Raw genomic sequence first — 51,716 nt, forward strand, 5'->3', positions numbered from 1 at the left:
AGCGTCTTAGGGCAGGCACTGCCTTTTTGTTCTGTGTTTGTACAGCACCTGACACGCTGGGGTCCTGGCCCGTGACTGGGGCTTCTAGGCTCTATGGCAAAACACATAATTAATAACAACCACCACGCTGTTTTTTCCTGGCTCCTAGTGCTGTGTTCTGGCCATTAGCCCATCCCTCGGCTTTGACGCAAAAGATGTGGGTTTTGCTCGTTTTAAAGCCTCCGGGTACATTGCTGAGTTTACCTCCCATTGTATGCGACGCGTCAGACGAAAATGTCTTTCCCAGCTCATTTCTGTTGGCCAATCCATACTTATTTCCCCCCTCCTCCCTCCCTTTGTTTTCTGTTAATGGAGCACAGGGACAGGATGTCAGCAAATTGTTTCAATGCTGCTTAAATCATCAGTGATGGCAGCAGAGTTCTGAGAACAGAGTTCACGAGTTAACGCCCGCCCCGCGCTGGCAGACTTTCTGCCGCAGCCAGAAGCAAAACACAGCAGGGGGCCTCGTGCAGCAGAGGTGAGCAGCCGTGGAAAACAACAGTGCCCTTGGACTTCTTTTGTGCTGCTTTATGATGCAAAAGGGGAGGGGGAAGCTAAGTTTTGTCCTGTTTGCTTTTATATTAGAAATTCAGCTCTTGTCTACACTCCTTTTCCCGGAGAGATTCTTACAGGTAACTCTAGACTCAGCTCTGCCACTGCCTCGCCGGATAACCTTGGGCAAGTCACTTCCTCACCCTGTGCCTCAGTTTCCCCAGCTGTACAATGGAGCTAATGATACTGACCTCCTTTGTCCAGCACTTTGGATCTGCTGTTGCAAAGCGATGTATAAGAGCTAGGATTATTATCAATAAAGTTATGACATCAAAGCACCAGGCAAGTGAAAGCTGATGAATTGAGAGGGGTGGGGATTTTTACCCTGACTTCTTAACGGGTTTGCTTGCAGGGGAGGGTGTTCGTGTGGGTATTTAATTCAAATGGCCAACAAACAGTTGGGAGAAAAAATATTGTTGCTAAAGATTTGACACGCCTCATGCCGTCCGCTAAGGGGCCCAATCCATGTCACTGTGGGCTCCAAGGAGATTTGCACCAGCCCCAGCAAGAAACAAAGTTTGAGTTTCTGGATTGTTCAAGTAAGTGGCTTTTGGGATAGCGATCACCTGCCCTTCCTTTACGGCTGTGTTGGGGGAGGCCCTAAAACTCCGGCTGTTGTAACATGGGGTCATGGTAGGGAAGAGGTGAGAGCCACTGGTCTAAGGCCTAAGCCGAACAAACCTAAGCTGCAGCTCTTTCAGGCCTTCTTTAGCCATAGCAAAGCAAGGTAAACAGAGCACCCATCTAACTGTGCTCTCCTGCAGGGTCCCTTTAAGAATTGTTTGTAGCAAAGCCGGTGGCACAAATAGACACACCCCAGCCATACACTCTGATGGACCTTCAGTGAAGCACGAGGTGGGTTTGGCTAGTGCCCATGAGATAAGACATGCTTTACAATGGCAATAGGCTAAGAACAAGGGAAACTTTCTCCTCCCCCTCCATAAGAAACAAAACTCCCGTGGGGCAAGAGACCAGAACTCAAACAACGCGCAGCTCTGCAAACAGCCCTGCCTCTGCTGTTGTGACTTTCAATGAGCTGATGCAACCCCCCCTGCATTTGGGTTAAATACTGTACAACTCAAACCAAACCAAAGTGCTCTGCGCTTTCCAGGAAATTGGGTCACAGGCACTTGGAGGGAATTCCACCACCACCGCTGCAAGAGATCCCATCCCCGCAGCTCCACCCTGGGCCAGCTCTGGTCTGGGCCTCGCCATGCGATCTCAGAGTTATCCCATAGATACCCTGCTGGGAAATAAAGTTACAAGGATGGGGGGGCTGAGCCCTGGAGCTGTAATGTGGCCGGATGCTGCAATGAGGGTTTGGGGTGGGGAAAGGGAAGGTTATAGGGTTATTTTAAACAGGGTGTTTGTGTGATAGGGCCATCAACCTCTCCCCTCCCTCCAATCTCTTGGGAGACAGGGGAGCAAACAATAGGGTGGGATTGCTTTTTGTTACCTTAGCCTGTCAATGTGAATTTAGTGCTGGTGCAAGATACCAGCTGGACGGCCCTGGAGCCCCCAGTTCGCTCAGCCAGGACACGGGCAGTGTCTTTATCCCCCTCCGCAACCTCCTCCAGACCGGACGCGAAGCCTCCGAGCGGGAAATCAGAGCTCCACGAGGGACTCACACGGCTGCTGCTGCATCAGGCCTGGTGCACACAGGCACTCGCTGAGTTAACATGAGACGGGGAGCTGGGGATTAGATTGAAGGGGGAGATTGATGAGCTGCTGCTAGCCAATGCCTGCGATGATTTTGGAGCGGCATCAGTTAACCCCTTACTCTCCATGCCTCCGTGCATGGGCAAAGCCTCTACTCACCCTGTCTCCAGCACCCCCTGCTATCTGCTGCCCCCGGCTTGCAACCACTTTGCCAATGCACTTCAATCCTGACCTGCAGCCCCCTTAGTCCTCCTGACCCACTCCCCCTCCACACAACTCTGCTGATGTCCCTCAGTCCCAAGGGTTACCACCTGGCTGGTATTTGACTGGCCTGGCCAGGTTTCTTACGGAGTTCCAGAAAAATAATTTAATCTGCCAGGGTTGTTTTTTTTTTTGTTTTGCCATGTGTCTAAAGATTTGCATTATTATCCCAATAGACTGTCATAGCTCATGTTAAAAGTGTCTGTGTCCAGCCAAAGAGGCTGCAGTGTTCCCACTTCTGCAGTTTAAGCGATAACAGATCAAAACTGCTGAAAATACATCATCATGCAAGCATCCTGCATGCGTGAGAGAGGGTTTGAGTCACGGGAGAGGAGCCGTGTGATGTTATCAATCTGATCTATATGTGTTCTCTTTCTAGATACTATCAGTGGCTGTTGAATGGGGGGTTGTGGAGTTGCCTTGTGGTAGGCTTGCCTTGGCATGGGGGAGGGGGGAAACGGGACTTTTATTGCATTTCAAAGGTGGTAACCCTCGTCCCAACCTGCAGTCACCTTGCCTCAGCACCTGATCTCTTAGCAGACCGGCTGCCTTGGTCATGGCACACGCCTCGTTTTGCATTGCAGACTACTGCACGTTAGGGGAGCTGGATACGTAACCCCTGGACTCAGGTTCCTGCGGGATCTAAACAGAGCCCTTTAAAGCCAGGCCTCCCAGCTACTTCACGCTGCTGCTGCCCTGACCGAACCTAGGTGCGTTTCCCCTTTAAACCTTGATTCCATGCACTGTATAATACATCCTCCCCGCAGCAGATGTAGAAATCCCCCCTCCCCGCCCTCAAACTACAACAAGCACAGTTCCTTCTGCAGTGAGTTTCAGTTTCACTTGGCCGGCTGCAGGACGTCCCCTCTCCTGTTTAGATTTCCCAATCCCAGCTTCCTTGCTTACCCACCCACGGGGAGCTGAACCGCCCTGGTCCGGTCTGGGCCAGAGTCAATACATCCGCCTTCCACCCTGCCCAAGACTGAGCACTGGGTTAATGTTCCTCACTAGGGACAAATGGTTGGGAAGTGTCCTCCAGATTAGCCCTTACCAACACCGTTGCTTCATGAGCAAGCAGGGCTGCAGTTGCGGCAGGCAGAGTTGTAGGGGAGAGATCTTTGCTGAGCATGCTGAGAGGTCAGAGTCGGGCTGGGATTAGCCTGGCCCCAGTTGCATTCCAGAGTCTGTCACAGTTCCACTGGACTCCAGTTCCACTGGACAGCTCTGGCCTGTGAGCGGATGCTTAGCACGGGGTGGGGGGGGGGAGGAAGAATCATTATCTCACTGTGTAGGAAAGATCGGAAGTATGGCAAGAGACCACCCTGGCTTAACCAGGAGATCTTCAATGATCTAAAACTCAAAAAAGAGTCCTACAAAAAGTGGAAACTCGGTCAAATTAGAAAGGATGAATATAAACAAATAACACAAGGATGTAGGGACAAAATTAGAAAAGCCAAGGCACAAAACGAGATCAAACTAGCTAGGGACATAAAAGGAAACAAGCAAACATTCTACAAATACATTAGAAGCAAGAAGATGACCAAGGACAGAGTAGGCCCATTACTCAATGAGGAGGGAAAGACAATAACAAAAAATGTGGAAATGGCAGATGTGCTTAATGACTTCTTTGTTTCGGTTTTCACCAAGAAGGTTGGTGGCAATTGGACGTCTGACATAGTGAATGCCAGTGAAAATGAGGTAGGATCTGAATCTAAAATAGGGAAAGAACAAGTCAAAAATTACTTAGACTAGTTAGATGTCTTCAAATCACCAGGGTCTGATGAAATAGATCCTAGAATACTCAAGGAGCAGACTGGGGAGATATCTGAGCCATTAGCAATTATCTTTGAAAAGTCACGGAAGATGGGAGACATTCCGGAAGACTGGAAAAGGGCAAATCTAGTGCCCATCTATAAAAAGGGAAATAAGGACAACCCGGGGAATTACAGACCAGTCAGCTTAACTTCTGTACCCAGAAAGATAATGGAGCAAATAATTAAGCAATCAATTTGCAAACACCTAGAAGATAATAAGGTGATAAATAACAGTCAGCATGGATTTGTCAAGAACAATTCGTGTCAAACCAACCTGACAGCTTTCTTTGACGGGGTAACAAGACTTGTAGATGGGGGGAAGCCGTAGATATGGTATATCTTGATTTTAGTAAGGCTTTTGATACTGTCTCGCATGATCTTCTCATAAACAAACTAGGGAAATACAACCTAGATGGAGCTACTATAAGGTGGGTGCATAACTGGTTGGAAAATCGTTCCCAGAGAGTAGTTATCAGTGGTTCACAGTCATGCTGGAAGGGCATAACGAGTGGGGTCCCACAGGGATCAGTTCTGGGTCTGGTTCTGTTCAATATCTTCATCAGTGATTTAGATAATGGCAGAGAGAGTACACTTAATAAAGTTTGTGGACGATACCAAGCTGGGAGGGGTTGCAAGTGCTTTGGACGATAGAATTAAAATTCAAAATGATCTGGATAAACTGGAGAAATGGTCTGAAGTAAATAGGATGAAATTAAATAAGGACAAATGCAAAGTTTTCCACTTAGGAAGGAACAATCAGTTGCACACATACAAAATGGGAAATGACTGCCTAGGAAGGAGTACTGCGGAAAGGGATCTTGGGGGTCATAGTGGATCACAAGCTAAATATGAGTCAACAGTGTAACGCTGTTGCAAAAAAAGCAAACATTATTCTGGGATGTATTAGCAGGAGTGTTGTAAGCAAGTCACGAGAAGTAATTCTTCCGCTCTACTCCGCGCTGATTAGGCCTCAACTGGAATATTGTGTCCAGTTCTGGGCGCCACATTTCAGGAAAGATGTGGACAAATTGGAGAAAATCCAGAGAAGAGCGAAAAAAATGATAAAAGGTCTAGAAAACATGACCTATGAGGGAAGATTGAAAAAATTGGGTTTGTTTAGTCTGGAGAAGAGAAGACTGAGAGGGGACATAACAGTTTTCAAGTACATAAAAGTTGTTACAAGGAGAAGGGAGAAAAATTGTTCTTCTTAACCTCTGAAGACAGGACAAGAAGCAATGGGCTTAAATTGCAGCAAGGGAGGTTTAGGTTGGACATTAGGAAAAACTTCCTAACTGTCAGGGTGATTAAGCACTGGAATAAATTGCCTAGGAAGGTTGTAGAATCTCTATCAATAGTGATTTTTAAGAGCAGGTTAGACAAACACCTGTCAGGGATGGTCTAGATAATACTTAGTCCTGCCTTGAGTGCAGGGGACTCGACTAGACGGCCTCTCGAGGTCCCTTCCAGTTCTATGATTCTATCCACCTTCAAATCCCTCCTCAAAACTCTCCTGTGCCGTGATGTCTACAAAACACTTGACACCAGTTAGTCAGCCGCTGTGCTGAGACGGCGGCTCGTCATGCTGACCAATAGTGTCCCATTGTTTTCCTTGTATCCCCCGCACCTGTCTGTATCTATCTGGGGTCTACTTAGATTATAAGGTCCAGGGGGCAGGGATGGCCTCTCTGTTCTGCGTTTTTCCAGCGCCTCGCACAGGGGGGCCCTGGTCCATGACGGGGGCTCTGGGATGGGGTCTATACCCCACCAGGGCACTGAAAAGTCACGGGAAGCTGGAGAGCTCAATAAGGAGACCCGCTGGCAGCTACAGGGCATTACGGAGGAGAGAGACTGAGCTGGATGAAAGGTTTAAGGCACAGTGACTGAGGCAGAAAGCTCCGGGGAGGGGAAGGAAGGGGCAGAGTCGGCCTTAGGAGTCCTCTCCTGAGCTGGGAATGCTGACAGCAGCCAGGAGCGACACAGGGAAGCCACAAGCTTGGACTGAGTCCCTGTGATCCAAGGACAGGCAGTGGATCTCGAGGGGGAAGCCCTAGGGGTGCTGCTCACTGCCAGAGCTGGAAAGGCCTGGGCAGAGCCTGGGCAAGGTAGGAAGACGTCCAGGGAAGCAGCAGCCCGTGACTGCTCCCTTCGGGGACCCTGGACTGGAATCCACAGGAAAGGGAGGGCCAGGCTGCCCCTCCCAGCCACCAGGTAAGCTGGCGTGAAATCCCCGGCACAGGCTCACGGGCGGTTGAAGGGCCGGAGACAAGGGATGCAAGGACCCAGGCCCAGCGTCCAGGGCTGAAGACCTGACTCAAGCTCCTCAGCAGATTTGTTGATGGATTTTCTGCCCCCCTTGAAGGGGGGGGGACACTATAAGGGGGGGCCACACTACAAACAACAACCCAGGGGGGCTGTGTCTCAGAGCCTGCTCACCTCTCTGGGGCTCGCGCTGCGGGGCTGAAAGGAGCAGTGTGGCCTTTCGGACTCGGGCTGGAGCCCGGGCTCTGTAACCCAGCAAGGCGGGGAGGCTGCTGGAGCCCAGGCTCCGGCCCAAGCGGGAATGTCTACACTGGTATTTTCAGCCCTGCGTCAGCTGACCCAGACTCCGAGACTCGGCGCCGCAGGTTTCTCTTTGCAGTGTAGACCAGGGGTTCTCAAACTGGGGGTCGCGAGGTTATTAGATGGGGGGTCGCGAGCTGTCAGCCTACACCCCAACCCCCCCTTTGCCTCCAGCATTTATAATGGTGTTAAATATATTAAAAAGTGTTTTTAATTTATTAGGGGGGGGTCACACTCAGAGGCTTGCTATGTGAAAGGAGTCACCAATAAAAAAGTTGAGAGCCACTGGTGTAGACGTACCCAGGGGGCCTGGGCACTTTAAAGCTGAGTCACCAGAAGGCCCCTGCAGGGGTGGAGTGGTCATCCGGGGGCGGGGGGGACCCTGCTACTGCTACACCAGCCCTGACAGTGAGGAGATGCACCAGCCAGTGAATCGCTCCCGGCCAGGCTCCCTGGCAGACACTACTCAATACCCGCAGTAATGGTTCTCCTGGGGCTGGGTGGGGGGAGGTTGCTTAGCCCTGGTCTGCCCTACAAACCTATGTCGGCGTAACGACGTTGCTCAGCGGGGCGGGAAATCCACCACCGCCGAGTGCCGCGGGTACAGCGACCGAACGCCCAGCGTAGCCAGCGCTCTGCTGATGGGAGGGTTTCTCCCGTCCGCGGAGGTAGTGGCTTCTCTAAGTGCTACAGCAGCCCTGGTGCAGTGTTGAGAGTGGAGACACGGCGTCTTTGAGGGGAGCAGCCACTTCCCTTCTGCGCCCCTCTCCTGCCCGCGGTGGAGACTGCAGGGTGCGCTCAGTGCGGGGCACAAGGCTGCGCCTGCTAAAGATGCTGGGAGCCACAGGGGCCTCTCCCAAAAGCATGCGGGGAAGAACCTGCCCTCGGCCACAGGAGGAAGTCAGGTTTGCCAAGTTTCTCTTCTGGAGCTTCAGGGACTTGGCTTCCTCGCCCTGGTCTGTGTGGGAGATTCCCCAGGCAGGGCTCCCGGCCCAGGGCGGTGCTCCTCAGAACAGGAAAGCAGAAGCACAGCTGGTATTTCTAGTAACCAGTCAGTTCTGCCCAGCCTCTGCGCTGCATGTTGCTAACTACCCTCTAATCGCTGTACTGCCCAGAAACCCCAGCGCGGTGGGCGCTGGGCGAACGTGTAATGAATCAAGAGGCTCTGCCTGGCTGAGGCCTCGAGCCTGCGACCTTGGGAGCAGCCCCACGGATGTCACTGCACCACGTCAAGAGGGGTCCCAGCGAGTCTGGAGGGAGCGGACGCTGACCCCACTCAGGGTGTATGTTACACCAGGGCCAGGGGCGGCTCTATGTTTTTTGCCGCCCCAAGCACGGCAGTCAGGCGGCCTTTGGCGGCATGCCTGCGGGCGGTCCGCGGTCACGCGGATTCGGCGGCATTTCTGTGGGTGATCTGCTGGTCCCGCGGCTTTGGCGTACCCGCCGCCGAATTGCCGCTGAAACCGCGGGACCGGCGGACCTCCCACAGGCATGCCGCCGAAGGCCGCCCGCCTGACTGCCGCCCTCACAGCGACCGGCAGGCCGCCCCCCGCGGCTTGACGCCCCAGGCACGCGCTTGCTGCGCTGGTGCCTGAAGCCACCCCTGACCAGCGCAGACTCCCAGAACCGCTCACTTACTGCTCAGGGTGCAACTTACACCCCCTGTTCAAGTCCAATGTGTTGAAACAACCCCCTGGCTCCCAGACATTGCCCACAACAGCGAGGCAAGGGGTTAAGTACTCTGCTCTATGCCGGCTATTTAAAAGGGACCTGGAAACAAGCCCAGGTGTCTGTCTCTCTTGGCCGCGCCTCCACGTAAAGGGGAATTCCAGGTTTCCTGGCTTCCCATAATAGGAGGATTTTCCATGGAGTCCCCTTTCCCGCCAAGCTCCTGGTGTCAGATCTCCAGGAGATAAGAGCTCAGGGATGTTCAGAGGTAACCAACAGGCTCTGCTTTGGGAGAGCCAAACGCCAGTGGCAGAGAGGGCAGGGAGGGGACGCTGGGCGGTTACGTTTCCAGGACAGAAGGGACAGGCAGGGGGAGGGAGAGGATGTGGGGACTCCAGGGCAGGGCGCAATCCGGAGGCATAACCCAGCAAACACAGAAGCTGATGTAACCCAAGCGCAAACCGTCCTCCTCTCTGTCTGACTCAGCTGCTGTCACCACAGGCCAGAATTCCCCCAGCTCACCGCGGGGGACACAATGGGCCCTCTGGGCTGGAATCCCCGCTCTGGAGCCTCCCTGCGTCAGGTGGCAGCGCAGCCAGGGCCAGGGGAGGCAGCCGGGAGAGGAGGCTGCTGAAACATCAGCCTGGGGGAAGTGAGATGGCTGTGGCCAGGGCAGGCTCTCTGTGGCTGCTCTGGGAAGGGCTCACAGTCATATCACAGGCTGGGATTTTCCCAAGCGGTTAAGGGAGATAGGAACAGAAGAGCCATTGCCTTTCAAAGGGATTTTTGCTCCTAACTCCCTTAAGCACTTTGGAAAATCCCACCCATAATGATGGAGTGAATCTGACTTGTATCCCCCTCCTGCCCCAGGGGAGCTGTCCAGCAGGGGAGCCCCCCAGAGCAGCCAAAGCTTTGCATACCTCACCGGAATCGTAGCCACATGGGTGGGGATGAGGCCTTTAACTCGGGCCTGGCTGGCTCAGCATTATCCTCTGGGAGTGGCAACCAAGGCGTGGGGGAGCCAGGTGGTGAGATCGGGGATGCTGGGTGGGGGGGACAAATATGCCATAGTCCCAATGCAGATGCACCTGGCTGACTTTCCGCTTGCGAACGCAGCCGCTGCATCGTTTGCTCAGTGCCATTGGCTGAGGCGCAGGCTGACTCCCGCGGGGGTAAGAGAGGAGGATCGGGCCCATTCGGTAGAAGCAGCCCAGAGCCGGGTAAGGTGCCTGCGGGGGAAGGGTTGTGACGTGTGCCGAGTTTGCAACAGCTGCTGCTGGGAGATTCTGGGTCTAAGCCGCTTTCAGCGAAGCTGCCTCCAGCAAGTGCTGGTGGATGCCTTGCGCTGTGGGAGGGTCTGACCCTTGCAGGCACAGAGAAGGGCTGTAATTAACTCCCCAGACTGGCGTGGCCAAGCGCGAAGGCCGAGCCAAACAGAGCTGGCCCAGCTGCACGCACTGTGGCAGCTCTTAGTCACGTCCCTTGGCCGGGGGCGTCCGACCCAAGCTCCACCAGGTAGGAGCTCTGTGCAGGGAACGCTACAGATCAGTGACGGGGCCGGGGGAGGTTTATCTGCCCTGAATGCAGTTATTCTCTCCATGTTTTACAGCCATTGGTTAACCCCCTTGGTGCCCTGTAGCAGATCACTGACTCACCGCCTTACCCTGAGGTGCTGCCCCACAGCAGTGCCCCCAAACTCTGGGTCTCCCCTCCCAGGGGAACCTCCAACCCTCTAAACCCACCTTGCCTCAGTGGCTACTGCCAGTCATCATCTAGCCCCCCATTCTCCGGGACAAACTACAGTCTGTAATGGCCACTCAGCATTGGCAAGGGGGTTGGACCTGCTGCCTTTCTAGGCCCTGCTGTCTCCCTGCAGCCCCAGTACCTCCTTTGGCCTTCAGCAAGACCTCAGCCTGGGGACTCACCCAGCCAGAGCTCCCCAGCCCTGCCTGCCCTTCCCCAGCACCGCTCTGCTTTAGGTCCCTGCACTCCTTCAGGGAGCTAGGACCTTCCCTCTCCAAGACTGGAGTGAGACTGACCCAGCTCCTCCCTTAGCCCTTATATCAAGGCCAGCTGTGGCCTGATTGGGTGTGGCCACAGCTGTGGTTGCCTCTTCCAATCAGCCTATCTCAGCTGCCTTTAACCTTTTCCCCTAGGAGCGGGGTAACTGCCCCGCTACATGCCCCATCTGGTCAGGCGACGTTGTCTCCATTTCCCCGTTGGAGAAACTGAGGCACAAATTATTGTTCAATATGTGTATTATGGTAGCACCTCAGGGCCCCACTGTACTGGGCGTTCCACACACACAGTGTGGGAGACAATCCCTGCCCCAAAGTACTTACAATCCTAATAGGCAAGACAGGCAGAGGGTGGGAGGCGGAAACTGAGGCACAGAGAGGAGGAGTGACTTGCCCAAGGTGACACAGCGGCTCAGGGGCGGAGACAGGAATAGAACCCAGGTCTCTTGACTCCTGGCTAGGACCTGGAGGTCACATGTCCCAGCCACCATCTGGCTGGCCAAAGGGAACTGGCTGGGGCTATGAAGTCTGCTCCTTACCCATAGACGCTGCTATAAGTCCGGGTTGCCTTGTGGGATCACACAGCTCCCCTGTGAATGCTGATCCAGGATCAGGGCAATAGCACCTGCATAAAGAGACCCCTGGCAACTGATGAGAACTGATGAGTACAGCCCACTGGTGAGTGTGTGTTACCGGTCCCCCGCTGCCCAGCCCACATAGGAGCTGAGTCTCTGACACCCCCCAGGCGAGGGAGCGACAGTGTTTAGCTCTGGGGGTGCCTGGGTCAAGCCTTGGTTAAAGCATCAGAGCTCCAGGGTTGACGCACCCTGACGCTGCAGGTGTCATTTCCAGTCTGAGGCGCTATCCTAGCATGAGCTCTCTGAGCTGAAAATAGCCAGGTCGCCATGGCTGGCCCAAGCACATTCCTGCCTGCACTCCAAGGCATGTGCATGGGGCAGGGAGTCCAAGGGGCTGGGTCAGAGTTAGGGGGTGTGGGTGCCAGGAGCTGGAGATTACACCCCCGCTCTGAGCACAGTTCCTCTCAGCGGCGGCTCCAGGCACCAGCGCTCCAAGCATGTGCCTGGGACGGCAAGCCACTGGGGGGGGGGGGGGGGGGTGCCGGTCACTGCGAGGGCAGCAGTCAGGCAGCCTTCGGCGGCATGCCTGCGGGAGGTCTGCCGGTCCCGCGGATTCGGCGGCAATTCGGCGGCGGGTACGCCGAAGCCACGGGACCGGCGGACTTCCCGCAGGCAAGCCGCCGAAGGCAGCCTGCCTGCCGTGCTGGGGGCGGCAAAAAAGCTAGAGTCGCCTCTGGCTCCTCTCCAGCACTCTGCGGTTCTAGTAGCCCAGGAAAGGGCCCCCGCGGTGAATCAAAGCCAGGTCTCTTGCACTGCAGGGCAAAGATCCCGTGTTACCCTCCTGGAGCAGCCTGTGCCTCACTCTCTTGGGGCCGTGCAGCACAAAACTTCCCACGCAGGAGCTCCCCCTCATTTTCCAAACCCAAGCGGTTGCATTTGAACCAAGAGGCAGCTGCCCCAGCCAGGAAGAGCTAAGTTCTGGGAAACGTGAAAGCTGATCCGCTCCGACCCCTCGTTTTCTCTCTCCCTCCTCCCCTGGCCCCGCTGTCCACATTCCACCCATCTTCCTGTTATCTGTCTCGCTGCTGACTCATCAGGGCAAGTGCCTGCTGAGCTTTCATCAGCCCTTGTACGTGCAGGATGCAACAGGTACCGAGCCTTGCGCAGGCTGGGCTCGGGTTTCCCCCTTGCTGCAGGCCGCTGAGAAGCAGGAGGGAAGATTCCTGACTCTGCAAACACGTTTGCTCAACAGGGCTTGGCTTTCGTTCTAACCCAGCAGGGCCAGGAGGTCACGGGGCTTGTGTGAACAACGTGGTAGAACACCGGATCTCTGCGAGCCCTCGATTCCTGGGAAATCTGATAGAGGACCCCGAGGCCTGGCTGCTGCCCGAGTCCCCTGTGCAAGAAAGAAGGGGGGTGGGCCAAACTGAAAGGGATTTGATGGGGGGAGGAAGCACTGAGGCCCAGATCCACTGGGACTGAGAGGGTTGCTGGTCCGCCAAGAATAACCTTGTTTTGCCCCCTCCCCCTACAAAAGCTGAGCTGGGTGGCTACGGTGGGGGAAGCCCCAGGGTAACGGAGCCTCCTATGAGAAATGAGCCCCGGCTCCATCCTCAGACAGGAGAGTCCGAGGGGCCGCTCTCGCTATCCCCAGGCCTTCAGTCAGTTTCGGAGGAGAGCTGCTGACGCCGGTAGGTGCATCCCGCCCGGGCTGCACTGGCTGGCAGGGCCGCTATTAATCACACTGACCTCCCGGCCCAGGAAGCTGGGTGGGGTGTGCGATGGCTGGAGCCCGGCTGCTGCTGTGCGGTTCAAACCTAGGCAGGGTCAGAGGGCAGCAGCTGTTTTAAATTTGATGATTAACAAGCTCATCGGCGCACTGCTGAACGCTGGCAACCCAGTGGGGCAACTGGTTCTCCGAGCCGTGGGGAAGCACGCCAGAGAAGCTTCTCCCAGCAACGTCAGCGTGACGCCCTGGCTCGCCGTTGGACAAGTGCCGCTATTCAGGTAGCACTGGGGATAATTACCCAGGTCGTGTAGGCACCTGTTCTGAGCAATGACTCCTATTGTGTGCGCCGTGCATTCTGCAGCACGCGCTTGTGACTCCTTGCTGCACGGGGGTATCACAATCAAGTTCTTTAGCTCATGGGGTAGGTTTCTGGGGAGGGGACAGGCCCCAAGATTAACAGAAATGAAAGGCTCAGTCGCTGCCAACTGGAAATGCTCCCACTGTCCGGACATTAAAGGTCCCCAGGCGTTTTCCTAGGAAAAGGGGTTTGTCCAGTTGTCTCAATTATCCCTCCCACCACCAGTAGACCCGGCAACAATAGTCTGAACAACAGGTCTACTTTGTCAATCAAATCCTCAGAGCTGAAAGATCAATAGCCCTGTTCTACCAAGAGGGAAACCGAGGCCATGAGCGGTGAAGAGTTCCCGAGGTCATGCACAGGATTGGAACCTAAGAGTCCTGACTGTGTGTCATATGCCCTATACTGCTAATGGAGATTCTCCTTTAGCACCAGGGATCAGGGACTGGGCTTTTGGACAAGGAGGGTGTCTTTGCTGTTGCCTTGAAGTTCCAGGCAACTATAGTGTGCAGCGTAGTGACAACCATGCATTGCTAAGTGGTCGCTAGTGTGTTACAACATCATTACCAATTAGCACTAGTCGGGAACTTTGGGATTTTTTCATCAGAAAACGCTGATTTGCAATAGCCTTGTTGGTGTCACTAGGCATCACCCTAGGTAACTCGGGGGGGTGGAAGACCACGAGAGTCGATGAAGCCCCCCCGCTCTAGGTCAAAGTGAACCAAAGCCCCTCCATGTTAAACTTTACTAACCTCACAGGCCAGCAGCTGGAAAGCGGTAGTGATAAGGGGAAGCTACATGCTTCTAGCTAAAGGACAAGATAACTTGCAGAAGGGAACATTGCGAACAAGCTACACAGCCAAGGTCGTTTAATGTAACTGCTACAGAGGGAGGAAAAGGGGGAGGTAGGGAAGGGGGGGAGAAAGAAAAGAATAAAAAGGGAAAAACTGCTTGTATCAGCGCGCTTGATTTGAGACATGCTGGTCTCCTAGTGCCTATTCAGAGCTCTTGAATAAACTTTGTCTGCTTCTCCACCCTGGTGTGTTCATTGGCGCGAAGCACACCGGGCAACGAACCCCGCTGTTGCCCCCTCAGGCCCTCTGTGCCGGCAGCAGCCCGATCATTAGGACTCTCACTTACAACGTGGAAGACGCAGGATCAAGTCCCTGATTTGCCATAGACTTGAACCTGGGTCTCTCATGTCCGGTGGTTAAAGCGTGAGGAGCTGCAGACCTGGCCCTAGAAACAAGCGGGCCTGCACTTTAAGCACTGGCTTACCAAAGCTGCTGCTCCCCCCAGATTATGATAGACGGGCCCTCACTTTTTTCAGACAGTGTTAAGCCCTGCCCGTCTCCAGGTGAGTGACCTAACCCTAGACGCTAGGCTATTTCAGGGGCTGTTTCAGGAGGTTTGGCTTTCTTTCCCAGTTGGAATGGAAACAAATATCAAAACCTTGATTTTTTGTATTATTATTATTTTTTGCAACGCAGAATTCTTGTTTTTTGGCCGGCCGGCCCTATTACTAATCGGAGTCGCCTTCCTTTCCCCCGAAACGCCCCTGTCCCCACGCCCCAGCGCCTTGGTGCAGCCAGCGCACACGGACGTGGACTCTTCTCTTCCTCAGGGCAGGGGCCTCAAAGCAGTATCTTTCCCGTGGCCCCAGATGGCTGCCACGGCTCCCGATGCCCATAGTGGCTGAGGCCCAGCTCCACAAAGGGCTGAACTTGAAACCAATGGGAGTTAGGAGCCTCGGGGCCTGGCTGCCTTCGGGAGTCACTGACCAAAATGCTGCAGAAGCAGCTTTGAAAAGGGGCCCACCAGCTGCTGCCTAAAACTGAAGGCCCCTGGGTCAGACTGGAGCAAACCCACCCCCCCAGGAAGGAAAGTTACTCCCACCCATTGAGGCTGGATTACCCAGGAGGTGCACGGTCCTCAGGGCTCTGGGCGACCCCTTCCCAGCAGGCTGATGAGAGGCTGGGGGATGCGCATCGCAGTGGACGCACGAGGACAGTGGGGGGGTGGCACCTCACACTACCACCTCAGGCTCAATTTCGCTCCAGAGGCAGCATGCCCAGCCCTGGGGGGGCTCCACTGGCCCCTCTAGGCGCAGCGTCATAGCCACTCGGGAGAGCCCAACCCAGCCTCCCTCGGCGAAAGGCGAGTGACTGTGCCTGGACACCCAGTAGTCAGAGCTGGCACTGCACAGACGGGTCACACCCAATCTGTTTGTCACGCTGCAAAGCACTTCGGGAGGGAGGGAGAGGCACCAGCCCCTTTGTACACAGGCAGAGAAGTGACTTGTCCAAGGTGACACAATGAGCTAATGACTGAGCTGGCGCTGAATCCAGGAGTCCTGCCTCCCGGTCCCACCTGCTCTAACCACTAGACCCCACACCCTCCCAGAGCTGGGCAAAGAACCCAGGAGTCCTGCCTCCCGGTCCCACCTGCTCTAACCATTAGACCCCACACCCTCCCAGAGCTGGGCAAAGAACCCAGGAGTCCTGCCTCCCGGTCCCACCTGCTCTAACCACTAGACCCCACACCCTCCCAGAGCTGGGCAAAGAACCCAGGAGTCCTGCCTCCCGGTCCCACCTGCTCTAACCATTAGACCCCACACCCTCCCAGAGCTGGGCAAAGAACCCAGGAGTCCTGCCTACCGGTCCCCCCTGCTTTAACCACTAGACCCCACACCCTCCCAGAGCTGGGCAAAGAACCCAGGAGTCCTGCCTCCCAATCCCCCCCACTCCAACCACTAGACCCCACACCCTCCCAGAGCTGGGCAAAGAACCCAGGAGTCCTGCCCAGGGCTGGCTCCAGGCACCGGCGCAGCAAGCAGGTGCTTGGGGTGGCCCATGGAAGGGGGCGGCACGTCCGGCTCTTCGGCGGCGGGTCCCTCAGTCCCTCGCGGAGGGAAGGACCGGCCGCCGAATTGCCGCCGAAGAATGAAGCGGCGGCGGTAGAGCTGCCGCCGAAGTGCCGCTGATCACGGCTTTCCCTCCCCCCCCCCCCCCGCCCGCCGCTTGGGGTGGCAAAAACGCTGGAGCCGGCCCTGGTGACTCCTGATTCCACTGCCCACACACCCTCCCAGCCCCATCTGTTATAACCACTACACTGCAACAAAGCTGTAACAAGATGATTATGGGGTATCTTCAAATCCAAGCTGTTTCGCAGACACAGACGCTCGATCTGTTATACAGGGGGGGCTGCAGCCATGGGGCACGTGCTTCTGCTGTGCGGGGTCCCCTCCTAGGGAGCTAGAGGTTGCCTTGTGTTTCATCCGCCTCATTCTGTCATTGCGGGGAGCAGGGGGGATCTCTGTGAAGCAGAACAGAGACTTAGGGCCCCTCAGGGCTCCCCAGGACTCTGTCACCTGCCCCCCGCCAGCCCCCAGCAATCCTACACCATGTGGGGAGGGGGGAGTCTGCAGCTGGGGATGGTGCGTTACTGCTGTTCTGGCCAAAAATAACTCCTGGGGTTTCTACCCGGGCCCGAGGGGAGCTTCCTGGAGTACAGGGATAGATAGATAGATAGATAGATAGATAGATAGATAGATAGATAGATAGAGGGGGTGGATGGGGATAGATAGATAGAGGGGGTGGATGGGGATAGATAGATAGATAGATAGATAGAGGGGCTGTATGGGGATAGATAGATAGATAGATAGATAGATAGATAGATAGATAGATAGATAGATAGATAGATAGATAGATAGATAGATGGGGTGGATGGGGATAGATAGATAGATAGATAGATAGATAGATAGATAGATAGATAGATAGATAGATAGATAGATGGTGTATGGGGATAGATAGATAGATAGATAGATAGATAGATAGATAGATAGATAGATAGATAGATAGGGTGGATGGGGATAGATAGATAGATAGATAGATAGATAGATAGATAGATAGATAGATAGATAGATAGATAGAGGGGCTGTATGGGGATAGATAGATAGATAGATAGATAGATAGATGGGGTGGATGGGGATAGATAGATAGATAGATAGATAGATGGTGTATGGGGATAGATAGATAGATAGATAGATAGATAGATAGATAGATAGATAGATAGATGTGTCTGGGGATGGATAGACAGAGGGATCTGTACGGGGCAGAGGAAGCCTCTACCCCCACCGAGTGTGGCTTGGGGTCTCTGCAGTTGCGTGTTGTTATCCCAAGAAGCAGGGCGACTTTCCCATCCACGTCCCCCCTTGGTAATGGGACGCTCCTGGAATAGGCAGCCGGCGCATCGTGCCCTTGTGAACCAAAACACGGGAGGGTGTTGCTGCGCGGCTTGTGCGCTCTGCCCTAGAGGTGGCTGCATTTCAGTGCTGGGAGCTGTAAAGCGCTAGGGGATCCTTGGATGCTGCAGGACTCGAACGAAGCCAGCTGGGAGCAGGAGATTTCTGCTCCCCTCTCCCTGCTAAAGCCTTTCTCCTGAGGATCCAGCTAGCTGAGCTTAGCTTGGGCACCTCTCTAACCGCCCCCCTTCCTTTGTGGACCTTTCTCCTCGCCTGGCGCCGTGACCTTTGTTTATTGTTGCTTCCCCTTCCACCTCTGCCCTCTCCCCTGACCTCCCTCTCCCAGGGAGACAAGGATCTGTGCGGCCCCAGCCCAGACGTGTGGGACATGCCTAAGCAAGCCCTGTGCTCAGCATGTGCTTCTGGTGCCCGCAACAGTTCCCCTCCCTCCTAGCGGGAGCAACCTGCCCCACCCTGGCTCAGCACCACACAATACTGGCAGGGCATGCAGCTGTGTGTGTGTTGGGGGGGGGATCCCTGTGCCCCTGTGGGTGAGCGGAGGCTGTAGCCTCCTCCATGCACTTTCCTGTCCTCGCTGCAATGGGTCACTTCCCCCATCTCCCCAGCCATGTTTAATGCCAAGAATGAAACCAGGAGGGCTGTGGTCCTCCGTCCGAGCCACCCCTGCCCGTCCTTTGGACTCATGCCCTGGGGGACCCGGGGGGGGGGGGGGGCTCTGCTTTGGCCCTAGTGCGACCCAGTGACTTCAGCCGAGCCAACAACTCATTTGCACTGGTGTCATTGCGATCAGAACCGCCCCATGCAGGCCACAGCAAATGGGCTGCTTGGGTTTGGAGCCACACCGGGGGGAGCAGCTCAGCAGAGTGAACCCCTGACGCATGCACAGAAAGACCCTGTGTCACCAGGCTGCCTCTGCCTGGCAATTAGCACTGTCCTGGGGCAGCACGGGGCGGGGTGAAGGCTGCGCTTGGGAGAGAGACTCTGTTATATTTTATCTCAGTGATCAAACAAAAAGGGTGAAAAGTGACTCACTTTGGAGCCCTCTGCTATTATGTTGGCAGGGATGGGGGGGCTGCAGTCATTAATTGCCCACCCTTTCCTGGTTGGTCATGAATGATTATGCCCACTATCACCCTGCTTACTCCCCCAAATGCCTCGTTGATTCCCCATCCCCACATACAGGGCACACCTTTGCACACCTTGCAGATAGTTTGCAAGTGGAATTAAGGCTCTTGAGTTGGAAATTTGGGGTTCTAAATTCTTTGGTAGAGAGCTAGGTATAGGTGTATGGGGATGGATAGACTGAGGGATGTGTACAGGGATAGATAGTTAGATAGATAGTGTGTGGGGATGGATAGATGCATCCTCTGGGGGTGCTGCCTTGGAGGATACATTTGGGGTCTGATTATTATTACTGCTTGTATTCCAGTGGGGCCGAGCCCCATCCGAGGTTGAGTCCCCCAGGGCGCTAGGTGCTGTACGTGCCATGACATATTAGCACCATGGAGCCCCAAGCTTGGCTGTGGGCTTTTGGCATCATGGTAATACAAATAATCAACATCACGGTAGCAAGTGGGGTCCCTGGTATTTTTTCCTCTTGCTTAACCCAGGAAAAGCCTGCTGCAAATTGACTCCTGGCCCAGGGCATTTAGGACCGATCATGCACCACCAGAGTAAGCAAGAGAGTGACGCTGGTTATAAATCCATCATCTGTTCTATGCTAGGGATGTATCTGCGCCCCCCCTTGCTGTAGGGTCTGAGCACAGGGCAGGGCTATTTCACAGATGGGGAACTGAGGCACAGAGAAGCTAAGCCCCAAGTTCTCAAAGGGATGTAGGCACCTAACTCCCATTGGCATGAATGGAGCTAGGCACCTAAATCCCTTTGAGGCTCTGCACCTAAGTGTCTCACAGGGAGTCCGTGGCAGAACAGGGGACTGAACCTGAGTCTCTCAAAGCCCTCGCTAGAACCCTAACCAGCTTCCTCTCCGTCAAGCCCTTCTACACAGCCACGGGAGGGATGTGACCAGCTACTGCTGGTTAGCCCATCAGCTCACAGCTCCAGCCCGCTTACTCGTCTGGCTAGGAACGCAGGGGCTCTCTGTCTGTCCACTGCGGAAGCCGAATGCCAGAGATCCAGCGCCAGCACCGCTGATATTTCAGTGTTTGCTACGTGACACCGGGAACAAAGTGGTGAGTGATCAGAGGCTAATCAGGGCTTGTCAGGGATCTGCCCGCAGAGCTGGGGGGCGACGGCGGAGGAGTCAGCAGGGTCATGCCCTGGCCAGTTTGTTGTTTTGTCCAACCTTAGGGCTTCTACAGTAGCTGCCGGGTTTGTTTCTCTCTGGGTAGATTTATTTCTCTCTCCTGCGACCCGGGAAAGAAAATCAAAACCCTGTTGGGCCATTAGCCCAGAACGTCAATACCATCGGCTCGTGTCTGTCCTGCTGTCCCTCAGCACACCGTCCGGCCGAGCGTGATGTTCCCAGCCTCCCAGGACCGAGGAGTATCAACACTGTTCTCAGGCAGACTCTGTGGAGCTGTAGTAACTCCAGGGCTGTCCGTGCTTCTAGGCTTGTCTGGACGGGGGCGTAACAGAGACCAGGCCGGGCTGTAGCCTCGTTTGTGTCAGCCAGGCAAGAGGCAAACACGGCCCAGATTGACGCCTCGTATTTGGCGTGGCTCTGGGTTGCACTTCCTGAGAGGTGAGGAGCGTGTGTCACCTTTGCACCTCCCAGACGCCTGGGGCTGGACCAGCCACCAACACAAATTTCAGCAGCCTCCCCCAGACTGCCTATGGGCTAGGGAGCAACCTGAGGACAAAGCATTCTGGCTATCTGCCCTGCCGCCCCTGCCCCAGCCCTGCCCAGATGCTGGGGCAGTGATGGTGAGTGAGTGGTTAGGGATGCCCCTGCCAGTTCAATGCTGCCCCGGCACTGAGCGAATTCCCCCGGGGTTGGGGTTGGTCGTGTGTGTGGGGTTGCTTGGTGAGACTAGAGTGGTGCAAGCTGGTGTGTGATTGTAGGGTTGGTCAGGTCATGCATGCTGGTGTGTTATTGTAGGGTTGCTTGGCGAGACTAGAGCAGTGGCTTTCAAATTGCGGGTCATGACCAACTACTGGGTCGCGGAATAGAAGGCAGTGGGTCACACCGGCTCTGGTCAGCACCGCCGACCGGGCTGTTAAAAGTCCCGTTGGCGATGCTGCCTGGCTAAGGCAGGCTAGTCCCTACCCGTTCTGACACTGCGCTGTGCCCCGGAAGCGGCCAGCAGCAGGTCCGGCTCCATGGTGAGGAGGCCACGGAGCTCCACACGCTGCCCCTGCCACAAGCACCAGCTCCGCACTCCCATTGGCCAGGAACCAGCCAATGGGAGCTGGGGGGTGGTGCCTGTGGGCAAAAGCCACATGGAGCTGCTTGTGCACCTCCACCTAGGAGCCGGACCTCCTGCTGTCTGCTTCTGGGGTGCAGCATGGTCCGCGGTGCCAGGACAGGCAGGAAGCCTGGCTTAGCAACCCCACTGCACTGCTGACCGGGAGCCACCCGAGATAAGCCCCAACCTCGTGCCCCAAACCCCTCATCCCTGGCCCCAACCCAGAGCCCCAACCCCCCTCCCACACCCCAACCCCCTGCCCCAGCCCAGAGCCCCCTCCGACACCCTGAACCCCTTATTTCTGGCCCCACAGCCCTCACCCCCACACCCCAGCCCTGATCCCCTCCCACACTCCAAGCCCCTCATCCCCAGCTCCACTAGGTCACGGGCATCAATAATTTTCTTCAACTGCGTCGCCAGAAATAGGATGACCAGACAGCAAATGTGAAAAATCTGGACAGGGGTGGGGTGGGGTGGGGGGTAATAGGAGCCTATATAAGAGAAAGACCCCAAAATCAGGACTGTCCCTATAAAATCGGGGCATCTGGTCACCCTAAGCAGAAAAAAAGTTTGAAAACCACTGGCCTAGGCCACATACACAAGCTAGATCTCATCTGTTACAATACTGCGGGAAAGCAGCACCCTCTAGAGGCAACTCACAGGCACAATCAGCCAGAACTTCATGCAAGACATTAACTCAGTTTTGGGAGTTTTCAAACTCACACATGCCTAGAGTGACCCGCGTAGAAGGCTGTGTAGAGACTTCACTTGTGCACTCTGGCAGAACATCCAGTTCCGTTTTAAGAGCAGTACTGCACCATTTCCCCCTGTGCACGAGCAGGGCAACCTCTATTTACAACCAAATTTCTATTTCCAACTGGTTTGACTGGTAGATAGACGTTGTCTTAGACGAGCAAGGATTTGATTATATCCCTGTGACAAAGGAAGCCCTTGTCCTCTAGCACATAGCGGATGGTTCTCTGAGATCCCCTCTCCAATAGACTAAATACTGAAGAGGTGCGCTCGAGGGCCAACTCCCACAGAAGTTGATAAAGGTGCTGAGGCCCCTGTAGGATCAAATCCCTGATTTTTCACAGCTCCGACTGACTCATTGAAGGTGTGGGTCTTCAGCACCTCTGAAAAGCCAGGCCCCAGAGACCTGAAGCTGGGACTGGGTGGGTGAAGGAGCTAGGTACAGTCCAAGGGCCAGTCTGAGCTGTATTTACTCGTTTTCCTTTGACTGCTGCAGGACCATAATGCTGAACTGTGGGGGTCTCTAGTCATCCATCCACACCAGTAGCTCAGTCTGTTCCACTCAGTGACACCCCCCCCATTGTATGACAGAAAGGAGTATTGGGAGCCAACCCCCACACCCCCTATGAAATGTGGTGTGATGCACTGACACTTGTTCATGCCCTCCCGTTTGAGAGCCCATGAACTAGGGAGACAGAAGCACAAGCAAGTTTTAAATGGCCAGGCGCTCCCCGCCCCTGCCAAAATAGGAAATATATCTGCATAAGTTGGGTGCAGCCCCTCAGACTCCTGGCAGGTTGATAATGCAGTCCTAAGTAGCTGTTTGGGCCACCCATTTTCCCAGGACTATTAGACCAGAGGAAGGATGGCCCAGTGGTTAGGGCATTAGGCTAGTACTTTCAAGACCTGTGTTCGATTCCTTCCTCCAACCCATAATTCCTTGTGTGATCTTGGGCAAGTCACTTAGTCTCAGTTGCCCATCTGTATAACAGGGATGATCGCGCTGCCTCCCTGGCAGGGAGGGCAAATACATTAATAAGGGCGAGGTGCTCAGATAGTAACAGGGGCCAAGTGATGCTTTTTAGAAGCTCTAGAAAACAGCAGCCACCCTACCCACCTACACTGTGCTCACTCTGGTAACATTTCAAGATTATTTCTTGATACAACACTTTTTTTTTTTTGGTAGTCTGTACAAAGAACTTCTAACAGGGAGAAGCTGTTAGCAACCAGCACCCAACACATAAATACAACATAATTTATTGTGTCTGTTTCACAGAATGATAGTGGTATGTGTTAGAAACAGTGTCCAGGACGTAGCACGAGACGTGACTCACATAAGTACAAAGACTCAGACCACAGGACTGTTTCCTTAGAGGAAAGTGGCTAATGGTAGCAACTTGGTCCCTGCTCACAAAAAAAAAAAAAAAAAACTTATTTTCCCGCCCACCCACCTCCCACCCTTCACCCCAAATCCAAGGCAGTCCCTCCTTTATCACACAGAGAAATCAGCGTTCTGAAGTCTCTGCATTAGGAAGTTACAGGCCGAAGTTAAACTCCCCCAGGCAGTACGCAAGCCAGCGGACTGTGGCTCTGCACTAGAGACTTTGTCTATTAAGGTAGACGGCCGGAAGAAAGGGAGTGGGAAATGATGTTCAGGAAGAGAAGGTGGAGGGCGTAGGACACTTACAGAAGTTAAAGAGGGCCAAGCCAGGGCCAGTAAATGAAGTCCAGGACAGTGCGACATCTGCAAAGATCCCACAGCCTCACTAGCACTACAATTTGTCTGGGGATAGTGGGGGGGGACTAAACAAGTGATTTGGTCTCTGGAGTGGCAGAACTTGGCTTCTCTTTGATACTCAAGCTGAAACAGACAGAGGGCTTCCATCGCCGGGTGGAGATACATCTCACGCAGTTCTGCAGCAACTCGCAGTCCATGGGCCAAATGCAGTCACTCACCTATCCAATACGTAACACTCCCCCCCAACTAGCAGTCTTTGCTTGGCTCAAGATGGAGAACTGCACTCTGGGACCTGGAGGCCTCCTTACAGGAAAGGGTGACCTCACTTTGCTTCATTTTAATCAGATTAGCTCTAGACTTTGGGCTTCAAGAAAGTTGCCCAAGCAGCCCTTGGACAGGCTAAAAGTTGGTGTGCCTGGAAAAAACTCCGCTAGCTTCTGTTCCAGCAGCCTTCCGTGGCCTCACCCCTCATATCTCCTTTCAGTAGGAGAAGCAGAAGTATTTTAACTCCTTCTTCCCCCTTAAGCTCTGCCCTCCCATCAATAGAACCTACAACTAGGTGGAGAAAGACCGCTAGAAGTGGTAACAGGAAAGTCCGGTGAAATCTATCCAGGTATATTCGTGCCCCAGCATAGAGAGCACCCTAATATAGCAACTCTGCCCTTGACACAATGTGCTTTGAAAGGTGGAAACCTTCGTATTCTCCTGCTTTAGAACTAGGAAGCAGGCGTTCATGAGCAATGACCTCAAAAGCTTAGCAGAGGAATAAACGGAGTGAGATTAGCATCGATTTCCCCAAGCAGTGAAAGGTGTGGTCTAGCTGAGAAGTCAGAGAAAGGAACAGAAAACATTTTCAGAGAGAAAGGCCTAATCATGGAGTGAAAGGCAGTTAGACACAAGGGCTGGAGAAGTGTGCAAGGAGCCACGTCTATCTGCACATTTCAGTTATAGTTAATTCTCAGCCCTAACAAAGCACTTCCTACCCTACCTTCAGGATGCAGGGGAGCCTTGCTTCCCCACAGCCAGTACAGCCAGTGCCATGCACTGCTACGGTCTCAAGACCAACTCCACGCCCTGGCTAGGTTGAAAGCAAGGCCACCTGAAAAAACACTTGAAGCAACAAAGTCTACGGTCGGACTGGGCTTAGTTAGGGCCAGCCAACAAGGCGGCCAGTGAGATGAAACATCAGGTGGTTTTCTCATAATGCTCATTCCCCCCCTCTAAAAAAAACTGACGAAAAATGATGCATTTCCATCTAGTGGCAAACAATTACAGAAATTACCATAAAAACTAGTTATCTAAGGCATCTTTAAAAAAATATTTCTGCAGTCTCCATTTTAAGTTGAAAGCTCAATAAAAATATATTTCTATGAAATGTCTCTGATCGTCCCTTGAGCGGCATCTCCGGTGCAGTGATGGGGTTCAGCAGTCCTGAGGAGGCTTGGCCTGGGTGAGGGCAGGAAGGTCCAGAGCTCAGTGGCACATCCGGGAGGTCATTTCCTTCTATCAAAGGACACACAAGAGACAGGGAAGTTAGTGGTAAGAAGCACAATTCCCAGGCAAGAGACATTTCAGTAGGAACGTCTCAAAGTTTGGAATGTTGTTTCCATAGCATCGTTAATTAAAAAAAAAAAAAAAAAAGAAGTATTCCAGTTTGAACACTCACGTGGGGAAGAAATTCAGTGTCACCTTTAACCTCTGCCCCCATATTCCTATTCACTGACAGGCAGGAGGCCTCCCCAGCTGCCCCATCCGATAAAAATCGGTCTGGCTGCATACAGCTAGAGAATAACCATCACCCACCATTCCAGACTAATGCAAACACCTAGCACTTCTACGGCACTTTGCATCCTCCACGCTCTTTATGAAGTTGGTGAGCATCGCTGTGCTCATTTTACAGAAGGGGAAATAAAGGACAGGGAAGGGACAGAGGAGGTGATTTAGCCTGAGCGCACACGCACTCCAAGTCCCACAGCTAGTCACGGACAACTGGGACTAGGACCAAGGGCTCATGACTCTGTGACCAGCATCCTACCCCGCTGCCTTTCTGGGTCATGCACAGCGATGTGCTGGCTACACAGTGATAAGGCATCAGGGTAGATCCTTGGAATTCAATTGCAGCTTTGCTAGCAGGGGTGCACAGCTCCCGGACTGAGGAACAGCAGATGCATGTGACTCAGCCCTTGACCAGCCAATGGGGAGTGGTGGCGGTGGGGGAATAGATAAGATGGCAGCCTGAAGCACAAGGCGGTTACCAGGCAGAATCTACAAACGTGGCAGCTTCCCTCTCTGTGGGTGTAATGGCCGTGCTCAGCTGCATGAGGTACCATGGGATCTGGGCCAGAATAAAAGCGGGCAGGGTAAGAACAGGTTTGTGAGCTGTAAAGGGAGGGGGAACGGAATAGGTACGACGGGATTTCAGTCACCCTCTTCGGCGCTCAGAATCTCTCAAACTGAATCCAATGTTTGGCTTTGGGATTCAGTGGACAGGGACTGGGAGTCCGGATCCCAGAGTTCTGTTTGAGACGCACCACTCTGTGGCCATTCATAGCTATAATCCAGCCAAATTCACTCACCAGAGGTTCTAGCTCCTTGGTGTCTATTAGATTGAACTCTTTCACAAAATAGTAAAAGTGCTTGTAGCAGGTGTTCACGTGGGCCTCTGACCCCATATGGGTGATCCTGTCAAAATGGTGGATGTAGACGTGAACAAAGACCCGGAAGAGCCTGGACAGAATCTTCTTCACTACCTGAAGGAAGTTCTTGGGGAACGGAGTACCTGCAAGAAGAACATACGAGCACCATGATTTATTGAAATGCACTTTCCCCAGGACTATGGTGCCATGCAGTCTTCCTAAAGCATAAAAAGAAACAGTCCAGTGTGTACTGAAGTGATGCAAGAACAGTTTTCTCTGGAGTAATTCACAGACTGCATTCCCTCCTTTCTAAGTTTTGGACCAGTTTTTCCAAAGTTAATGCTATTAACCTATGCTATTGGGTCCTGTATTAATTGATGCTACTGTCTGAGAGACCTGAATACAAACTGGATTAGTGCACATATAGATTTCCATCTGCAGTTTCAATTTGATATGGTTTCCTTCAGTTCCTGTTGGGACATTTTTACAAAAATTAGGCAAGACATTAGACCACCATGCTCCACTCTAGAAGTGGCTGCATCCTGGGAGAAGTGGCTCCTATATATAGTTTAGTAAATTTGACAAACCCTTTGGGATCCTTCAGGTTAATAGGAGTTAAAATTAAGATAATACTACGCTCAGTCATTTATAGGCCCCTGTTCACATTCGACATTTTGTTTGTGTGTCTTTCATTCGAACAGCTACATTTACAGTAGAGTTTGATAAGCTGCTCTTTCTAGTAATTACAAAACAACTTGAGTTTAAAGTCTACTTGCTTATCCACATACAAGGAGGAGGTAAGAGGTGAAGGGTATTCGTTAAATACCCTTCTTCCCCTGCTCCCAAGAGCTCTGCATGAAATTAATTTTCAGTCTGTGTTCAGTTAGCGAATCTGGTATTATAAGCATAGCTAGAAAACTCTAAACAAGACAGAGAACTCCTTTGATGATGTAAGCTTCCCCCCCCCGCCAAATGAAACAGATGTTCCAGCAATCACTCAGTCCAAAAGAGGTCCTTGCTGAAGAACCGTAAATAAAGGGACCACACCCCAGAACTTCCTGTGGTTACCCAGATGAACACACAGCAAGGATTTTGGCAACTGATACAGGTACTGTTGTAGGTTGGGGGTGGTTTACTGTCTTAATCTCTCCCCCAGTGTCACCACATTTAAGTATTGTTGTTCTGTGTGTGCAGATGGGGTCTGAGTAATGGTGGACACTTTCTGCACACAATCAGATTGAGCCTTTTCATTAGCGCTTTGATAAGGATGACTATCTTGGCATTCTCTATATACACTGAAGTAGTGCAGGAGTGGATGGGATCCGGTGGGCTCTCAAGTGGATAACCAGCTCCTTCTCCCCTATCCCATTTGTTAGTTGGTCTCCCACACAAACACCCAGGCAGCTGTCATCTGGTTCTGCTTCATTGGGCAGAACCTTGACCTGTGCTGCCTGTCCAGACAGGACAAACAGGTTTCATTATCAAATCAGGAACTAGGACAAAGGGTTACGGGACTACTATTGTTCCTTCCTTGTGCAACATCCCCTCTCCTCCAGTGTCCACTGCTTGCTTCCCCACCCCCCCACCCCCAGCCCAGACCTTGCATCACCCAGACTATCCCCAAGCTGAATGGAGTTGCCTTAGGGCAGTGGTTTTCAAACTTTTTTTCTGGCGACCCAGTTGAAGAAATGTTTTTATGCCCGCAACCCAAGGAAGCTGGGGATGAGGGGTTTGGGGTGTGGGAGAGGCTGGAGGCTGCGGGGTGGGGCGGGGAATAAGGGGGTTCAGGTTGTGGGAGGAGGCTCTGGGCTGGGGCAGGGGGTTGGGGTGCAGGCTCTGGGGTGGGGCTAGGGATGAGGGGTTTGGGGTGTAGGAGGGAGCTCCAGGTTTGGGGGAGGCTCAGGGCTGGATCAGGGGATTGGGGCGAAAAGTTGGGGCACAGGCTTACCTCGGGCGTCTCCCAGTCAGCAGCCCCGGCGTTAGAAGTCCCGTTGGTGGTGCTGCCCGACTACGGCAGGTCAGTTCCTACCTGTTCTGACACCGTGGAGCGCCCCGGAAGCGGCCAGCAGCAGGTCCGGCTCCTAGGTGGAGGCTCACAAGCGGCTCCCGCCCGCAGGCACCACCCCTCCAGCTCCCATTGGCTGGTTCCTGGCGAATGGGAGAGCGGAACCAGCGCTTGGGGCGGAGGCTGCGCGCAGAGCCCTATGGCCCCCCCGCCTAGGAGCCGGACCTGCTGCCTGGGGCGCAGTGCGGTGTCCAAACAGGTAGGGACTAGCCTGCCTTAGCCAGGCAGCACTACCGACGGGACTTTTAACAGCCCGGTCGGTGGTGTTGACCAGAGCCGCTGCGACCCAGTGCCTTCCATTCCACGACCCAGCACTGGGTCGCGACCTGCAGTTTGAAAACCACTGCCTTAGGGCTTTGCTTGAAAGACCACCTGGGGTCATTCAGAGCAGCAGAAGACTGACCCTACTCCAAAAGCTGAGCAAGCCTCTGCTGCAGCAGTGCTAACTCAAGGAGCAAGGGCTGAATCACACTTGTCCAAGATGCCCTGTATTCAGGCCCAGACTAGAGCGAAGAAAAAGCACTGCTGAGAGAGGTTTCAAAAAGGTCCAGTATTTCACAAGCTGCAAGAGACGGAGACAAAAGCTTTATACCATACCAGAGAGACGCTAGAGTCTCAGATCTCCATGGGTATAAAGCATTAGGCCAACACTTGAAAGGCTAAATTTAGGAGCAGAGCATCTGCAATTCTCATGGACTACAAGGGGAACCGTGGGCAGTCAACACTGCTGAAAGTCAGCCCACTCGTTTAGATGCACAAATATAGCTTCATGAGCCTATTTTTGGGCACCCAAGTTTGGACATTTGGGGCTCCAAAATTGTTTACACCAAGGCCTCGTTACACTCCTTTGGCAGCATAAGAGGGACATAGGTTACCATTACACACACTCTACGGCCTCTTGACGCTGCCAGAGTGGTGTCAAGGAGCCTTCTTAGTACAAATGAGAATCAGGCCCTCTGGCCTTCGTTTTCAAGCAACGGGAGGTTGAAAGAGGTCAGATCTGGAAATAAAATAAGAGGCACATCATTCTGATCACAAAACTCCTGAACCACCCAACCAGCCACACATCTACAGGCAAAGCAGAGCGCAGACAATAAGGTGTGTCTTGCACCAGAGTATGAAGTCAGTAAGTGCAGGCACTGATGGGCTGCTCTAGGGAGCAAAAAGCATCACTGCTTGGAGCCCTAGGCTGAAAACACCCTGCATGACCAATCCCAAAGGCTTGGGTCTGTTGTCAAAAACATCTCAGTTGTTGCAATGGTCCATAAGGAGAGAGAAGAATCCCCCAGGTGATCAAGTCCCAGGCCAGGTATGAATTGGAATCAACACCTTGAACTGCAGCCAGGGGCAGGGGGTTGGGGCAAGTGTAGTTCACAGAGCATGGACATGATGTGCTCATCACTCAGATCTGCTCCACTAAACTGATGGGCCACCACATTCTGTGCTGTGCTTCTGAATGGTCCTGAAGTACGGCAGGCAAACCTGGATTACTGCAGCACAGTCTACATGAGAGGGCAAGGTCACAACTCTAGTTAATCACAAATGTGGGGGAAGAGAGCTATAAGCTACTAAGGAATCCAAGAGCACTCAGGGGTCCACATAGCCCAAGATTGCAAACCCCTTCTGCAAGTCTTGGACCTCTTCCTTCACTAGATGGGACAGTGATAAATTTTGCAAGCTGTTTTCCTCGGTCAACCACCGCCTCCACCTTCTCAACCAGGTGTCAGTCAGAATGGATGAATTTTTAAATTCTGTTATCTCAACCTGACAGTACTAAAAATACTTTGGCAGAATGAGTAAGATTTTCCAAGAGCCATGAACCCCATTCACAAAGTCGACCTTGAGGGAGCCAACCCAGAACCTTCAGCAACAAAAATACAAGCCCCTGCTACCTGAACTAAAGAATAAACTTTTAGTAGTAAGTTGCAGGCCATTACCATCGAGACTAGCCATGGAGGCACAATCACATGCGCTAAATCCAGGTGTTGCACAGGCACCGGTCCTAAACTACTGTTCAGAATGAGAGATCAAGTCCAGCAGCCCAACCTCTGCAGAGCAGAGTGACTCCTCCCGTTCTCACAGCAGCCACATAATCTCTGATGTGCCGTTTGAGTTTTCCAAGAGCACCCTCTGATTTGGAGTGCCTCGCCTGAAACAATTTAGGCCTAATTTTCCAGAAGTACTAAGCATCCACCACTCTAACCGAAATCTATGGTAACTGCGGGTACTTGGCACTTCTTTAACAAAAAAGAAAACAGTTAGGCCCGACCGTGTCTCAGGCTGGGCACGAAGGTATCCAAAATCAGCGGTCACTTTCATAGAATCTCAGGGTTGGAAGGGACCTCAGGAGGTCATCTAGTCCAACCCCCTGCTCAAAGCAGGACCAATCCCCAAAAGTTGCCAGTCAGTACTAGAGGAAGCAGTTCACCTACCATCTCAAGGATCTGTGCAGCAGTGATATCCAATGCCATAAACTAGTGGTTTTCAACCTTTTCTCATTTGCAGACCCCTAAAAAAATTCAAATGGAGGTGAAGACCCCTTTGGAAATCTTAGAGTGTGCAGATCCGCCCAGAGGTCCGCGAAGCACAGGCTGAAAACCACTGTCATAAACAAGTGCCTACTGGAAAAGGAACAGGGGAATAGAAAGGGCAAGAGTCTGTACTGGTGGATAAAAGTCGATTTTTCCGAAAAAGAAATTGGATATTTTTTATTTTGTTATTTAAATTCGAATACGTTTTTCTTTTTAAAAAATAAACTTGTTTAAAATGAAATCTGAATTCAACAGAAAATATGTTCAGGCCTAAACTTATTATCATCTCTTAAAACATTTAAATAAAAAAATCCAATATGTTGAATCCATGAGCCTCTATCACAAACTCCGAGTTAAAAGCTGCTTTTCTATATAAAGAAAGAAGATGGGGAAAACTTTGGGGGTCGTTTGATCAACATGGCACAACAGGTCATGTGCTGTATTAAGAGCTTGAGCCTGTGGAGGACCCAGGGCCTGTGCCACTGGGTGCAAGGGACTGGCAAAGTCATCACAGGGGTTGGGACCCAGCTTCTGACTCCAGGAGACACTATGTGTATCTCATCAGGATCATCCACTGAGCCTACCTGGATGGTCTCATACTCCTATTTTATAGCTTCTCCCTACCTGAGCTCAGTTCTCAAATTATTAATATTTATGACTCCACCCAGCATGGAAACTTCCTCTCCGGCTCATGAAAAAACACTAAAATTCATGTATCCAAAACATTTAAGGTAGTTTTGTTTAATAAAAATAAATAGTCTATGCCATTTTGTGTGTTTAATTAAATTCCCATTGTTGGGGTCCACTAGGCATAGCTACCAGGTAACTCAGGGGAGTGGAAGGCCAAAAGTGTCGATGAAACTCTTTTGCTCTGGGCCTACCTGAACCCCCAAACCCCATCTTGTGAACTCTCACCTACTTCTATGCTAACTGCTTACATGCTCTGAAGCAGGCTGAAGCAGAAATGTATTGGTCAGCGTTTCTAGCAGATGGTTGCAGTTTCACTCACACTAGCAGAAATAATAGAGATAAGGAGGAGGGAAAGGAGGGGTAGTTAGCTTGCAGATGTCTAACTCAAGATCGCAAAGACTGGGAAAGTTTTCTCACAAGCTTATGTAGAGTTTATTGTAACAGTTGTCTGGAAGGGAGGGGTAGGGGAAACAGCCAGACAAAGAGATGTATGGAAACAGTTTGAAGTATAAAAGGTAAACTTTGTTTGTATTTGTTGCACTGGATTTGAGACATGCTGGTCTCCTAGTGCCATTTCAGAGCTCTGAAATAAACTTGGCTTGCTTTCTCCCCTCGGTGTCTTTATTGGTGCCAAGCACACCGGGCGACGGACCATTGTTGTCCCCTCGAGCCCTTTAGGGCGGGCAACACCATTATCATCCTAGTGCAGCTTGACACAAATCGTCACCAATAAGTTGATTATCTTGTAGATAAACAATATATCATTCACCATTTTCTAACATACTAAAACTGTATACAATTAATAAGAATCTGAAAACATTAAGCTATATAAATGCTTAAATAAATATATAGTTATAGTGTACCCTCCTAGGTAGCAAAAAGACGTTCCAAATCTAGTGTAAAGGCTCTATTTAGTTGTAAATGGACATGTTTTAATGGTTATATCAACCAATGAGAATGCACCTCTCTTTAGAAAATAAAGGAAGTACCAATGGAAAAGTTCCTTAACACCGATCATTTAACTCAAGGTTTTCCATTTGGTGATGTAAATTGCCCTGATTTAAATCAATTGATCTTGTGTCAGTCCAATTAATTTCCCCACAAATCAGACCTGAACTTACCAACATTGGTGGGGAAAATGTCCTCATTGTTGATCTGCACCTCAATCCAGTCCATCAAGAGGTTCAAGTACTTGGGAGCAGACAGGGCAGTGGGTTTCCGGTACTTGTGCTCATCCTGCCATCTGTACTCGTACTTGGGTCCCCCAGACATGATCGGACAGGACTGTTCCGTGCAATAGTCACTGATGGTGCCGTAGATCAGATTGATGCGATTGAAGAAGTCCACCACGTGCACCGCCACCCAGTCATTCTGTTCCTCACCAGATGGCAGCTGGACGGCCAGCTTCAAGTCCAGCCCTGCATTGAGAGAGGCTTGAGCCCTCTTGTGCAGCTCAAACCGCTGAGTCCCAGGCTCAAACTTGCGTTTGGGCCGAAAGGTTTTGTCCTTATTGAACACTTGCTTTAAAGGGTTGGACATTTTTCTTTTTCCCCCCCCTCTCTTTCACAAGTCTTCAGTGACGACAGCTAGACACACACAGCGGCTGGACAGTTTCCAATGCCAAGGTCGTAATGGCCTCTATCTTCACAGAAATATCTCTGAGCTCCTCTGGTTCTCCAAGTACCTTCTGATCTGCAACACAGAGAATTTACAGTAGTTAGATGGGCAGCTTTTTCAACAAGAGACTTTGTTCAGAAGGAGTGAATTTGTTTGAATGCCTTAGTGGGAAGGTTTGGACATACACCTCAAACTCACAGAACTGAAACGAAAGCCAAATATGCTTCGTTTTCCCTACCCTTTCCTCTTAGGACTAGGTTTCTTTAAGAGAACTGTAAAAGGTAGAAGAGTGAGGGTCAAGTTCTCAAAGAGGTTCCTCATTCAGCCTCTGTCACTGTAGGGAAAGTGTTGCAGATCCAGGTCAATTACTTCTACACAAAACATTAAGTGACTGAAGGTTTATACCCAGTTTGCCAAGTTATTGTGGGTGAAGAAGCAGATTATTACTGTTATTATTACTACTATAAGACACCACCATGGTACCAAGGTAGCTACATTGTTTTAAGAAAGCATTCAGAAACTGGCACAGCATTATTTTGCTACTAGGCAGAAATGAGCAAAATATTACCCACAACAGCTGTGTCCATGGACTCATAGCAAGGAGGTTGGTTTCAGGCTGGATCCTCAACAAAGGCTAGATTCTCTAACACCCTTAAAGACATCGGGGAGTAACTTACTCCAGAAGCGGTCTCATTAAAAATCACTGGGACTACTCTCTACGTGAGCTAGGGTATCAGAATCTGACCCTGAATGACAGGATTCCTCTTGAGAAACAGACACGTGATTTTTGGTGTTGTAATGAGGAAAGTGCTGACCAGCCCAACAAAGACAGGCCATTTTAAGTCAGCCTGCAACAGAAGCATTGCGTAGCTCCACAGTGGTTCTTGGAGACATTAGTCATCCGAGGAGAGCTGGCTGCTTATATGGTGCTGGAGCATCTGCTACACTGCATTAAGGAGAATGAAGAACACATCAAACACTTTCCTAATGTTACTTTCCCATGTAAGCAATGCCCATCATTGCCAGAGGTTTTTACGGTTGTGCAATGGGAGGAGAAATGGCCCCGAGACGCTATTAAGACGTGTTCCACACTACAAAAATACATGAGACCCCCATGGCTAACAACCCATATTGCCAGCAATCCAACATCCATGAAGTTCAGTTCTGGAGCCATGCCACATGTTCACAAAGTCACTCCAACGAGAGAGGAAAGGGCGGGGTGCCCACCTCCACCCATCCACTCACATTTTTGAGTTGGGACCAACTCAAAATTCCAGCCAGGTTCATTGAGAGATTCACTCATGATGAAGTGAGCCTGGGCCAGTTCGGAGATGAACCCAAGCGAAGCTCTGCGCTTTTGACCAAATTTTGCCTTGGGGAATGTGTACCCTGCACAAACCAATACTGAGAGATATTTGCATGAGCCCCTGAAGCTACTGATATTTGCTTGACTAATTTAAGACCAACAGTGAAGGGCCAAGGAGATAGGGGAAAAAATAAGTTTAAGATGCATTTGATCACACAGAGAAAATTTTTGAAAGTCATAACAAGAGGGGACGCTGACAGCAAAATGCAGCGAGACAGTAGCTATGGTTAGCAAGAGCCGAGTCATACCCTCACCACATCCTGCAACAAAATGCTTCACTTCTTCTATGCAGCGGAAACACAAGGGGCTGTGCCCATTCAACCTAGATGCACTCTGGATCTCACATATTCTTCTGTAACATATCCAAAACAAAGGCCAAAAAACCTAACAATGTAAAGGGCAGGTTCACGGTCTGAAGCCACTTCCAGGAGGAAATCAGCTCCAGATAAATGATAGCATGCACTATTTCCTCACTTTGGAGTCTCAAAGGAAAGCTGTAGTACTGCATGAGTATTGACTGCATACTCCTTTGGTTCCGGGCTCCAGCCAAACACAAAAAAGAGGCCTTTGACTGTTCTGACTCTGCTCTCATTTACCTTGTCTTTACGCCATAGTAATCCCATTGACTTCAGTCAAGACACTCAGTTATGCTGGTATTACGTGTAATGGGCCTTTTTATTTACTTCCCGTTTTTGCTGGCAAGTAGTTAAAGGCCACACATAGGTCTCTGCTCATTACCAGTACAGCAGGGGGCATGGCAGGAGAGGACTGAAATGCACTACCAAAACCTTGTGGAGAAGCACTCTCAAGGCCTGCCCACACTTTGCCAGTGGAGTGGACACTAAGAATTTTCCAAGAGAAATTGTCACAAGGTGATTCATAAAAGCCAACCCAGACCTACAAAGAGGGAGTTTTCACAGCTGAGGAACTAGTTAGCAAAAAAAGAACCCAACTATTTTTTTTAAATAGGCAGCATTACTTGGGTAACTAAGCCCATCTATGTTTCAGGTTTTGATTTGGTTTTTAAAGGGGATGTAAAACTTGTGAAAGTTCCAGGAGTCACCTCCCTGGAAACTGAAGCCCTCTAAGCAAACCTCAGCATGGGTAGAAGCTGGACAAGCTTCCCTGTATTTCAGTCCTGACCTCTGGAGCTCAGGGCTTAGAGTGACGATTAGTCTCCACGGCCCATGCAATTCTTGGCTTTCCTGCTACGACTGCCAAGGCGTTCAAGTGTGGGGGTGGTTTGTGATGCAGCCGTGCCCAATGGAAAGGGACCAGGAATGCCAAACGGTCAAAAGATGGCAATGACTTTTGGTCAAATCTAACCTGGGCTGGATGACAGCAAGTGACCGAAGAGTAAGGTTTGGTCTCCTCCAATCTCTTAAGACATCTGTGCACCTGGCTTATATTTTTATATATAAGCCAAGTTTTAACTCTCACTTTTCCTGTGTCCAGAGTTTGAAGAAGTGCCTCCTTTTCTCTGTGGAATCACTAGCATACTTAACAAGTAATATACAGCCAGATCTTCAGCTGGTATAAATCAGCATACCTCCATTGACCATATCCGCCAATTTACACCAACTAGGGATCTGGCCCTATAATTTCTAAGGCTAGCACGGGAGCACGGTGAACAGCATTCAAGGATGTTGCATTATATTAGCACTGCAATTTTCTTTCCACAAATAGTTTCCTCTTCCTATTGCACATGATTCGTAAGACTACCTGATAAACTTGCTGCTGTGATCAGCTGCTCATTAAGTAAAATTAGCAGCAGCCTTAAGAGTTTAAGATATTTGCAAAATGGAAACTTCAGCTAAAGTACAACAGGATGTAATGCATTCAGCTATGGTTTTATGTGTAACTTGGTTAAGAAAAATGCAGCTATGGGCAATATCTGGCTCTGGAAAATGTAAGACATACAGGTTCTGTGGCTGACCAAAGCAGCATCTGACATGAGTTGAAAGATGATGTAAAACGGTGATCATAAGTTTTTTCTCCTTCCACCCTCCCCACACAAGTCACAGCTCAAACAGCAATAAAACACAGAACAGAAAGGAAAGATCACTAGGGGGATAGGATTTGTGCGAGGGTGACTTGCAATTCAGCTGAACCTATGATTGGCAAGTAGCAGAAAGTATGGTTTGTGTTGCTTTTTTCCCCAGCTTCTTTTTCATCCAAAGGTTACTCCCACCCAGAAGTCCACACCACCCGCTATCAAGTAGGAGTATCCCCACTAGTCTCACAAGAGCATGTTAGTAACACAGCAACTTCCTGCACCATGGAGGACAAAACAAAGCTTTAACTTCTCTCTCTGGAGGAATAGTCCTGCCTTTATATCCAGGGATACGAGATGAGCTCCATGAGGATGGTGGGTTACAGTTATAAAACAAACGAGCAATGAACGATGGGAGAAAATGAATCTCCCCAAAACTTTGAGAACTATTACATAATCTTCAACCAATGTCAGATGCTGCTTTGGTCAGCCACAGAATCTGTATGTCTTCTATTTTTTCAGAGCCAGATATTTATAGCGAAAGGGGAGGTGTGGGGAGAGATTTAAAAGACTCGATGCCATAGGGATGAGGAAAAGCACTTGTTAAAAAATGTTAGGCCCAATTTTCTTCTCACTTATGCAGTGGAAGTCAGGAGTCACTTCACTTAAGTCAGTGGAGTTACATGGGGGTAAAATTGATATGAGGATAACTTTCAGTACTGCCTTATTCTAAAATATGTTTCCAACAGAGAAATGCAAAGCATATTTCACTAGTTTTCCATTACTTCTTTCCCTGTCATTTCTCCAAACTGGACAAGAGTGTGTTTGTGTGGCAAACAGTCACCATTTGCTGTTGATTTAAGAACATAAGAATGGTCCGACCAAGGGTCCATCTAGTCCAGTATCCTGTCTTCCGACAGTGGCCAGTGCCAGGTGCCCCAGAGGGAATGAACAGGTAATCATCAAGTGATTCATCCCCTGTTGCTCATTCCAGCTTCTGGCAAACAGAGACTAGGGACACCATCCCTGCCCATCCTGGCTAATAGCCATTGATGGACCTATCCTCCAGGAATTTATCTAGTTCTTTTTTGAACTCTGTTATGGTCTTGGCCTTCACAACATCCTCTGGCAAGGAGTTCCACAGGTTGACTGTGCGCTGGGTGAAGAAATACTTCCTTTTATTTGTTTTAAACCTGCTGCCTATTAATTTCATTTGGTGACCCCTAGTTCTTGTGTTATGAGAAGTAGTAAACAACACTTCCTTATCTACTTTCTCTATACCAGTCATGATTTTATAGACCTCAATCATATCTCCCCTTAGCTGTCTCTTTTCCAAGCTGAAAAGTCCCAGTCTTATTAATCTCTCCTCATACGGAAGCCGTTCCATATCCCTAATAATTTTTGTTGCCCTTTTCAGAACCTTTTCCAATTCCAATATATCTTTTTTGAGATGGGGCGACCACATCTGCACGCAGTATTCAAGATGTGGGCGTACCATGGATTTATATAGAGGCAACATGATATTTTCTGTCCTTTTATCTATCCCTTTCTTAATTATTCCCAACATTCTGTTTGCTTTTTTGACTGCCACTGCACATTGAGTGGATGTTTTCAGAGAACTATCCAAATGACTCCAAGATCTCTTTCTTCAGTAGTAACAGCTAATTTAGATCCCATCATTTTATATGTATAGTTGGGATTATGCTTTCCAATGTGCATTACTTTGCATTTATCAACATTAAATTTCATCTGCCATTTTGTTGCCCAGTCACCCAGTTTTGTGAGATCCTTTTGTAGCTCTTCACAGTCTGCCTGGGTCTTAACTATCTTGAGTAATTTTGTATTATGGACTGTCACCATGACAGTCATCCCACATCTGAACACACAGACTACACTGTAAAAAATACCTCTTCCATTTTAAAAAGGGAATGAGGTATCTCTAGCCAACCTCTCCCCACCACTAAGAAAACGCGGGAAGTTATTCCCTCTCCCCCACAATCCTCTTTCAGGAAACCTACGTGATGACTTCTCTGCGTAGATTCTTTATTTCCTTCAGTTCCTGAAACACCGTCCAGCGTGACATGCAGTGCCATTTCCAACCCTCACACCATCCCCACACAGGATTTACTTTAGGGTTTTAACAAGTCCCAGAATAAATGCAATCAACAGATTAAAACCAGCAGGTTCTGCATTTCCTGGCTCCTCGAATTATACGGCCTGGGATAGTTTGTTGTGCCTGCTGTACAGCCTTACACCAGTGTTCCCAAAGGCCAAAGTTTAAAGCTTCTTCATTTAAAAGAAGTATTTCATGTGGTCTCTGTAGTGCCAGCTAGATTGTGAGTTGCAGATAGGGAGGGGTCAGAAACATATGCAGCCACTTCCTTGCCAAGTGACCTGACAGCTTAGGCAGCTCACATCCTGCTGCCTTACTCATTTGAAAACCCTGCAAGTAAATCCTGGTGAGTAATACATTTACGGTACACGTTTCCTTTTACAGAAGCTACTCCACTGTACTAAGAAACAATAATATTGTAGGATTTATTTTAACATTTACACAAGATCCACACACGGATGCTTCTGATCATTCTACAGCATTGTGGTAAATTTCCTACCCAGGCAAACCAAGACCAGATTTTTCACAGCTCTTCCAGAGGGATGACCAGGGCTGGCTCCAGGCACCAGCTTGCAAGCAGGTGCTTGGGGCGGCCGCTCCAGAGATGGGCGGCACGTCCAGGTATTCGGCGGCAATTCGGCGGACGGTCCCTCACTCCGCCTGGGAGCGAAGGACCTCCCACCGAATTGCCGCCGCAGATCGCGATTTCTTTTTTTTGTTTTGTTTTGTTTTGGCTGCTTGGGGCGGCCCAAACCCTGGAGCCGGCCCTGGGGATGACTGAGGCAGAAGGAAGTCAAAACACTGTTTGCAAAGCTGCACTGATCATGGTAGTGAATGAACAAAAATACACAAAAGTGTGTCATGGCAATTTCAAAAAAAGGGGAAAAAGGTATTTCAGGGTAGACAATAATAATTGGTAGAAGGAGAGAGATTTTCAAATATTTTAAAGTTAGAACAAGAGGAAGCTTGAAAAGGTCACTGGTAGTTTTAGTCAGATGCCAAACTAGACAGCAAGGCCAACATTTCCAAGAGTGGCCAGGGTCACTGGACGTCCAATTTGACAAACCCCGGGCTTGATTTTCCAGAGGCGCTGAGCACTCAACTCCAGATACATCAATAAGAGCTGCCACTGCTCAGTACTTCTAGTAAACTGACCCAAGGAGATTGTAGTTCGGCACTTAAGAACTGAGGCATCTTTTTCTTTTCTTTTTTTTTTAAAAACATCATTCTCTCTCACACACCCACGCACATACACCCATCAGCCATTTTTTAAAAATTTAACCCAATTAATACTTTCTGCACAAAGACTCTGGTTTCTGTGATAGTCTGTTCAAGGGATAAGATATCTGCCTCTCATTTCTCCACTGTATGAGTATGCTGAGCAGAGAGGAAGTCCCTAAACTGCTCTTTGGAATGGGTTTAAAATAAAACAAAAAGTACACACATGCAAAATTAGCATAACCATAAGGACGCACTTGAAAGAAACACACAAACACACAGCAGGAAACAGTCACAAAACGAAGAGCACACCAGATCAGTGGGAATGTCAAAATTGCCAGGCAGAAAGCGTGTAAAAATTGTGAAGTCTGACCATTCACAGCTCTTCTTGAACGACATCTCTGCCTAGATTAATTTCCTGTCTGGCAGGGATTCAGCTACTTTTAACTGGAGATCTCCAGCATTTTCCTATAAAACTGCTTAGTCTGCTTTTGTTTCTATTTTAGTAAAAACATTCATGTGGCATATCCAAATTCTTTTTAAAAAGACTGTCCTAATATTATATTAGGCAGTAATCTTTAAGACATTAACACAAACCATGTCTTTCCTTTCCAAGGCAGCATCAAGATACTAACAGCAGTTTACAGACACATTGCTAATGCATGTAAGAGCTAGGGAGGGTCTCACTGGTAGCCTTGTACCATCCCAAACGTTATTGCTTTCAGTTTCCTCATGTATCTTGCTGGAGACAATCCAAAGTATCTGCTCTGAAGAGCAAAAGAGCACTAGGTACATTAAAAAATAAAAGTTTTGGAGAGCTTTTGAAATAGAGTGATGCTGAAAACACACAGCAGAATTTCTACCTGTATAACCCCTGCTGATCCCAGCCTGGATGCATACGTCTAACAAAAGACAGCGTTTATGCCTTCGTTCAATGGGACAACTTCCTAGGTTTTCCTTTCATTGATCTGGTTTCTGAGAGGCATTAATGACAAATATAATGAAGCCATTTTGAAAAACAGATCTCTAATCATCAGTCCTAAGAATTAAACAAATAGCCCTTTCATAATCAGTCCAGAATAAGTTTCAGGAATGTACTACTTGTCTCCCCCCCCCTTTGCAATGTGAATACAGCGATTTAAATCTGAGCAACGATGTCTTGGACATTTCTAAGCAAGAACTCATGCAAGCCACATGCTTATTCTGGGGTTTCCAAGGAAGAGCCTTGGTCAAGATCAGGGCAGTCCATTTTCATGCCTTTAAACCACAAGAATGCAGAACTGATCCAGCTGAACACAAGAGGAAGTAGTACCATATTGCATAAAATAATCATACTGAGCTTTAATTTGTGTTTTTCCTCCCCCATGAAAGGCGACCAAATAACAATGTATTCAAACTATTTTTTAAAATCTATTTAGTTTTGGTAATAGCAAGGGGAAGGGGGAAAAAGTCAGACCTGACAAATTAACCCATAGAGGGGCTAGGAGGACTTCTAATAACTGACACGCCCTGCGGCAGAGCCGCACACTGTAGCAAAGAGCAACAGCTTCAGAAAACCCACATCAGAAGAATAAATGCAATTTATCAGCATTTAGATCTAGCATGAACGGACAGTAGGAATCCCATCAAATAATAATTTGGCGTTAAGCTATCACACATGGGGGAGAAGAGACAAGATAGTTCATGGGACGGTAATGAGAGAGCACATCCACTCAATTCTAAATTCCTGGCTTGAATCCAGACAAGGTTGACAGTAATCAAAGCAATTACAATCTGATGTATGTTGAGTGGTCTACGTGAAATGAGCTGGGTAAGGTCTCAACTCAGTTATTAGTACAACAGGGTTCACATCACAAATTGGTACCCTCAGAAGAGAGGTTAAAGACTGAAAGGTCCATGGGGACTAGACTGTCAGGGGGACTATCCTCTTGCCACAGCTAAAGGCAGGGGTGGGCAAACTATGGCCCGTGGGCCGGATCCAGCCTGCCAGTCGTTTTAATCCGGCCCTCGAGCTCCCGCTGTGGAGCGGGGTCTAGAGCTTGCCCCGCTCCGGCGCTCCAGCCAGGGAGCAGGGTCAGGGGGCGCTCCTAGAAGCAGCGGCATGTCCCCCCCTCTGGTTCCTATGCACAGGGGCAGCCAGGGGGCTCCGCCTGCTGCCCCTGCCCCAAGCGTTGCCCCCGCAGCTCCCGTTGGCTGGGGACCACGGCCAATGGGAGCTGCAGGAGCGGCGCCTGCGGATGGGGCAGTGCGCAGCAGAGCCGCCTGGCTACACCTCCACATAGGAGCTGGATGGGGGACATGCTGCTGCTTCTGGGAGCTGCTTGAGGTAAGCGCCACTCAGGGCATGCACCCCAAGCCGCCCCCCCATTCCCCAACCCCCTGCCCCAGCCCTGATCCCCCTCCTGCCCTCCGAACCCTCGGTCCCAGCCCAAAGCACCCTCCTGCATCCCAAACCCCTCATCCTCAGCCCCACCCCAGAGCTTGCACCTCCAGTTGGAGCCCTCACCCCCCCCATTCCCCAATCCCCTGCCTCAGCCCTGATCCCCCTCCCACCCTCCGAAATCCTCATTTCTGGCCCCACCCTGGAGCCCACACCCCCAGCCAGAGCCCTCACCCCCTCCTGTACCCCAACCCCAATTTCATTAGCATTCATGGCCCGCCATACAATTTCTATACTCAGATGTGGCTCTCGGGCCAAAAAGTTTGCCCACCCCTGGCATAAGGGGAAGCTTGTACTTCCACCACTCGGGCTGTCCCCCTCCAGTGGTGGATAGAGAAAGTATTTCAATCTCCCGGGTGTTCAATTTGGTGACCAAAGATGATCTAGGTGCCACAGGATGAACTATATTTTGTGCCTTTAGGGGAAGATTTTTCAAAAGGCACAAAAGGACTTAAAATGTACCTTTGAAAGTCTCCCCCTAAAATCACAAAGTTATGATTGCTCACGCTGCAATTGTTATTTATTTAGAGCCAAGCAGAAAGAGGATTTTTTTAAAGTGGCCTTTGCTTCCTTTAGATATACACAGAAGTCCCTCGCTGAGGCTTTTGGGAGGTATAACTCCCTGTACGTGTAAGAATGCTCTGTGCACAGTAACGCAAGTGACTGGGACATGACTGCCTGTGAAGGCAGAGCTGATTGGCTTCTAGCTTCATAGATGCTGAATAAAACGGACAAGCTGGTTCAGGCCTCCAGAAGCTATTCTAGCTTCACTGTGTAGACATGTATTTCTAGGGCAAGCTGCAGCAGGCAGGTGACTTCCTGTACCATAAGAATGATTGTTTTTTTTTTCCTCGTCAAGGTATGACGACACCGTTTTTCAAAAAGTTCTGTGCAGCAACAATGCCTCTTGATCTCTTTCAGCCTGGCTTAGTCCCTGACTGAAGGGACTTAAGAGGCAAGAAAAAAAAAAGTCAGTTTAAACTCCGACAAGTCCATGCTGTGAGCAGCCCATTTATTCCTGGCAATATGAACCACTCTGCACTGTCCTTGCAAAATAGTATTTTAAGGAAACAGCAAAGTAGTATCTACCTAATATATTTTCTTCTTCTTCTAACTAACTTGGCTGACACTTCTCCAGTGTAAAATTCTCAAGCTAAACTGGTCTAATCAACACAATGCTTCAGATTATGTTGCGAGACAGACTATATTACAAGTTCAAACATTGTGAATGTCAATGGGGTGGAACCAGGGTTATGGGAAATTCTACAAGGGTTTCCTTAGCACACACCAGGCTCAGAATGAAAGGCTGGCTTTGAGCCCCACCCAGCGCACTCTCTCCTGTGTTCATAGAATGCTTTTGATGCCAGAGCAGTAGGGTTCACGTCTCCATAACAGAGAGTTGTGAAGCCAGCCCTTCTCCTTCCCCTTTAGACCTAGGTGTGGCAGTGATCATATGCATTAGCCCCGTGGTTTTCAACCTGTAGTCCACAGACCCCTGGGAGTATGCAGACTATGTCTAAGATTTCAAATGGGGTCCCCACTGCCATTTGAAATTTTTTTAGGGGTCCGCAAATGGAAAAAAGGTTGAAAACCACTGCATTAACCTCTCTCATCTGCCTGGTGACAAGTAACAGGCCTTAAGGAGATCTCAGACTTTGCAGCAGTGAAGAGCTGTCCACATCAGAAGATTTTTCTACCACACAGTTTGACATGAAAAAAGTCCCCCAAAACAGCAGCACCAACGGGAAACTTTTTGTGAAATTTCCTAGTGTAAACAAGGCCACAGTAGACCACATGTTGCTTTCTGCTTATGGGAGAAGCTACATTTTTGTGACTGATGCTCCATTGCCTCACATCTAGGGCCCAATTCCCACTTATTTTATTCCTGCATTTGTAGGGTGATCAGACAGCAAGTATGAAAAATCGGGACAGGGGTGGGGGGTAATAGGCGCCTATATAAGAAAGTCCCAAAAAACAGGATTGTCCCTATAAAACCGGGACATCTGGTCACCCTATGCATTTGGAATAGAGAAGAATTAAAGGTGTCTTTCAGACATCTTGCACTCCATGTATTCTAAAGCCAGATGGGTCTTGCCCAACTCTGATTAAGTCAGAGCAGTTTTGGGGCAGCTAGATCATGCTGTGCTTCCGTGCTGCCCTAGGGGGGGGAATAGCCACAGTGCAGCACACTGCAGCCACACACGCCCCGCTCGACCCCTCTCTATCAGTGGCTAGATGCAGGGATGATGTAGAGCCCTTATGCCAACTCTACTCCAGCCAGGGAGGCCACCTGCACAGGAGGTATTCTCGGGGCCCTCTTTATGCTGCCAGAGTGGTGTAAAAGGACTTTAGGGCATGCCTACATTAAGGAAGTTTGCCAATGTATAGGGTTTAACATGGCTTGTGCAGTCATGGCAGAGTGCTCTAAAAAACCTGCCTCCACGAGGGGCGTAGCTACCAGCGCTGGTGCACTGTCCACACTGGCGCTTTACAGCGCTGAAACTTGCTGCGCTCGGGGGGGGGGGGGGGGGGTGTTTTTTCACACCCCTGAGCAAGAAAGTTGCAGTGCTGTAAAGTGCCAGTGTAGACAAGCCCTTACTGTAGACAAGCCCTGAGGGTAACTGAGAATCCAGCACCTACTGCGGTCACGTATATCTTTGCAAAGCAAGTATAAGGAACCACTATTCCAGTTTGGCTGCCTTTTACACACGCTTTGCACAGGTATAAGTAGCTGCACAAGGTGCAAGGCAGTGGAGACTCAGGCCTCTTATCTCCAGTCCATAGGCTCAGAAGCCAGAGTTTTGGAAATCATGCTGCTACACTCAACTTAAGTTGTCTGCCACTGTGTGCTCCTCTGCTGCGGCTCTGAAGACTTAACTATGCATCCCTTTGCAAAGCAGAAAGAGCTCTTATGGTCTCCATTGTGTCTGTTCTTTCTAATGGATTAACAGGCACGTTGTCCCCACAACACGCCCCTAATCCACCTCAGACACATTCAGAGAAATCAAATTCAACCAAGAGTCCGTTATCATTTCCATCATGAACAAGGTGATTCTTTTAGCACAGCAGCAGATCCAGCAGGAGGTTCAGACACACACAACTGAAAACAAAAGCCACAGATGTCCCCTGGAGACAGAGTTATCTAGAGAACTGAAGGTAAACACCCAGCCTAAGATGCATTCTTTAGTGAAAGCATTAGCTGGATATCAGGAATTTCTAAGATAATCTCCTAAACCTCCAACAAAACTGGTTATGAATTCACTAATTACCCATTACAGCTGCATCTATGGCACAAGTATCACAAAATGCATCACTGTCTTATGAGAAAATGAATCTTCTTGAACTTCTGGGAGTTATTTTCAGGAGTACAGAACTTGGGATCATTGCAGAGATGGATACAGCTATAGACAGGAGTGTGTGCTTCCACCACTAACAGGAAGAACTTTTTTCTCTGTATACTGTTGCCATAGAAATCTCTGGCTTGATTAATGGAGAAGTTTTTCTATAGTTACAAGATAGTGGCTATATCAGCACAGCACAAATTTCTTTTAAACGGAGCAAGCCAGGCAAACACAAGTTTCTGTGTGGTACTCCACATCCATTCTTGCATTTATTCTAAATATTGGGGGATAAGCTCTAGGTCAGAATGGAGGAAGCAATGTCAGGGAACCAAATGGGCTCCAGAAAGCATCTGGAAAAGATACTTCAGTACTACTAGATAGCACAAGCCAGTCAGGGAACAAGTTTATGACAGACATCACAAGCAGGGAGTGAGGATTCCGAGTTCTATTCCCAACCCTGGCATGCAGTCAGTCACTTACGGTCTGATTTCCAAGTGCGATGGAATGGCTTCCTGTTCAGATCTGCTTACTGGTATTATGTCTGGATCTGGACACAGCTTTTCAGTGCAAGCCAAGAATCACCAGCTGGGATGGGAACCCCACCCAAGTACAAAGGAGGCAGATCCCAAACCAATTTGGCAGGAATTTAGACTTGGCACTTTTTTATTACTTTAAAGGTGCGCAACTCCTCACAGCCAAGTAGGCTGATGTATTTGCTTTCTGTTTTATTAATCTACTAAAATATGGTATTTACACTAGTATCCAAGAAACTGGTTAATAAACAAGATAGAGCCTGAAACTTGCACACGGAAGAAGAAAGATCGGGTGCAGCAACTAGATCCATCATAAAGAAAAACAGATGGTCAGGGGAATTTTATCTTGCAATAAAAATCCCCCTTGCTCTGAAACTTGGCAGAGAAGACATCACACCCTGAATGAAGCTTTTCAAAAACATTGTTGCCTTTCTCTTGAATAGGGGTGAAGGACGAAGAGCGTGCCTTGTCCCAAATTTCTTTGCTGGACAGTGGAGGACACCTCTCCAGCCCCGCAAGCTTTGAGGTACACACCCTTTAGCCTAAAGATCCCATACCACATCCAGCAAAAATTTTCTTTGGAGGTGGTTAATACCTGCCTCTAAGTTAGCAGAAGCAATCACTTCCGGTCACATGTACACTAGGAGTGCTTTACTGGTATAGCTAAACCAGTACACTATACTGGCAAAGCACTCCTATCGTAGACACAGCTTATACTGGCAAAACTGCTTTTCCTGGTGTAACCACATCTACACTAGGGGCTTCTGCTCACACAGCTATGTAGGTGACGGATCACACTTCTTTGGACACCTAACTGACACAGCTGTGCGGGCAGAAGCCCCTAGGGTACATTTAAATACTGTTGGCTCTCAATGCCTCCAGCCACAATTGGCTCAAACAGGGAGAAGACCTAACTTCAGTGCATTTACCCTCTGCTTTCTTCTTGCCCCTACTGCTACTTAGTCTCCAGGTACCTGCGTGCAGATGGGCATTATTCACCCTCCCCCACCCACTTCCCCAAGACAGGGCAGTAATACAGCCCACCCCGCCCACTTCCCTTTCCTGACAGACCTGTGGGCCAGAGCCTATACTTGTTCCCCAAGGGGGGGCGGGGGGGAGGAGGGGGGAGGTTGCTCAAAGTTCAAACACTGGCAGCTCTTGGCTATTCCCCCCTCCCCACTAACGAAGTCCCAGCAGAGCAACCCCAACCTATCTTGGGCCACACTGACCCCCTGGGGGCTTTGCACACAGAGGAGTTAAATCCTTCCCCAGCCACCAGGACTCCCCTGCGTCCCCCTTTCCAACCTTCTCACCCCCCATTACCTTCCAGCCCATCACCCCCCCCCAGCCCCTTCTCCCCAGCCCCCCATAACCTCCCTCCAGGCCCCTTCCAGTCTCTTCTCCCCAGCCCCCCATCGCCCCTCCCAGTCCCTTCTCCCCAGCCCTCCCATCACCCCCCCCAGTTCCTTCTCCCCAGCCCCCCAGATCACCCCCAGTTCCTTCTCCCCAGCCCCCTCTCCCCAGCCCCCCAGATCACCCCCTCCCAGCCCCCTCTCCCCAGCCCCCCAGATCACCCCCCCCAGTCCCTTCTCCCCAGCCCCCTCATCACCCCCCTCTCCCCAGCCCCCCAGATCACCCCCCAGTTCCTTCTCCCCAGCCCCCTCTCCCCAGCCCCCCAGATCACCCCCCTCTCCCCAGCCCCCCAGATCACCCCCCTCTCCCCAGCCCCCCAGATCACCCCCTCCAGGCCCTTCTCCCCAGCCCCCCAGATCACCCCCTCCCAGTCCCCTCTCCCCAGCCCCCCAGATCACCCCCCCAGTCCCTTCTCCCCAGCCCCCTCTCCCCAGCCCCCAGATCACCCCCCTCTCCCCAGCCCCCCAGATCACCCCCTCCAGGCCCTTCTCCCCAGCCCCCCCATCAGCCCCCTCTGCCAGGTTTCCCTTTTCAGCTCCCAGGAGGACCCCCCGCTCAGATGTCCACTCCCCGCTTCCACTCAGCCCCCCATTATCCCTCCGCCGAGCGCCCCCCACCTGTGCCCGGCGGAGGGGTCACGTGCCGCGCTCTCACTCCGGCTCCGGTAACTTTCCGGCGATCTCCGCGGCGCGCACAACTCCACCGCCGGCCTCCCCGCGCCCCGCCGGACCTACTTCCTCTTAAAGGGGCCGGGACACGCGCCGCTCACCTCCCCGCCCGCGGGCTCCGCCCACTGCTGCTCCAGGGGCGTGGAGCCCGGGCGGGCAGCCCCCTCTGCTGGGCCGCTGAGCGGGTCCCCCTTGCCTGTCCTCCCCCACTCCCCATCTGCGCCCCTTCCCCCATGCAGCCCCCTGTGCCCGGATCCCCCTCCCAGCCAAGCTGGGTAATGGCCAGAGGGTCCCTTTGGGGTAGGGTGACACCCCTGAGCTGGCCCGAGGCCTCCCCCCATGTGGGGCCAACCCAAGCCCTCCCTGCCTCCCACCCACACTGGGCCAGGCCAGGGTCCCCTGCCCCCGGGCCCCGCCAGGGTCCCCTGCCCCCGGGCCCCAGAGCCAGACCCCTGCCATCCCACACCCCCACGTGGGGTCACCCGAGGTCCCCCTCTCTCCCCTGCATGTGGGGCAGGTCGGCAGGCCTGAGCTGCTCTCCCTAGCCCTTCCTCCAGCACAGGGCTTGCATTGAAACTTGCCCCCCTCCCCTGCACATTCCTCCGCGCCCCGTTAGGGGTCCCACGGTCCCACCCCACATTTGTCCCCTTTGCTCTTGTCAACTGATGATCAGTTGGCATGACGAGCAAACAGGACAAATGCCCAGTTTTGTCAAAAAAGTCGGGACGTCCAGGACAGGGCCTAAAAAAGGGACTGTCTCAGCCAAAACGGGACGTATGGTTACCCTGCCTGGGGGGTGAAATCACGTCACAGAACATTGCTGCATTGCAAAGAGGTGCAATCGCCTCACCGTTCTGATTGAGGACGACGTAGCATGAAACCCTTGCCATGCCGGGTGGCACTGCACCAACGCAACATCGTGACACTGTCACTGCTGTGCCTGGGCCCACGGATAAACTCACCAAGGTGGCAACTGGAGGAAAGAATCCAAGCAGCTCCTATGTTAATTCCAAATCCCTAACTGCACTGCTAATCCAGGAGGAGAAGGGGGGGTGTGTGTAAAATGTTAGGAGATTTTTCAACATTGTTTCACAGAAGATCATATACAATCTCAAAGGACTCAGTGAAGATCCTGGTCCAGGTTCTAATTTAGCTGTAAACCTGATGACTCCAGTGCATTGGGATTTGCACCAGTGTCACTGAAATCTGAATATGTTCTTGTCTACACTAGGAAGGGTTTGCCAATATAGCTATTCCCCAGTATAACTATACTGACAAACTCGCCTAGTGAAGATGCAGCTTCTACCAGCAAAAGAGTTCTTTTGCTTATACCAGTTCCCTAGATGTAATAAAGTATTCCAGCAAACGGACTTTTTTGCCAGTATAACTATGCCTACACTGGGGCTTTAGTTGGCATAGCTATGTCCGTTAGCGGTGTGATTTTTTCACACTCTTAACCGAAATAACTATTGCTGGCAAAATTTCTAAATGCAGACCAGGCCCCTGTCCTTCTAAAACCTTGTCTACTCACAAAAATGGTACCACTTAACTATATCAGTCTAGTTAAAGCAGTACATCTGAGATTCTGTTTCATGATTAGGAACTACTTTGGGTTCTGAACAAAGTACAGTAACACCATAAACCTACCTTCTACCAGGACATCCAAGGAGTAGCATGTCCCAGTGGCTAGTCCTAGGCTCAATTGCTGCTCTGCCACTAACAAGCTGTGTGAACTTGGTATCATTTTAACCTTTCTACATTCAGTTTCCCCACCTATAAAATGGAGATAGTAACCCAGTTTTGTAAAGAACTTTGATATCTAGGAATAAACAGCACTATATACAATATAACAAGTCGCAGTATTTTTTAAATGATTCCAGCCAGATGATGTTATCTTCCCTGTGAATGTTGCTGAGTTTCTCTTTCACTGTAAGGTGGGGAATGAATGTCTGTGTGAAAAGAGTTGAGATTGCATCATAATCTACACGTGACAGGACTTGGACTCAGCCTGATCATTGATTAATACCTTGTGACATCAAATCCCAGACATCTTTGCAAGTCCAGTCCAGAGAAAATTATACTTCCGGAGACATGTGACGTGTGCTTCCACCTTAGCAGCCTAGGAGTTTACATGCAGGCTTTCAAACATTCTTGCGAGGTATCTTTTCGATTTTATTTTATGGCCAGCAGATGGTGCACATAGACAAAATAAGCAAAAGAATTCTCCTCTGAGAATGGCTCAGGAAAGAACACCCTGGAAAGGAGACTTTAGCCCAGATCTGCAAAAATATTAAAGCACTTAACTTTCATTGATTTCAATGGAAGTTAGAAGACTGAATACCTTTATGGATCTGGGGCTTAGTCTCTTTGGAACTTAGTTCCCTATCTATATCTTTTCTCCCACACTTTATTTAGATTATAAGATTTTCAGGACAGGGACTCTCTCTCACTACATGTAGAATCATAGAAGTGGAAGGGACCTCGAGAGGTCATGTAGTCCAGTCCCCTGCACTCAAGGCAGGACTAAGTATTATCTAGACCATCCCTGACACATGTTTGTCCAACCTGCTCTTAAAAATCCCCAATGATGGAGATTCCACAACCTAGGCAATTTATTCCAGTGCTTCACCACCCTGACAGTTAGGAAGTTTTTCCTAATGTCCAACCTAAACCTCCCTTGCTGCAATTTAAGCCCATTGCTTCTTGTCCTATCCTCAGAGGTTAAGAAGAACCATTTTTCTCCCTCCTCCTTGTAACAACCTTTTATGTACTTGAAAACTGTTATGTCCCCTCTTAGTCTTCTCTTCTCCAGACTAAACAAACCCAATTTTTTCAATCTTCCCTCACAGGTCATGTTTTCTAGACCTTTAATCATTTTTGTTGCTCTTCTCTGGATTTTCTCCAATTGGTCCCCATCTTTCCTGAAATGTGGCGCCCAGAACTGGACACAATACTCCAGTTGAGGCCTAATCAGCACAGAGTAGAGCGGAAGAATTACTTCTCGTGTCTTGCTTACAATACTCCTGCTAATACATCCCAGAATGATGTTTGCTTTTTTTGCAACAGCGTTACACTGTTGATTCATATTTAGCTTGTGATCCACTATGACCCCCCAGATACCTTTCCGCAGTACTCCTTCCTAAGCCGTCATTTCCCATTTTGTATGTGTGCAACTGATTGTTCCTTCCTAAGTGGAGTACTTTGCATTTGTCCTTATCATAGGCGCCAATTTTTCCTGGTGCCAGTGGGTGTTAGCGGCCCCCACCCCCGGCCCTGCCCCCATTCCAACCCCTTCCCCAAAGTCCCCACCCCAACTCCGCCTCCTCCCTGCCCCTATTGGACCCCTCCCCAAATCCCTTCCCTGGCATTGCCTCTTCCCCAGAGCGCAACGTGTTCCCCCTCCTCCCCCCCTCCTAGTGCTTGCCGCCACGAAACAGCTGTTTCGCGGCGACAAGTGCTGGGAGCTAGGGGGGAAAAGCGGGCATGCGGTGCGCTCAGGGGAGGAGGCGGAGCGGAGGAGGAGGTGAGCTGGGGCGGGGAGCTGCCGGTGGGTGCAGAGTCTTCCATGACTTTTCAAAGATAATTGCTAATGGCTCAGATATCTCCCCAGTCAGCTCCTTGAGTATTCTAGGATGCATTTCATCAGGCCCTGGTGATTTGAAGACATCTAACTAGTCTAAGTAATTTTTGACTTGTTCTTTCCCTATTTTAGACTTTGATCCTACCTCATTTTC

The 51,716-nt window shown here is 50.5% G+C and overlaps 1 protein-coding gene across 2 annotated transcripts; it reads right to left on the reverse strand.

Moving 5' to 3' along the window:
* Positions 1 to 24,622: 24,622 nt before the first annotated feature.
* Positions 24,623 to 47,988, reverse strand: MOB3A (MOB kinase activator 3A). 2 transcript variants are annotated; one of them, XM_065422184.1, is made up of 4 exons: positions 47,932 to 47,988; positions 32,402 to 32,972; positions 25,935 to 26,137; positions 24,623 to 24,861 (listed from the first exon to the last, which is right to left on the reverse strand). In XM_065422184.1, exons 2-4 carry the CDS (start codon positions 32,817 to 32,819, stop codon positions 24,832 to 24,834), a joined length of 651 nt encoding a protein of 216 aa, XP_065278256.1. In that variant the 5' UTR covers positions 32,820 to 32,972; positions 47,932 to 47,988; the 3' UTR covers positions 24,623 to 24,831. The 2 variants fall into 2 exon arrangements, with proteins under 2 accessions (XP_065278256.1, XP_065278254.1); XM_065422182.1 differs by lacking the exon at positions 24,623 to 24,861 and having other exon boundaries at positions 25,780 to 26,137.
* Between the last annotated feature and the right edge of the window lie 3,728 nt (positions 47,989 to 51,716).

Source organism: Emys orbicularis, chromosome 24, assembly GCF_028017835.1.
Source record: "Emys orbicularis isolate rEmyOrb1 chromosome 24, rEmyOrb1.hap1, whole genome shotgun sequence".
Taxonomy (NCBI): Eukaryota; Metazoa; Chordata; order Testudines; family Emydidae; genus Emys; species Emys orbicularis.

What these genes read in the sequence shown, in the direction of transcription:
- MOB3A (XM_065422182.1), bottom strand. Translation starts at nt 32,819, where the DNA reads ATGTCCAACCCTTTAAAGCAAGTGTTCAATAAGGACAAAACCTTTCGG. An exon ending in CATTTTCCCCACCAATGTTG is followed by an intron (nt 26,138 to 32,401) that starts GTAAGTTCAGGT and finishes TTCTTCTTGCAG; the next exon opens with GTACTCCGTTCCCCAAGAAC.